We start from the raw sequence: 72,089 nt of genomic DNA on the forward strand, positions 1-72,089 counted from the left end.
GGGCTGCGGCGGCGGCGACTGAGGCTGCTGCAGAGGCCACTGAGGCGCTGACTAGGTGGCCGGCGGGCCCGTGTGGCCTCGAGCATCCCCTTCACGCCGCCCGGCACTCCCCGGGCAGCGGTGGGCCGCGGCGCGCAGCCTGCCAGGAGCTGCGGCGGGCACCCCCTCAGGCGCGGCGGCGGCGGCGGCGGCGGCGGCGGCGGCGACCGCAGACAGGTTAGAGTGGGGGCAGGGGCGGACGCGGGAGCAGCCAGGGGCCGGAGAGGGAGCCCGAGCCAGACTTTCTCCAACCATGTCCGACGAGGCGTCAGCCACCACCTCGTACGAGAAATTCCTAACCCCCGAGGAGCCCTTCCCGCTTCTGGGACCCCCTCGCGGGGTGGGCACCTGCCCGAGTGAGGAGCCGGGCTGCCTGGACATCAGCGATTTCGGCTGCCAGCTCTCGTCTTGCCATCGCACGGACCCGCTTCACCGCTTCCACACCAACAGGTACGGACCTCCGCTGAGCGCAGGGGCAAATTGCCCACACCCCTGCCGCCAGCTGGAGAACACGGGGTCGCCTGCATCCTGGCCCTCGGCCTCGGGTCTGCGCTTCCATTCGCCCCCTCCCCCCACCTCCCTGCGACCGGCGCTGGTTCCCGGGCTCCTTCCCTCTCCCCCTCCCTATTTCACCCCTGTCCTCCGATTTTCCTTTTGGCCGGCATTTTACTCGCTCTCTTGCCCCCATTCATCTTCTGACCAAGCGACTCCTCCTTTCTCCCTCCCGCCCCATCTGTATCCTGCGAATCCCAAACCCCCACCCTTGATTTTTAGATGCTTCCCTGTTTCCATCCATCCACAAGAAGTTTAACCCCTTCCATTTCCGGTACGCCATAGAGTGAATTTCGGATGGCTCAAAAACAATCCATAGATCTTTCGAAAGGTGGCACTTTAAAAGCTAGAATCTTCCTTTTCCCGATTTTAAACCTGTCTCACAGCCCGATTTCCACCCCGTATCCCCCAATTTTTAGTGAAGCTCTAGGTAACCAGACGATTCCCCCTCCCCCTTTATGAACTCTTTTTCCTAGCGCTGTAGGCCCTGCCAAAATGTATAAGCTTAAATCTGGAAGATTCCTTCATATAGCACGTCCCCTGGTTTGCTCCCCCCGTGGAGGGATGGAGCGAGGCTTAGGATGGGCTGGCTTAAACAAATTTATTCAGACGGTGAACCCCCTAACTGTTTTTACTAGAAGATATAGAGTGTTCTGGAGAATTCCCTGATGCAGACATTTAAGTGTTATATCAAATAAGGGGGATTTGAGGATGTTTTACACATAGACCCAACCTATAGTATAGGTATATGTGTGTGTACTATATAGCATATATTATGTATATATATGTATATGTATATACACACCACACACAGAGGCCTGGGAGAGTGTGTGAACAAGGGAGGAGGGAGGAGGAGAGGGGTTCAGCTATGGAAAACACTGGAGTTGAATTAAGGAGTCTAGTTCTGATTTCTCATCTACAGAACAAATCCTTCTACATTGTAATGTCTTTTGCATGCCCCTCAATCCCATAAAATCAGTCTACAGATTTACTGAGCTTCTACAAATACAAGGAATATGTAAAATATGATTCTTACCTAAAAGAAAGTTATAGTCTGAAAGCAGATGTTATTGTTAAATAATCATACAGAACGCCACTAGAACACATTTGAAAAGGACGCGGTAGGAAATTTGTTTCAACTATTCCAAGTCCTCATTGCAAAAATGAGGAAACTGAGGTCCAGAGAGGAAAGACTGAGTTCAAGGTCATAAAACGGAGTTAGGCAAAGCCAGGATTACTCCTTTGGAGCCTGTGGTAAAACTTGGAACAGAACTAATGGCTCCAGTGTTATAAATGGTTGTTAGAGTTTCTTAGACTAACTCACAGAAGCCTATTTGACCTATGATGTGACTGTAACATGAATGTAACATATTTATGACATTTGCTTAAGATTGTTCGCATTGGAAAATAATATAAAAGAATAATTTTGTGCATATTTAATACTTAAGTTTTGCAGCATTGGAGTAAATCATATACATGGGAAAGATAAATGATCTCAGAATTACCCTGCTCTGATGATGAGGGCAAGGGAATGAGGACAGAGGCTGAGGGTAAGTGCTGCCAAAATGTGTGGGGGTGACAGGGAGTGAAGCATGGTGAATAATATATTTTTTACAGTTTGTTCTGTTCTTTCTCCTCCCCATTTTTCCTTGTGTTTTTCTACTCCTTTTCTTACAGACCTTGGTAAGGTCAAGGTTGTTTTTCAGAATGGGATAGTGAAGATAGAGGAGGTGGTTCCTGTTCAGCCCTGGTTTTCCCAAGTCAAGCATTATTTTTTCTAGTTACTGCCTGCTTTTTTTTTTTTAACACCCCTCTTCCTACCCTAGTTTTCACAAGGCTCAGATTGGTAGCAGGAGGTCTAATGTATCTTCTCTGTACCCTTTTCCGCAGAGACTAGGGGAAGCAGCAGATGATGTTTCTTCCCTAGGCTACCTTGCTTTTTAAGTCTTTTCTCCTTCTGGAATGTTCAACCTTCTTACCCTCTCCTCAAGGTGGCATTTGAGAGGACTGTATGCTTCCAGTCATTTCTTTTCAGGGAGAAGCAAACAGCTAAATCATGTATGTGGACCAAGTTTGGGGAGTTCTTTTATTTTGGAGTTGTATGTGTCACTTTTTTCCTTTATATCGCATCATTCACCAATTCAAGCAACAATCCAAAAACCAGATCTGAATAGTTAAGTTCTGATAGTCTGCCTTGGGTTTAGTCATTATAAAACAAGTTTCATTGAAAGTAGAAAGCTTGTCAGTGGGTAGATACTTGATTTACTTTTTATTTTGCTCAAATTCTTCATTGTTACCAGATAACAAAATTGTGGTAATTGTTTAAATAATGCGGTTGAAAAGGACCTTATGATGATGACAATTTTGTGCCTGCTCATTTACTGGAGTCTGGGCTATATTTGCAGTCTTCATTAACCAAGAGAGTCAAGGCACTGTTACTTGTGATCCCTAGGTTCGGATGTTTGTAGTGTTCAAATTAGAATCACCCATGACTTAGATTGGTGTGTCACTGGTCTAGGTTCAGTAGAAAATAAATTACATGAACATAGCAAGCTTCCTAAGAATTCACAGCTTCCTAGGAGTATCTTTTAGGATTTTATGAACAAGGTGGGTTTGTCTGGAATTTAGGGAGAATAAAATAAACTTCAGTAAGCCAAAAAACCTAAGTATTTTCAGTTGAAATATCAATATGGAGTATATATAGTTTTTAAGACTTTTTTTGGTTTCGGGGAAAAGATTTTTCTGTTGTAATTGTGGGTTTTCTGTTAGCATTTGTCCCATGTAACCTCCACTGTCATCAAAGAAGGATATCATTTAGCAAATTGAAAAAATTATAATGATATTGATAGGTCCTATAATTAAGTTGTGAGATGAAGGGGGTTAATATGAACTACTCAGTGTGTTCTTCTCTTCACCTTTGAGAAGTACATCAGTACTTTGACACTGAACAATTGTGAAAAGCATGTGGGAGGACAGTGTCTCACTTTTGTACACCCTATTGGCAAGATACAAAATGAACTACGTATTGTATAAAGCAGTTACTCATTTCTGTGATTTCAGAGCTCCATTTTCGTCACCATTAACCAGAAAACCCCCAAGACTGCCGTGTACCTTTTGTTCCACCCACAGTTTTCCTGTCTTGTTAGAGAACTAGCGGTGCAGAAGAGTTGCAGGTGGGAGAACCACATTTCATGAAGAGGGATGGGTTGCAGAGGCAGGAGGAATTTGGTTTGGGGACTTGTTAAGACAAGTTGAAAATGAGGATCAAGCTTTGGAGAACTATTCAGGCTAGAAATGTAGAACTGGCAGTAATCAGAACAGAAATTCCAATAGTGTGATAGCAACAGAACGGTGGATAACAAAGCTTAAGAGAACAGAAGAAACTTTTCAATAAATTTAGCAGGGAAAGGAAGGAGAGATGTGGTAATTTGGGGGAAAAAGTGATTTGTTTTTTGCCTTGTTTAGTTTTTATTTTCCGAAAATAGAGATTGTAGCTCCTTAGAAACAGCCCACAGGAAAGGGAGAAATTGAAAATACAAGACCAGGTGGAATGACAGGAGATGGCTGGGATTTACTTAAAGCCCAAATGGAAGAATTAGCCTTAGAAATGAAATGAAATGAAATGTTGTTTGCTTCCCATGCTGTAGAGTGAGTAGGAGGGATGGGTAATAATCCCAAGACAATTGAGGTCTCTGGGAGGAGAGTTGGGAATTTGAGTGAGTAGAGTAGGGGGGTTGTGTCATCTGTTATAACTTGGGCCCTTGGTGGCCTGTTGGGCTCCAGAGATGTAGCAGAGGTCAGGGTGGCTCTATGGGAATTCTGGCAGGGAGTCAGTGATGACTACAAGTGATGACAGGGGACTGTTTCTTGAAAATGAATGTGTGGCATGGATTTGAAATGACTTTCATCCCACTTGATAGTAGGACGTCATTCCACAGTACTCACCTGCTGGATTCTCATCCTGAGAGGTAGTAGGTAGGTATACCTGAGAGAGAAAGGGCTGCGAAGACTGTGTATATAGTGCACGTGCTTTTCTTAATTTTACCAAAATACCATTGAAAGTCCTTCATCTGTGTATGCTTGCTGAAAAGCCTTGCAGATAAATGTTCTAGGCTTTCCTTTTTTTTAAGTTAAAATTTGGGCACCAAGCCTAGATAATGAGTTAAACTCCCTTTCATGGATTCTTTTCAACATTTTTCTTATAAGATATGGAGAAAGTCTCCTTTGTAAATAATTTCATGGTTATAGCTAGGATCTTAGGTGGTTTTCTCTTAGTGGAATAAGGTATAAGGGCTTTGTAAATTTGAATACTTCAGTGCTGAGTTCACATACACAGTGGTCTTGTGTTAAACATTTGAAACCGGCAGAACAGTCTAAAAAGAATCACTTAAATTTCTATTATATAAGTTCATTATAGAAAATTGTGGGCATATACAAAACTATAAAGACCACTCATGATCCTTTTCACAAAAGATAACAGCTGTCAACATTTTGATGTTACTTTTAATGTTCTTTCTGTGTACATATATAATTTTAAAAATCAGAATCAGGCTCTATAATTTGTGACCAGGCCATTTGCACTTACATTGTGTTCTAATCATCATCATCATCATCTTTTTCAATAAATAGCCTGAAAGTATGATTTTTAATGATTATAAAAACATGATTTTTCAGATATAGCTATATCATTTAATTATTCCCAATATTTTGAGGGCATTTGTTTTGTTTTTTTTTTGGCTTATTGTTTGGACATATCTGTACATACATCTTTTCTCCAAATTTCTATTTGAGGAAAGAGATAGATTCTAGAAAGTCAATTACTAAGTCTAAAGAACCTTTTTAAAGCTCTTTATATATACATTACCAAATTGCTTTTTAGAAAGATTATGCCAATTTAATCTATAACCTATAACTTACAATGGAAAAGAATCTGAAAAAGAATATATATATATATATATATATATATATATATATATATATATATATATATATATATATATATGTATGTATTCTATTCATCCACCAGCAGTGGATGAAAGTACTTCCTACTTTGTTTTTATCCACATTGTCTTAAAATAATAATAAACATAATATTTGAAAATTAGAAGATAATAGAATTTCTAAAAAATCTCTAAAAGTACTATTTTTCTATTTTGTAAAAGATTTGTTTCAAGTATGAGACCAATTTCCTTACCACTGTTAATTTTTAGAAAAAAGAAAACAAAGAGCAAAGGCGTCTAAGAATACACATAACCTTGTTATATATATTATAGTTACAGATATGGGAAACTGAGGAACATACTGAATTTGCCCTAAGGTAAGAGCACAGAACCAAGCAAATTCCTGACTCTCTTGTCAGTGATCTAATCATTAGATTATTAAATGTGGCATTTTTTTTAAAAAAAGTCATTATTACTCATGAAGGGAAACACATTTCTACTAAACTTTTGCAAGTTAAAAAGAAATTCTCGTTAAAAACAATTATGTAACAGCTTTTCCTAGCACATGACACAGTACTTGGCACTTTGAAGATACTGACTAAATGTTTGTTGAGTGGGTGAAAGGACAGAACTTCTAATTGCCATTCACAGTTTGTATTGCCTTATTGCATGACTTGGGCAGTATGGTTAATTCTACTAGGTTTGTTGATTTTTAAAAAATGAGGATACTGCCTACCTAGCAAGCATGTGATGAAACTAGGTAATGCTACAAGATATTGTAGGATTCTTAGATGAATTTTAGATTTTTGCCTATTTATAAAAGTTTGGTGATATAAAAGGCTTTTCTATCTACTGCACTATAATAGTTTAAAGTGTGTGTGTCTATGTGTGTGTTTCAGTGTTTTAAAATACTCTACCTTTAGCAGAAAGGAAAAGGTGCTGTAAAATTGTCAGGCTGCACAAATTTTGTAGATCAAGAACTTTGGAATTAAGATTGGGTATATAAAAAAGAGGGGAAGTTTTAAAGGGGAAATACACAATTCAAGAAAAAACTGGATTTAGTGAAAGATGAGAAATAACCTAATAATAGGTAAGTAACAGGCTTTTCTTTAGGAAGTCATTATTTCAGTACCTTATTAGTATCGGATATACTAAATCATTATCTTAAGGATTAATTCCTTAGGCTACTGCCAAAGCAGTGAAGATTTATCTCATTAATAATATAAAGCTAATGGAAATTTATAAAAGAAAACATTTGTAGATTTTAAGACCAAAAAAAAAATATGACCCTACAAGAAATAATACAGACAAAATGTTAATATCCTTGATACATAAAGAACTCTTACAAATTAAACAAGGAAAAATATTAACACACAGTAAATTGGTAGAGCAAAATAGCTAATAAATATCTTAAATTTTTATCTTGCAAAGAAATAAAATTGATATAAAATGTTTTTCTCCTATTAGATGTGTAATTTTAACATGAAAATTACAGTGCTATTAAGGTTATGGTGAAATGAGCAATTTTATATACTGATTTTGGGAGTATAAATTGGTGTAGCCTTTCAGAAAGGTATTTAGCTAAGTATACTGTTACTCTTAGAAGTGTTCATATTCTTTGACTCAATAATTTCCTTTCAAGTAATCTATCCTGAGAGATTATATATTTGGATAAATAATTATAAACAAAAAGGTGTATTTCGGTATAATTTGTAATACCAAAAAATTGGAAACAGCCTAATTATCTATTATTAAAGGAATAATGTTAAATTATGAGACATTTAATCAATTGAATATTATATAGGCATTAAAATGTTTAATAATACACTTAGGAAAATGGTCAGTATATAGTGTTAAGTGAATAAAAGGTGGCTACTAAAATATATATATTTCGTGTGTATATATATATATACACACACACACACAGAATGTTGATTCCATAAAAAAAATATATATGCATGTAGAAAATGTAGCAAAATATTATAGGTCAGTTATTACTGCATAATGGAATTATTGGTCATTTTAATCTTCATCACTCCTTTCTTCTTTCAACATCTTTACAATGATTCTGTATATCATCAATGTGTAAAAGTTATGTAAATATAGGAAATACTTTGAGCTACTTGTATACTTTGTTGGTGCTTTTCTCTGCCCTTCAATGGCTACCCTCTTCCTTTAATAATAATAATAGCTGCCATGTATTGAACACTTATGTCCGCTGAGTGCTCTGTATGGGTTCTCATGTAATGTTCACAGTAACTGCATTTTGAAGATGAGGGCACAGGCTTGGAGAAAGGGCGTGTTTTGCTTAAGATCAAACAGCAGGCAAGTGTCAGAGCAAGAATTTGAACTCAGTCTGACTCTAGTCAGACAGATATGAAAGCAGAGAATAGTGTAATGAACCCCATATACCCATCATGCAGCTTCAACAATTACATATGGCAGTATGCTTTATCTATACTCCTGCTCATTCCTCAACCTCTTCCTTATTATTTTGAGACAAATCCCAAACATATTTCATTCATAAATATTTTAGTGTTTATCCTTAAAAGCTAAGGACTCTTTTCAAAACAAGCATAATATCATTCTTATAACTAAAAATACACTCACATTCCTCATAAATGTATCCTATATCTTAAACTTGTATGGATTCTGTAGTTTCTGTTGTGATTTCTTTTGTGTTGTGTTTTTAGATGGAACTTAACATCCTGTGGAACAAGTGTTGCCAGCTCAGAATGTAGTGAGGAGCTGTTTTCGTCAGTTTCTGTTGGAGATCAAGATGATTGCTATTCCCTATTAGATGATCAAGATTTCACGTCCTTTGATCTATTCCCTGAGGGGAGTGTCTGCAGTGATGTATCTTCTTCTATTAGCACATACTGGGATTGGTCAGATAGTGAATTTGAATGGCAGGTAGGTGTTTTTTTCTTATATTACCGCCATTGCTCCATACACAGAAGTATGAATTTCTGTTTTGGTATTTTCATCTCTACCTCAGGTGAATTTCTCCAATGTTTATTCAGTCCTGGAGATTCTCTGACAGCATTAAAAATTAGATGAAATATGTATCTTTTATTTTTGCTAATGTATCTTTTAGGCTTCTGATGCTACAGATTACCTTTTGTACATTTTCATGTAATTTAATATTTGTATAGTGTTCCCATTGTTATATATCATCAGTACCTTTTTGTGCATGAATCCAAGCAAGTTTACTCCTTACTAATAAATAGCCTTCATGTCCTTATTGGCACTATATCCTTACATTAGGGTCACATTATATATCTAAGATCACAAACCACTATTATCATAAATACATAATATTTCATTGTTATGAAGAATATAATTTCTCATTTTGTATTCTCTTCATACATAGAGATGTTTTTCACCTGACAGTGTTTTTTCTTCTGTGGCACATATACCATATAAAGTGGCTTTGTGGCAAATTGAACTCATTATAAGGCAGCATTTCTGAACAGTCTTTCAGAAAATGTAGATCATGTTATTGTAACATCCGTTTTCTTTTTTAAGTTTCTTTTTTTTAATTATTTTTTAAAATTATAGTTGATTTACAGTGTTGTGTTAGTTTCGGGTATGCAGCAAAGTGATTCAGTTTTATATATATGTGTGTATTTATATATATATATTCTTTTTCAGATACTTTTCCATTATAGGTTATTACAAGATATTGAATATAGTTCCCTGTACTATACAGTGGGTCCTTGTTCTTTATCTATTTTATACATAACAGTGGGTATATGCTAATCCCAAACTCCTAATTTATCCCCACCACCCCTTTCCCCTTTGGTAACCATAATTTGTTTTCTATTTCTGTGAGTCTATTTCTGGTTTTTAAATAAGTTCGTTTGTGTCTTTTTTTTTTTTTAGATTCCACATAAAAGAGATATATGATATTTGTCTTTCTCTGTCTGATTTCCTTCACTTAATATGGTGATCTCTAGGTCCATCCATGTTGTTGCAAATGGCATCATTTCATTCTTTTTTATGGCTGAGTAATACTCCATTTTGTATATATGTATACCACACCTTCTTTATTCATTCGTCTGTCAGTGGACATTTAGGTTGCTTCCATGTCTTGGCTATTGTAAATAGTGCTGCCATGAACATTTGCGTGTGTGTATCTTTTTGAGTTATAGTTTTATCTCGATATATGCTCAGAAGTGGGATTGCTGGGTCAATATGGTAACTCTTTTAGTTTTTTAAGAAACCTCCATGAGGTTCTCCATAGTGTCTGCACCAATTTACATCCTCATCAACAGTGTAGGAAGGTTCCCTTTTTCTCCATACCCTCTCCAGCATTTATTTTTTTTAACATTTTTTATTGATTTATAATCGTTTTACAATGTTGTGTCAAATTCCAGTGTTCAGCACAATTTTTCAGTCATACATGGACATATACACACTCATTGTCACATTTTTTTCTCTGAGCTACCATAACATTTTGTGTATATTTCCCTGTGCTATACAGTGTAATCTTGTTTATCTATTCTACAATTTTGAAATCCCAGTCTATCCCTTCCCACCCTCCGCCCCCCCCCCAGCATTTATTATTTGTAGACTTTTTAATGATGCCCATTCTGACTGGTGTGAGGTGATACCTCATTTTAGTTTTGATTTGCATTTCTCTAATAGTTAGCGATGTTGAGCATCTTTTCATGTGCCTGTTGGCCATCTGTATGTCTTCTTTGGAAAAATGTCAGTTTAGGTCTTCTGCCCATTTTTTGACTGGGTTGTTTTTTTATATTAAGTTGAGCTGTTTGTATATTTTGGAAATTAATCCCTTGCTGATCTCATCATTTGCAAATATTTTCCACTCTGTAGGTTGTCTTTTTGTTTTATTTGTGGTTTCCTTTGCTGTGCAAAAGCTTTTATGTTTAATCAGATCCCTTTTGCTTATTTTTACTTTTATTTCCTTTATGCTAGGAGATGGATTGAAAAAAGTACTGCTCCAATTTATGTCAAAGAGTATTCTGCCTATGTTTTCCTCTAGGAGTTTTAGAGTATCTGGTCTTACATTTAGGTCTTTATGCATTTTGGGTTTATTTTTGTATATGATGTTAGAGATTGTTCTAATTTCATTCTTTTACATGTAGTTGTCCAGTTTTCCCAGCACTACTTATTGAAGAGATTGTCTTTTCCCTGGTGTATATTCTTACCTCCTGTGTCATGGACTAATTGACCATAAGTTCATGGGCTTATTTCTGGGCACAATATGCATTTTCTGATTGTAAAAGACAATAACATTTGAAGAAGCTTTCCTTGCATTTAGCAACTGTTATATTCAACAAATACTTGAATACCTACTATTTTTAAAATCCATCTAAGTACTTGAAGTTGTTTTCCAAAAGAGGAATCGAATATTTTATTGCAAACAATTTTTATTAAAATATCAAATAATGCAAAATGGCATAATAAAAATGTCTCCAAGTCTGACTTTGCTGTGGTTACCACTGTTAAGAGCTTGTGCAGCTACAAGTATGTTTGCAGAATGTTAAAAGACACAAAAATGAGATCATACTTCAGCCAGTGTTTGGCCCTCTGCTTTTTTCTACTAGTGTATCTCATTCTTTTTGATAATTGCATCGTAATTTATTTAATCAGCCCCCTAATAATGAATATTTAGGTTAGTTTCAGTTTTGTCATAAACAATGCTACACAGAAAATTAAGAGGTTTTTAAAGAGGAAAAAATCGACAATGCCTCTATTATTATATTCTATATTATTTGAAATTCTGCTTCTGTTTCACAAATCATTGTGAATATGATTTGGATAAAAATTATTAACATTTTAAAAAAACTGGGATGCACCATTTTAATATTTTTAATGTGTATAATTCAGCAATTTTTAATATATTCACAATGTTGTGCAGCCATCACCACTATCTAATTCTGGGACATTTCCATCACTCCAGAAGAAACCCATATCTGTTAGCAGATAGTCCCAATCTCCTCCTGCCCTCACTAATCTACTTTTCTATGGATTTGCCTTTCTGGACATTTCATATAAATGTACTCATATAAAACATGAGCTTTTGTGTCTGGTTTCTTTCACTTAGCATGTTTTCAAGGTTCATCCATGTTATAGTATTTTATTCCTGTCTTAACTCAGCTCGAACTGCTATAACAAATACCATAAACTGGGTGGCTTAAACAAACATTTATTTCTCACATTTCTGGAGCCTGAAAGTCCAAGATCCGAATGCCATCATGATCGGGTTCTGGTGAGGACCCCCTTTCTGGTTTGCAGATGGCTGCCTTTTGTTGCATCCTCAGATGGAAGTGAAAGAGAGAGAGCCCTGGTCTGTTTGTCCCCTTATAAGGTCACCAGTCCCATCATGGGAGCTCTGCCCTCATGACCTCGTATAAACCTAATTATCTCCCAAAGCCCCATCTCCAAATATCATTACATTAGGGATTAGGGCTTCAAGATACAGATTTGGGGGATAACAAACATTTAGTCTATAGCAATTCCTTTCTATGGCTGAATATTCCATTTTATGGATATATCACATTTTATTTATTCATCAATCAGCTGATGGGTTGTTTCCACTTTGGGGCTATTATAAATAATACTGCTATGAACATTCAGATACAGGTTTTCATATGAATATACATTTTTAATTCTCTTGGATATATACACTTAGATTTGCTGAGTCATGTGATAAGTTTATGTTTAACTTTTTGAGGAACTACCAAAATGTTTTCCAAGGTGGCGGTACTATTTTACTAGCAATACATGAAAGTTCCAATTTCTCCATATCCTTGGGAACACTTGGTATTGTCTGTCTTCTGTCTTTTTTTGTTGTAGCAATCCTACTGTGTGTAAAGTGGTATCTCATTGTGGTTTTGACTTCCATTTCCCTAATGACTAATGATGTTGAATATCTTTTCATGTGCTTATTAACCATTTGTGTATCTTCTTTGGGAAAATGTCTATTCAAATCCTTTGCCCATTTTTAAATTGTGTTGTCTTTTATTGTTGAATTGTAAGAGTACTTTATATATGATGGTTACTAGCCCCTTATATACATGGTTTGCAAAAATATTTCCCATTCTGTGGGTTGTCTGTACACTTAATAGTGTCTGTTCACTTGATGTAGTTTATATAAATAACAAAAGTTTAAATTTTAAAGAAGTCCAGTTTATTTTTTCTTTGAATGCTATGCTTATGATGTCATATTTTAAGAACCGTTGCTTAATCCAAGGCCGTGAAGATTTTACATCTGTTTCTTTATTAGAGTTTTAGACCTTTAGTTCTTACATTTAGGTCTTTGATCCATTTTGAGTTACTCTTTGTATGTGGTGTAAGATAAGTCCAAATTCATTCTTTTGCATGTAGATATCCAGTTGTCCCAGCACCATTTGTTGAAAAGACTATATTTTTTCCTTATCAAATGGTCTTGGTGCTCTTGTGGAAATGAATTGGTCAGGTTAAGTTCTGAACTCTCCATTCTGTTCCATTGATACATATGTCTATCCTTATACCAGGATATCCTTATCTTTATCCTTATGTTTTGATTACTCTAGCTTTGTAATAAGGTTTGAAATCCGGAGGAGTGAGTTCTCCCCACTTTATTCATCAAGATTGTTTTGGCTATTTGAGGTTCTTTTCGTAATTCCATACAAATTTTAGGATCAGGTTGTCTATTTCTGCAAAAAGGGCACTTGATAGGGATTACACTGAATCTGTAGATCAATTTGGGGAATATTGCCATCTTAACAATAGTCCAATCCATGAATGTGGGATGGCATATCTTTATTTAGGCCTTCTTTAATTTCTTTTGATGATGTTTTATAGCTTTCAGTGTCCAAGTCTTTTAATTCCTTGGTTCAATTTATTCCTGAACATTTTATTATTTTAATGCAGCTGTAAATGGAATTGTTTTCTTAATTTCATTTTTTTGGATTGTTTATTGCTAGTGTATAGAAATACAGTTGAGTTTTGTATATTGGTTTTGTATCCTGCAACCTTGCTGAACTCATTTATTAGCTTTAATTTTTTTTTTTCTGTGTAGATTCTTTAGGGTTTTCTATATTTTAAGATCATGTCATCTGATCTTAGTTTTCCTTCTTCCTTTCCAATCTGGGTAGGTTTTTTCCCTTGCTTAACTATCCTGGCTAGGTCTCCAGTACAGTGTTGAATAGAAGTGGCAAAAGCAGGCATCCTTATCTTTTTCCTGGCCTTAGAGAAGAAACGTTCAGTATTTCACCACTGAGTATGTTAGCTATAGGTTTTTTTCATAAATGTCCATTATTGTATTGAGGAATTTCCCTTCTATTCCTAGTTTGCTGAGTGTTTTTATCTGAAAGGGTGTTTGTTACATTTTGTCAGATGCTTTGTCTGCATCTGTTAAGAGGATCACTTGGTTTCTTCCCATAATTCTATGTTAATTGATTTCTGTATATTTACCCACCCTTGCATTCCTGGGATTAATGCTAATTGGTAATGGTATATTATCATTTAATGTGCTGCTGGATTTGGTTTGCTAGTATTTTGTTGAGAATTTTTGCATTTGTATTCATAAGAGATATTGGTCTGTAGTTTTCCTTTCTTGTGATGTTCTTGTATCACTTTGGCCTCATAGAATGAGTTAGGAAGTGTTCCCTTTTCTTCTGGATAAAATACTATAATACAATTTTCTCATTTAATATATAAACTTTTTTATGATCTTCAAATTAGTCATTTAATGGCTACATAATATTCCTGGTACTAGATGTGCTAGAACTTATGAAACCATTCCCCTATTTACATGTTTTCTATTTATTCTCTATTATAGATAATACAGCATCTATAATACCCATTTGTGTGGGTACTTTTTTATTCTTCAGTGCCTCATTTTTTTAAAAGTGTGCACTCCATATTTAAAATCAGACTACAAGGATTCTTATTATTAAGTGCAATCAGGTAGAGTTCTGATAATTCTGAGAAAAAATTTTTTCTGCTTATTTCTTATGATTTATTTAGAGTTCTTATCATCCATAATTTTGCAAAGTGGCAGGCATTTTAAAATTTTAATTGCTGACTTACTCACTCATTTCATGAGTAGTTCGAGTGGAAAACTATCCCCAACCACTCACCATTAATGCACATGACTGACTACAACGTTGAAACAAAAATAAGGCCTGCCTTAGTAATGTGTTTTCCCACTTCTGAAATTGGAGCATAGGTACTCTGTTACCATGGATATTTGCTATTTAAATATGCTGAAAGGTTTAAAATGCTCTCTTGTCTTTGTGGGACCTCATAATGATGAACAGTAAATTAACCCTTAAAGATAATTATAAATTACGTGTTAGAATTATATAGGCTAAAAATCATTGACCACAGTTTTAAAATTCTTATTACCTCTGTTGTGATTAAAAACTGCATCTGTTTACATCTTTCTTTTAAACAGATGTTTCAGTTACTACTAAAGTAAATATAAATGATTCATAGATTGTCTGGGAAGAGAAATGCTAACTACTTGATAAAGGCAGGATTTTAACCTTAGAATGAAGTTGCATTTTAGCATCTGAAGTAGTATTCGAAGCATTTTGCTTTGCTGATAGTTTTCTTTGCTTGCAGTCCTTTTATTATTAAAGATATATTTGACTAGTCTTAGAACTTGAGAAATTATTTTATTGTTGATCAGAATGCATAGAAAATTTAAAGAGTGAGTAATTCAGCTGTCATGCTTAAAACCTAGAGGTGCAATTTGAAATTGCACATCAGCTATTACAGAAATGAGCTTACTCATAAAATTTTGCTGCATACTGCAGAAAATATGGCAGAGGTTTGATTTAATTTTCCTTAGTTGTCACAATTACTGATTATAATATAAATATACCAAATATTGTTGTCCGTGAAAAATATGAGATGAAAATTATTAAGCATTTTTATCCTGAAATATATTAGCAGTTATAAAATGGAAAACTGCTGATCTAATAAATACACAGGAGCACCCATACAATTAATTCTTCTGTACATCTGCAGCTCTAATCCCATATCTCCAATTGACTACTTGACATTTCCACTTGAATGGCCTTATTATTTAATTCTAACCCATTATCTGATGCTGAGTCCTTGATCAGTAATGTAGCTTCCAATTACAGTGTTTCCATGGGGAAAAATACTCTGCTTTGTGACAAGTCTTGTAGTGTATTGAAAAATGACTATTGTCATTTCAAAGGACACTTGTACTCACTTTTCTCATTATCACTACAAACTCTCCATATCCTAGATTACATTCTTTTCTCATTCCAAACTACCTTCAGGGCAAGACGGCCTGACGTAGTTGAAAGCACTGGCCTTGTGTCCTACTTTGGATGCTGCCACTAACCCAGTGACCCTCCCTGGATCACTTTTCTCTTATTTGTAAAATGAGGTGTTAGACTAGCAGATCTATATAACATTGCTTCAGGTCTCTTGCTGTAAAAAAAAAATGAGGTCTTTAAGGGTTGTGTGTTAACCTGGATGAGCTGTATGACTGAAATGTTGCCAGTTTTCTTCTGGTCTCGCATGTGGTCATTTGACTGTTATTCTTACCCATTCAGTTATCAAACAGTCTTGTAAATTGTATTTCATTCAAAATTTTCCCTATCTGTTCCTATTTTTCTTTCCATTTTTGCTTATCTTGGTCCAGGCCCAGATCACAACAAGAGCTTCCTATCTAATTCCAGTCTTTCCTTACTCTATTTTGTCCCCATACTGCTTTTTGATTCATCTTCCCTTAAGAACAATTTCATCATTACTACTACTTAGAAAATGTTATTGGCCTATTTCTTCATATCATATAACAGCTATGGTTCATTTGTTAAACTTTCAAATCCCTAGCACTGATTTTCTGTTTTAATTATATTGGTCTCCTTAACCTCATCCTATGTTTTTTCTTCCACCTGTGGAATACAAAGTTGAATATAAAATTCTTGTGTAAGGGCCATGACTTACTTACACTCCTTGGATTCTCTGTACCTATTATAGTGAGTACAATAGGAGGCCAAATAATCTTCATGACTAAATTGGCTTTTCTCTTTTGGTGACTTCAAAAACCTATTAATCATCCATTCCTTAAAAAACTGAAAACAGACTTACCCTGTGATCCAGCAATCCCACTCCTGGGCATATATCCAGAGGAAACTCTTAATTCAAAAAGATAACGTGCACCCCAGTGTTCATAGCAGCACCATTTATAATAGCCAAGACATGGAAGCAACCTAAATGTCCATTGACAAATGACTGGGTAAAGAAGTTGGTATATACGTGCAATGGAATATTACTCAGCCATAAAAAAGAATGAAATAATGCGATTTGAAGCAACATGGATGGACATGGAGATCATCATACTAAGTGAAGTAAGCCAGAAAGAGAAAGAAAAATACCATATGATGTCACTCATATGTGGAATCTAAAAAAAAAAGACACACTTATTTACAAAACAGAGACAGACTCACAGACTTAGAAAACAAACTTATGGTTACCAGCTGTGGGGGCACGGGGGGAAGAGGCTGGAGAGGGATAAATTGGGAGTTTGGGATTTGTAGATGCTAACTACTATATATAAAATAGATAAACAACAAAGTCCTACTGTTTAGCACAGGGAACTATATTCAGTACCTTGTAATGGCCTATAATGAAAAAGAATATGAAAAGGAATATATACATATATATGTATATATTTGAATCACTGTGCTGTACACCAGAAATAAACACAACATTGGAAATTGACTATACTTCAGTTTTAAAAGCCTATTAATCATCCAGAGTTCAGATGTAATTGCAAAGTCTATAGAACCAAAACAACAACAATAAGTGCTGTTCTGTACCTTGTAAAAATGAAAGCATTATTCTTGAAAATTGTTATGTACTCCTTGTAGAAGAAAATGTTTTACCTTTTTGATGAATAACTTAAACACATTTATTTAAAATTAAATCCATTCTGACTTTGGAGGTGATGGATATGTTTATTACCTTGATTGTTGAATGTGGTGATGGTTTCACGATATATGCATATGTCCAGTCATCAAGTTGTATGTATTAAATATGTACAGTTCTTTGTATATCAGTTATAACTCAATAAAGCTGTTAAAAATTAAGTCCATTCCAGCTGGTTTTTAACAGGCAGTATAAAATTATATTACATATTTTTGCTGATTGGATTTTCTGTGTTAGGCTTGCTTTCTCCTTTGCACATTGTCTCTTGCCATTTTTTCTAATTTTTCTTTTATAATACTTCTGGTCTTTAAAATGTTTTTCTTTCTATTAACAGCATATTTTAAATTATTTTAATTATCTCGAGGTTGTTAATACAGACTTGAGGACAAGGGCCATGATTTATTTGTCTTTATATGGCAGTATATCTAGCGTAGTGTCTGGCAAAAAGCCAGGTAGTGGCAGATCACTCAGGTCTCCTGAGATGGAGACTAGTGCTCCTTATTCATTATACTGTGTGGACCCTAGCCTACGTTGTGTTATGAATTTAAAACCTTAATGATGATTGACTCTTAAGTTAGCATTTTAACAAGTCTTGATTATGATTTTAAGCTTTTGGAAAATATCTCTCATTGAATAAGTGACTGTGTATACAAAGACTACGTTAATGTTGCTGCTTTGTCTAAAATAGAAGTGATCAGAGTTAATGTCTTCTGACTTTGTGTTTGTCACTAGTCTTTTATTAAGGTAATTTTTAATCAATATGAAACATTTTGTGACATTTAAAATTTATTCTTCTTAAATTGTGCTTTCACTACCCGCTTCTCTTTATTTTTATAAAGTTACCGGGCAGTGACATTGCCAGTGGGAGTGATGTACTTTCTGATGTCATACCCAGTATTCCAAGTTCACCTTGCCTGCTTCCTAAAAAGAAAAACAAGCACCGGAACTTAGATGAACTTCCTTGGAGTGCAATGACAAATGATGAACAGGTAGAGATCTCGACATTCTTAATTAGAAGCATGTATATGGAGAATATGTGAAACTCGATTATTGTCTGTTTAAAGCTACTGGATAAATGTGGATTGCTTAGTAAATATGAATTTGAGCTTTAATTGTTTTGCAGGGAACAAATATAACATTAAGTGCTTCTGATATTTCAAACATAAATTACATACTAAAAGATCAGAGGTTTTGGCATTGACCTTGTTTATTATGATTTTTCATCACATAGGTGGAATACATTGAGTATCTGAGTCGTAAAGTCAGTACTGAGATGGGTCTTCGGGAGCAACTTGATATTATTAAAATAATTGATCCTTCTGCTCAAATCTCCCCTACAGACAGTGAGTTTATTATTGAACTTAACTGTCTCACAGATGAAAAACTGAAGCAGGTATGTAAAGAAAATACAGATTGTACAACTATTGAAAATACCATTGTTTTGTAACATGTGTACTTCAATAGTCATATGTAAATACATAGGTAATGAAGGTGAAAGTCACTGCTGTGAAATGCAATATTAGATCATCTGGTTTTAAGAGGTTTTATGTACATCTCAACTGGCAGTACTGAGGATCTTGAACCTGCTTTTTAGTTGTATAGGTTTTGAAACTTAACTTCAAAATTTAAGGGGTGGTTACACTAAGGTATAGATTTATTCTAACTCAGCTTGCAAAAGGCCAATTGCCAGAATCAAAATACTGATTATTGAGAGCTATACTTGAGTGGACATCTAATCTGAGGGATTTGAGTAGTCTTACGAAGTAGTTGATCCTGGCTAGGATAAAATGGAATGAGTCTTCCTTCTGCTATGCTGAAATACACATTTCTGGTATCTTCTAAATATAGTCTTTGCTGTTCTCTTTTTCTCTGGTACATAGCTAAATGACTACTTATGTTCTACTTTTGCTTTTTTTTAAATTTTTTGCATTTATCATTATTTACAAAAAAATTCTCTCATTTCAGTGTTTCTCTCAACAGACATACTATAATTTTCTACATTCCAGCCCATTTTTCATTAGTATGGTAAATTGATGCCTTGCATTTGAAGACAGGTACTGTGGGCCCCTAGCTAAGATCTAGGAAACACCCTAATCTTAGATATAATTGACAGCTTAACTTTAATCATCTTAAGTGGCAACCCTTTAAAAATGCCTAATCTTATCTGTTTTATTTTACTGTTGGTTTCTGTTCCTGAATGTTATTTTCTTATAATCCTAAATTCTGGAAGCCAGTAGCCTTCCATTTACTGATTATATTTCACATGCTTTTAAAAATCTAGCTTCATAATGTATATTTTAGAATTTTGAACATTGTCAATTTTTCTGGTACTTGTTTCCACATTTTAGAGATTTCTTTTGTCTTTATATTCTACCTATGTACATCTGTAACACTTTCTATAATCTTTAAGTACAATATTCTTCTTTTCTCCAGTATTTTGAGGGCAGAACATGAAGGAACAACATTTACCAGTTTTTGTCTGTGTATTCCAAGGTCAGAAACTATATCAAGGAGCATAGCCCTCGCCTACGGCCTGCAAGAGAGGCCTGGAAGAGAAGCAACTTTAGTTGTGCAAGCACCAGTGGAGTGAGCGGTGCCAGTGCCAGTGCCAGCAGCAGCAGTGCCAGCATGGTCAGTTCTGCAAGCAGCAGTGGGTCCAGTGTTGGAAACTCTGCTTCAAACTCCAGTGCCAACATGAGTCGAGCACACAGTGACAGCAACTTGTCTGCAAGTGCAGCAGAGCGGATTCGGGATTCAAAAGTAAAACGTCTAATCAATACAAAACTTTACCTTTCAATATTAACATTAGTATTCCTTCATATAAATTTCTTGGAGAGTTAAAATTATCCTGCTATCTAGAGGCATGTGGGTTTTGGTTTTAACTGAAGAAGCAGGATTCTCTGCTGTTGGACAAAGCCCTCTAGGCTGAGTGCTTTGAAATACGGTTTTGACCCACAGCCATATAACCTTCAATTTTATCTGATTTTTGTGTCTGTTTTAAGTAAGATAAATTGATGGAAATAATGAGTGAGTCTCAAGATTGCAATACTGACTGCAACTTACTACTGAGCGAATCTCACTATGTTGCTGATGTTGCTGTCTATTAGCTCCTAAGAATGTTCTCTGTGTCTTGTGTGTGTGTTAAGTGTTTTCTTAATGTTTTAATCTTGAATGTTTCTTCTTAGCTCTTTTTCAACTGTAATAATGCTTTCTCTAATTTCTGTCTACTCTTTTCACAGTTGAAAAAGTTCTGTATAATATTATTGGGCAGATAAAAAATAGGACGTTTTAAGTGTATATAGAATGGTCCTGTGATACTTAGCAGGGGAGTTCGGTTCCTTGCAGTGGTGACAGTCTGGAGCCAACTTTGGATGATAAGGGTATCTCTATTATAACTTTTGAGGAACCCAGTGGTGACTAGAAGATATGCAGTGATTTCTTCCCTGGTTCTTACGGAAGTAGCAGAAACATAGCCAGCTTTGTTGGTTGTCAAGGGTTTTCTTTGGATATGCGGTCATTCCTTTTTGGCATCATTTCACCAGTGACAAGGAATAGAGTGCCCACTGAGTTTCTCATGGGCTTTTAAGATGGTATTTGCCTAATATGAAAAAGACATGGTTCTTTCACAGCCATTATAAAATTGCTCGTGCTTTTGGATGAAACGCACCTTAAAAGCATAAGCACTAGAGATTTTGGCAATATTTTCTACATTTGTATTCAGTACTGTTCACTACATATTTGCACTGACACTGGTGTACCTTAATTTGATATAAAAAATCTTAGAAATGATTGGTTGTCCATAACTAGTCAAAATGATCAAGTTTCAACCCTTCCTTATCAGAAGATTCATTGGTCAAATACCATAAAAATAGAATCTTGAAGAATCATTTTCAAGTCTAAGCTAATGGCTCACTTACTGGAACCAGGATCATACTGCAGAGGAATTTGAACATCTCTAATCTGAAAATACAGAATTTGATCCATAAAATACTTTGCAGTGGATATGTCAAAACTGAACCCCACTGATGTAGAAATTTTTATTTTGACAGAAGCGATCCAAGCAGCGGAAGTTACAGCAGAAGGCCTTACGCAAGAGGCAGCTGAAAGAACAGAGGCAGGCTCGGAAGGAGAGGCTCAGTGGGCTCTTCCTTAATGAAGAAGTGCTGTCCTTGAAAGTGACTGAGGAAGACCATGAAGCAGATGTAGATGTTTTGATGTAATAAGGGTGAATTTATCAGCGTTCTTTCTAAGCATTAAGTATTCTATCCTTATTTGTTTACATGCATCTTGACCAAACTTTTGGTTAGGGCTGTGCTGATGTACCATTAATAATTTAGGTCAGTGGTTCTTAGCAGGTGGTCCTCGGACCAGCAGCTTTAGCATCACCTGAGAAGTTATTGGAAATGCATCCTCTGTGGCCCTACCCCAGACCTAGTGAATCAGAAATGCTGGAGGAGGGGCCCACCATCGTGTTTTAACAAGCACCAGGTTATTCTGCCACACACTCTAGTTTTAAGAACCACTGATTTAGTAAATGTTTTGACTGTTTAAACTTAGGGGTGGTTAAGTGGGCTTTTCAAAGACTAGTAGTTTTACATTTAGAAGATTTCAAGGTACTGCTGACAAGTAGTTTATTATGTCAGTATATATATATATATGTGTGTGTGCAGCGATCATGATTCAGTTTCATTCTTAATATTATAATTTCTTAGTTTAGTTTTTCTATAGGGCCATAGCATAATTCTCAATTCCTAGTGGAAATCTTTTTTTGAGGTTATGGAGGTGGGGTGTGGATTGCTGTTTACAATAGTGCCTTCATTAGGTTTAGTTCTGTCTGTTTTCATTCATTATTAACTCAAAGGTGTAAAATCAGGCCCTGATATCTTTCCTGTTAGGTTTGTTTCTGTTTTTCACTTTATGTAAATTCAGATTCCTTTCTGCAACTGATGACTACTGAGAAAATAATGTTACTAGTAGCTGAATTTTAGACTTGATGCTATGTTGATTAATATTCAAATGGAGAAATCAATTAAGCAAAACAACCAATTCTACTTTTCCACTGCTTTTTGAAATTTTAGGCTGTGAAACTCTCTTAAAGGCAGAAAATATCTCTATCAAGTTCTTTTCATAGGTCTTTTTATTTTCAGCACAGCTCTAATTTTTAAATATTTGGTATAACAGCTTTTGGCATGTGAACAGGTTATGTTCAAAATTAACTAAAAAACCCCTTACAGTTCTGCTAAACTTCTCTATAAATTGTTAGAAATACACTGAGCAGTGATATAGAAAAAAACCTTAGCTTCTTGGCTACTAATAGAACTCTAATTTTAAATGTGAAATGGAGTTTAAATGTTTTCATGGAGAGTTTGTTATCATGAACATTGGAAGTAGTGTGCTTCCTTTTATTTTCCCACATGTCTTTAAGCATTCACATGGGTTAAAGAAAATGGAAACTGATACTACTGACAATCAAGCTGCTTTCTGACTTTCATAGTTTTCTTTTTATTGTGTAAACTTGGGAGGTAATCATGATTCTGTAGAAGGAGTTGTAATCAGTATTTTTTTGAACTCTAGAGTCAGAGGTTGATAGATTCCTACTTTTTACATTTTATCCTATCAGGTAACTTGTTAAGAAAAAGATTAACAACTTAAATTCTTAATTCTCAGTTGATTTAATGTCTTAACCTTTGCTTAAGGTTTGCTTAAATCATGTGTTTTTGAAATTTTGATTTCATTTTGGTTCCTTGAAGGTTAAAGAATTGAAACTGAGAAAAAAATTGATGCATTGCAGCTTTGCTGAGGTCTGTGGTATAGTTGTAACATTTTGAAGACTGCTAAATTCACACTTTAAAATTTTACTTTAAGAAAGTATGTATGTGTATATGGGTATCAGTTGGAGTAGTCCTGATTTTCCTCTTACCCCCCACTTTGGTGCTCCTGGCTGTCTTGGAGAGCCCAAAGAAAGCTTGGGGATAGATCCCAGAATACTCTGAGGAAGATGGAAGGGATCTACTTTATTGTGTTTTCCCTTCCAAATACAGGAAGAGTAAATGGAGAGAAGAGCAAATACAGTTAAATTCTCTACCTGCTCTTAGCAAAAGCAGAATTCCAGAGAATGATTGTTCTCTTTACCCACTCTTCAGGGAAAACAGGCCACTTTTGGAGACTGTAGAGCAGCATTTATCTATTAAATAGTTGGAAACAATTTACTTGACAGTGACGAGTAAAAGAAAATCCTTAACAGTGTCATGATATAAGACCAGTTCCTCTACTCTACTCTCCCAACAATCACATAGTCTTATTACCCTAGATTTAACTTAACTCACTATTAAACAAGTTTACCAAAGCACCACAAAGCCAATTTTTAAAATTTATAAAGGTTTGAGTATTTATAGTAAAGTACACCATGAAATTTTGTAAAATCCGGATGTGTTATCTTTACAATACTATAAATTAGAGATTGCTCATAAAGTTAGTTTGGAAGAGATTGAAAGAAAAAAAATTTTAAAGTTTAAGCAACTTGGGTTTGCTTATGACTGAAGAGGGAGATTACAAAGTCTTTTTCTACCTACCTGCCCACCACCAAAAAAAAAAAAAAAAACCAGCAGAAAAAGACAAACAAAGTTCACTTGTCTTTGTTAATATGCTATATTTTGGGAGGGCTTTAATGCCCCATGTTGATAATTCAAATTTGAATTACTTCTTTCTTGGAATGAGTTATAAATTTAGTCTGGTCTCTCTCTGAGTTCAATTTAAAACAAATCCAACTCAATATTTTTTTTGTTTTAAAATATAAACCCTAACTAACCAATTAATAAAAATATGAGACTTATTTGCTCCACTGTCAGTTCTTATCTGTAGAGAATTGACATTGGAGCAAATAAAGTTTTCCTTTTTAAAAGTAAGCCTTGTTAATTGAGGGCATGATAAAATCCCCTCATATTTATCCAGAAACATTTTATTAGAGATCTTGTGTGTATGTCAATTACATCTCAACAGAACTGGAAAAAGGATCTTATAAGAAGTCTGTCAGTCCCTACCACAGCTTTTAAAGGTATAAACCTTGAATTAAACAAAATGGCATGTCTTTTTCTACAGTTTTTCAACCGAGTTAAAGTAAGTTGATGTAGTATAATGTGTAGTGGAGTATAAAGGGTTAACTCATTCCGCCCCAGGAAGAACTTAGAGTAAAATAACACTTTTTTTCCTTGAGACTTGTCTCATTTTCATTTAGGCTGTGGCAGTTTTGTCCATTTTGTCAGTCCTTTGGGTCATCTAGATATTGCTGAATTCCAGAAACTGACTTATAATTAAATGACTCTATGGATTGGGTGGACATCTCATTTTATTTAGCTCTTAGAAGTGCTAAAATCCCTCATGAAGGAACAATTTCAAGAAACTACTGTATAAAGGTATCCAGATTCTGATGAGCTTTAAAAATTGTGAAATTTATCAAATGTCTTCATATTTAAGCCAAAAATGTTAGTATATCTGACAAATATAGAAGTCTTGTTTCCAGGAGTCTCTAGCAGAATTTTTTGTTCGTGGCTTACTCTATATAGCCTCATGTGCCTTAAAGGGGAACTCTATACTTTTTGTCAATATCAGGCTTTTCCAAAATCAAAAGTAATCTGAATGTTGTAATTCGTTTTATAAAATGTCCACACTGTTGGATATCAGTAAGCAAAGGCATTAAATCAAACCAATGATAATAGAGTGTATAACAAAACAAAAACCTTCAGATCTTAAATTTCACTTGCATAACTTTATTTTTGGCCCAGCTAGGTCACTGAAGTTATCTAAAGTATAGCTCAATGTATTCTTTTTTTTTTCCGTGAAAAACATCATAAGCCAGAATACTTTTTAAAACCAGATAACTCTAGAAAGATAATTTTAAAGGAAAAAGTACTTCAAGAACAGAGATTATATAGCAAGTTGATTCTCTTATTAATTTGGGGGATTCGTTGTATTCATTCGTGTAATACCTGAACACTCTCCTTCCCTTTAACAAATTACCTTTTAGCAGGTCTATCTTCAAGAAAAATGTTTGCTTGGAATTGGGAAGGGGTTAAAGTCAGTTTATAGTTTGAGATGGTAGACAGGAAAATTTCCAGTTACATTCAAATGATGGTACTGATGTTGAGCACACTGACATTCAACATGTCTAAACTTAGAGGTAAATTTAATCCTTAAAAGGACTATTAGGTAGAAAATAAGTATTTGTGTACACATGTACTGTAGTAACTTTGGATTCATTGTAAGTCTGACAAAGTAAGATAAATTTTATCTTTACAATCAAATTATGCTAAGTGAGTGAGAAGCATCTGAGAAATATTTAGACCTCTGTCAGCATAGTATCTGGAACATAGCTCCTTAGAAATGCTTAATTCTTATTTCTTTGGAAAATAACTTACTTATTCCAAAAGGCTTAGAAGGAACTCTGAAAATTCCTCTAAGTAACTGGCTACTGAGAGTAAGGAAGTTGCATGGTATAACCGAAGATCTGAGTTGACTCACTAAAGTTTTTTCATATTTTTTCTAATATTAAAATAATTTGTTTTCAGCACCCCTCACAATTATATTTTAAATTAAGGTTATTAATGTTTTAACCTAGATCACATAATGGTAAATTAATTTTTAATTTGACATTCATACTGAACTTGGAAAAATGGATTGGATCTTCTCTGATTTCAATATGTGATACTTTTTATTGTCGAATTTCTTTGTTATGTCTTCGTGGTCAATGGAACCTGTGGAAATAAATCTGTGTTCTTTTTTGTGGTGAGGGATGAGGGTAGAAAAAAGGAGAATTGCTCTAATTATACATATGCATTTTGACTATATGAAAGTAGTTGTAGAATTAATATGTATAAAAGACAAGTTAACACTTACCTATTCTGAATTGTTCTAAGGAACAGTGGCCTGAAGCCATGGCTTGTTTTGTGGAGCTGCTTGCTCTTTAATAGTAGCTGACCAATTGGATTTAAGTTGAGACTATGGGGTTAGGTTATCTAGCTGAGGCTTTTGGGAATGGAGCAGACCATGTCTGTTCTTGTAGTGGATCAATTTAATTTCCTCTTTGAGTACTCTAATTTAGATATAGGTATTATTCATTCTAAATCTTTGTGTTGGGAGTTTTATAGAACTGTTGTCAAAAGCTATTAAGGATGAATACAAGTATATATATGTAAAACATTTCACAGACGGTTAAAAATTTCATTTTTTTTTGTTTTAGTTTCAAAGGTTAGTTATGTAGCATCAGTATCATAACCAAAGCAAGTAGGAAGTTGACTGGTTTGGAGAATCTTCAAGTAGTCTTAATACTGTAATGTATCAGATTGTTAACCAGGATTTTTTTCCTGTATTTCTGCTAAATGTATTACTATATTAATGCACTTTTGTATATATAACTGTCTTCTGTACATTCTGTACTTACTACAGTGTATATAAAGGCTGTTTTTCCTGAAACTGAGGGAAAAACAATAGCTGTAACACAAGTCATTTCTATTTTGAGTTCCTTCTTGTACTTGAAAGTAGTAGTTCAGTAGTTAAATCTAAATCAGTATGTATGGTTGTAATTAAAATGGCTATGTGGCAGAGCTGTCTTTTGAAACTGATTATCAGAATGAAAAGTGTCTGGGTTTTTAAGAACTCCTGTAATATTTTACATTGTCTCTTTTGATGTACCATGAATTTTTACAAACCCACTGCTGCTTACTACTTTATACTTCTGAATCCACTCCTTTTCATGTCCCATCTCAGAACATTTATCAACAGAGAAGAATTGCTCTTTTCTTTTGCTCACGATTTGGTTAAGGCTCCATAAACTTGTTTTGTGAAAGCCCTACTTTCCCAAATGTCATTGGCAAATCTTTTTTTTTTTCTGGAAAGATCAGTTCTAGTAAGTGAAAATTAGGTCTAACCTTTGTTTACAAAAATCAGATCTATTTTCCTTATATATTGTTCTAGAGTATTTTTAAGTTATAATTATGTAAATGTCTGTGAGCAGTTTTATGTATAGTGCAGAAGCAATTCAGCTTTTCAGCAGCAGCTTTATCTCTTGCCACTAGAGGGAGGTCTGTGGTTGCTCTCTCCAGAAAATACCTTAGCTGCTTTCCTTTTGTTAATTTCGTGCTCAAAATTCCTTTTGTGATATTAAATACTTTGATTTATTAGTCAAAGGTAAGTTAATTGAGCTTGTTTAATAAAGCCAATATTATTCATGCTTTTCTGTAATCTGCAATTTTTAATAAATGTGAGTTAGATATTAAGTGAAACATATGTGGGTGTGTGTTTTTCTTCCCTCAGGTACTCTGGGGCTATATGTGCTGTTTATTATGCTAGCCACTAGCCACATGTGGCTATTAAATGAATTAAATTAAAATTTAGTTCCTTGATTCCATTAGTAACAGTTCATGTAGCGACATATATGCCCGGTAGCCACCTATGGCAAGAGGCTACTATGTTGGAAAATACAGGATACAGAACATTTCCATCATCACAGAAAGTTCTATTGGATAGTACTGGATTAGATGTTTTATGTAGTGACCACTATCATTATTTTACAAGTGAAATTTTATCAGTGACTCAAAGCCGCTACCCACAGTTATCTGTTACAAGTAATTGGTATGAGAGGGAGAGCGACTGTTTCTTTTTCTGCTTCATTAAAGCCACTGTCAGAGTTGGGAACTTGGTGGTTTAATGGGAAAGTTTCTCAAATATTGACTATTTCATTTGACTATGAATACGATTTCACGTTTGAATAACGTGGAAATTGGGTGCCAGTTTCTGTTTTTATCATCGTAAAGATTGCTACCATGGAGCTTTCTCTGAGTTCATCCCCCTCTAATTCAAAATCAATTTTAAGTGACAACACTGGGACTTAAATTTTTAAAGACTTTTTTTTAAAACTGCTTACAAATAAGTAGAAATGTGTATTTCAGAATCATCCCTCAGAGTGTCTCTTTATTCTTGTGATGTGAGAGCCTTAATAGAGCCCCTGTTAACTTAGTCGGACAGTCTTCCACCATCTTCCTCACTGTCAGTTTGGATCTCCTGGTAAGTGAAATGTTTATATTACATTATCTGTGTTTCTTAGTAATAGACTGATAGATACTAGATTTAGGTACTATGTTATTTTGCTTTGTAGTGGGTAAATAACATTCCTAACATTCTAGTTTATTCATTTGGTTGCTGGGATCCTGATGTGCTTATTTTTTTCTCAAAAACAGCAGACAACTGAATTGATATATCTTCTGCTTTGTCTTACAAAAAGTTTTGTAAGACAGTAAAATGAATCCCCACAAACCCATATCTACTTCAGCTCTTCCATGGCCAGTCTTGTTTTTTACCACCCTACCCATTCACCTTACCTCAACACTTGATGTTACTAAAGCCCACAGGTGACATACTTCATTTTTAAGTATTGTAGTATCAGGTTTTTAAAAGATAAGGACACTTCTATTTTATACATAACTCTGATACCATCATACCTCAATAAAGATAATTCCTTAATACCAAATATCTGATTTACTTGCCTGAAATGGAAACAAAAACCATTAGTCTTATTAATTTCAAAATAATTCTGCTTTTGTTTGCACTAAGGGAGAATACTTTTATTATTGCTTGATAATTCCTGATAATGTATCTTGAGCACATTTTCAGTGAAAGCAAGATACCACTTTTAGATAAAAACAAATTCCAGTTGTTTCCTCTACTACTTAGTTAATAAATCCATGGAATAATTTGAGTAGCAGGAAGGAGGGAGGGTAACTGTTCAAGGTAAGCTGAATCAGGTATTTTCTGTCTCACCTAGCTCTGGGTTGAAGAATTTTCTTTTTCAGCCAGAATTGGACCACATGGGTAAAGATATGTATACCTAGTATTTATAAAGAGTATAAGGATACTGTAGGGGACATAAAAATAGAGATTCTTATCCTTTTATTTCCTTAAAAATTTTAGAAAATCTTTTTAACAGATATGACTGAGACTATTGGTTTTTGTTATGTATCTTAACTTAACTGAAGTTACTTTCCAAATAAATTTGAGAGCTTGAAGGAATTTCATAGAGATCATTTAGCTTGGTGGTCCTTAAACTTAAGTGTACATCAGAATCCCCTGGAGGGCTTGTTAAAACACAGATGGCCAGGCCCCACACCAGAGTTTCTGATTCAGTAGTCATTTTTAATGAGTTCCTAGGTGATACTGATGCTGCTGTTTCAATGAACAGATGGAGAACCACTGATACAGCTCAATCCCTTTTTCGTCCCGTCTCCATTTCACAAATGAGGAAATTGACACTAAGAGAAAAGTGACTTGTTTGCTTCAAACTGCTTAGGGACATAGCCAAATCAGAATCCGAATTTTGAGGTGCCTTATTCACACCCCAAGTTCAGTGCATTTCCTGTTGTTCATTTGTTTCGGAGAAGCTGCCTCTAAACGATTCCTTCTGAGTCTTTTTGGAACATTTGGATTTTTTAGTAGCGGTAAATATTTATCTCCTTAGATTGGGAGTTTCTAAGAGTCTAGGGATTTAAGTTGTTGGCAACATTTTTTTGCATGCTGATGCATTTTTCCGGGGAGGGCTGCAATCTTTTATCAAGTTCTCAAATGACTTTTCTTCCCCCTAATATCCAACTCTGTTCTTCCAGGGCAATTTTGGTTTTTTGAAATAACCAAGGGTCATTTTAAGGGCTGTCTGGTGGTTAATGTGAGTGAGAAAACTGGCTACATTTGACCAGTGAGGTGTGATTTTAAAAGTAATAAGATTGCTTTTCTTGTATAACCTAAAACCTGGCTTTGATGTATATTAAAAGAGTTCCAAAAATATTTGGGACAATGACAACATCATTGGACTAGATACATGGTGATGACATGAAATTGGGATGTTACTAATTTGAATGTATTAGCTCTGGCTTACTGATTAAAATAGTCTTCATTACTTCATAATCATAACATGTATTCTAGAGAAAAATCTTTCACTACTGTTTTAGAAATATTGAGTTAGATTTCACGGAATTGTTTATCAAATTTGAGATAACAGAACTAGATGGTAAACTGAAAAATTGAAAGAAGTCCCAGCTTTCTGATTTAATGGTCATTAAACCAGTCTATTTTGTAGGTAAGACACTTAAGGCTAAGAGAAGTGTTTCATCCAGGTCCTATGAATGATGACAAGTTAAGGACTAGAATCCAAGTTTCTTGAGTTGTAGACTAGTGCTCTTTCACTGTATCACACTGCTTTGTATCATGCTGTTACTTTTCACAGTGGTTTGAGAGAAACCACCATAAGATTTTAGTATAGAGCAGTGGTTAAAGTATGGATCCTACACCAGAAAAATCAGCATCACCTGAGAGCTTGTAAGAGGTGCAAAATGTCAGGCCCCCACCCAAGACCTACCAAATCAGAAACTCAGAGGGTAGGGGCCAGCAATTTGTGTTTTAACAAGGCAACCACCCCCACACACCCTGCCCCTGAGGATTCTGATGCACACTCGAGTTTGAGAACTACTAGTATATAGTAATGATTGTCTGTTCTGGCTGAACAATAGAATCATCTGAGGAACTTTTAGAAAATAATGGTGCTTAACCACTTCCCCCTCACTTCCCCAGACAAATTAAATCAGAATCTCAGAAGTGAGGCCTGGACATTTATTGTTTTATAATGAACATTTTATTTTGGAACAATTTTAGGTTTACAGAAAACTTGTAAAGATAACACAGAGTTCCTGTATACCAGTTACCTAGTGCCCTAATGTTAACATAACTTACAATAACTATGGTACATTTGTTAAAACTAAGAAATCAACTTTGGTACATTACTATTAACTAAACCACAGATTTATTCAGAGTTCTTTATTTCCTCATTCGTTACTCAGATTTCACTAGTGTTTCCACTGATGTCCTTTTTCTATTCCAGAATCCAGTCCAGGATCCCTCGTTGCATTTAATCATCATGTCTCCTTAGCTTCCTCTGATCTGTAAGTTTCTGTTTTTACTTGTTTTTCATGATCTTGACAAATATAAGGAGAACTGGTCAGGAATTTTATGGAATATCATCCTCAGTTTGGGTTTGTCTGAAGTTTTTCTCATGATTAGGCTGGGGTTTTGAGATTTGTGGAGGATTACAAGGATGAGGTACCATTCTTACCACATCATCCTGAAGGGTGGTATATACTATCAACATGACTTAACACTAGTCATGCTAACTTTGGTCACCTGGCTAGTGTTTGCCAGGCTCTTCATTGCAAAGCTACTATTTTACCCTTTTCTTAGTCTGTTCTTTGGAAGCAAGTCACTCAGTCCAGCCCCACACTCAGGAGAGGAAAAATAGGCTCTACCTCCTAGAGAATGAAGTATTTACATATATTACCAGGAATTTTCTATGGATGATTTCCCTCTCCATTTATTTATTTATTCAATCATTTATATCAGTATGGATTCATGGATATTTACTTTATCTTTGGGGTATAACCTAATACTATGTTATTTATTTTGTTGCTCACATTTTTCCAGCTTTGGACATTGGAAACTCTTAAAGAGGGATAATGCTACTTATTAAGGTTACAAGTTCTAGTCATTGCAAAATGAAGCAAAGACATTTTCAGGCTGATGAAATGAATATAATTTATGAATCTTGAGTATTGTAGTGACATGCGTTAAAATTCTCTTTATTTTATTAAAATAGTTTTTTAGTATTACATTATTTAAAATTTATCTGTAGCTATTTGATTTCATTTTACATATTTGTACAATACCCAGATAAAAATATGCCAAAGTATATTATAAGATACTTATCATTTTAGGTTAATTACACACAAATTTCCTGAATACTCTGATGCTTGTATCTCTTTATAGCTAGAATAAACTCAATAGCTTATAAATTTAGAGTTTCTAACTGCCTTGCAAGGGAAGAATAGTCACTCAGTGAGCTTAGTAACACTGATTTGTGATTAATCATTTTACTTAGTGACTCATCTGTGTTCATAGTACAACAAAAATGTCATGTTTGCTTAGTGCTATTAACTCCACTTATCACATGTACATTCAGAAAATTGCCTTGTCATCAGTGTACTATGAGTATATCTAAATAGGACAGTTATTAAAAGATTTATTTCCATTGAGAGTGTGACTACTTAAAACCTCCAAAAAGAATTTAGATTAAGTATTATATATATATATTTAAGACACCATCATTTATAGCAGAGGAATTTGATGCCTAACTTTTCCTTAATTTTTGAAAGAAATATATTTTTAATTATATTTTATTGAGTTATAGTCAGTTTACAATGTTGTATCAATTTCCAGTGTAGAGCACAATTTTTCAGTTATACAGGAACATATATATATTCATTGTCGCATTCTTTTTCACAGTTGAGCTACTACAAAATCTTGTATATATTTCCCTGTGCTATACAGTATAATCTTGTTTATCTATTCTATATATACCTGTCAGTATCTACAAATTTGAAAGAAATATGTTTTTAAAGTTAAAAATTTCAAATTCTCCATCTACTTTTCCCCATCTTAACACAGATATTTCCTAAGGTATTTGATGTTATCCTAACTTTTTAAATTGTCTACCAGTCAGTCTGATATCTGATCTTTTTACTAAATGTCGTTAGTTTTTTTTAGGGGGGTAATGAGGTTTGTTTTTGTTTGTTTGTTTAATGGAGGTACTGGAGATTGAACCCAGGACCTTGTGCATGCTAAGCACACACACTACCACTTTGCTATACCCTCCCCCCCTTAAGTCAATATTTGATCTATATGTAAATGCTATAAAGGAATAGTTAGTAAACACAGAGGATGCCAATTACCTAGCACTTCACGCTGGATAGAGATGATGCCATCCTTGTTTACATACCTCTAGAAGAAATAAAGGAAATTTTGATGGCTTGATTTATGTGTGTTCTTTGGTTCAGGATTGTACCTAGTGAACTCAAGTGAAACCAAAGGGATACAGTTTGCAAAATCCATACTCTGGGAAGAGGACAAACAACCCAATTTCCTGAACAAAAAAATTGCAAAGAAAACAAGAAGATAGAAGGGGAATCCTATCAATTAAAAGAGACATGAGAAACATAAACATGTAACACTGAGTGGATATTCAGTGATCTCAAACATTAAAGAATCACCATGTGTGATAATGTGATAATGGTATAGTGGTTATCTTTAAATTTTATCTTTTAATTTTTAGAGTTTATATTTTAGAGATATATATAGAGAGACATATTTATGGATGAAATCATATGATGTCTGGAATTTCCTTCAAAATAATCCAGGTGAGGGTAAAGTATGTGAGGTAAGGATGAAAGAAGGTTGGCATGAGTGGATAATTATTGAAGCCCAGCAGGAGGTACATGGGAGTTAATTATTTTCTCTCAATTTTTAAAAATGTTTGAATTTTTAATAATTAAAAGTTTAAAAGTATGAGGGCAATATAAAGGCATTTTAAAAATCAAAAGCAGAGATTATCACCAACAGACTCTCACTAAATAAGTTTCTAAGTGATGTTTTTCAGGAAGAAAAATAATCCCAGAAGGAGGTATGACATTCAAGAAGGAAAGATGATTACACTTAAGAACTGTGCATTTCACTGTGTGTCAATTATACTAAAAAAAAAATTGGAAAAAATTGAGGCTCCAAAAGGAAAACATTGGTAAATCTAAAATATTAACAGAATGACATAATAATACCTACTTTGTGGGATTAAAAATAGCAAAAACAAATAGATTACAAATAGCACATATCCAAGTGTGGGTGAGGGGGTGGAGGAACTAGAACTTTGCAAAATTGTTTGGCAGTATCTTACTGTGGCTGAACATACACATACCTAATCTTTAGCACTTCCACTATTAGATATATGCCCTTTAGAAACATGTATGTTTCCTAAAAAGACATACTGGAATATTTATAGCAACACTATAATATCCCCAAACTGGAAACTACTCAGATGACCAACAGGTGAATCGATAAAGAAATCGGGGTATATTCACCCAATGAACTACTATGCACTCTTGATCATAAATGATCTATAACTACATCCAACAATATGGATGACTCTCACAAACATGGTGTTGAGCAAAATAAACCAAATACAAAGGAGTACATAATACATGGTGTAAAAAATATAGGTGAAACTAGTCTATGTTGCTAGAACTAGGATAGTGGTTACCCTTGTGGGTCAGGGGTGCCTGTAGGGACTAGAAGGGTCTCTGAGGGGCCTTCTAGGGTACTGGTAATGTTCTACTTCTTGATACAGGTGTTGGTTAAATAATATATTCAGTTTGTAGAAATTCAGTGAGCTCAACACTAATGTGCAATGTTCTGTAGGTATGTTATGTTTCAATAAAATGCTTTAAAATTAGCATTTAAGTCAGCAGGAGATGATCAGAGTCAAAATATTCTAAGGGCTCTTGTATAGACTATAAGTTAAATTTGAATTATAAGGAGAAGTGCTAAAAATAAAAACAGGCAATAACTTACAAATCGGTAAAGGGAAAAAATGGAGTTAGAAAAAATAAACTTTAATTCAGAAGAAGGCAAGAAAAAAGAAACAGAAAGTAGTGCAAATGGAAAGCACAAAATGGTTAAAAGAAATACAGCTGTATTTTTTTAAATCATAACAAAATTAAAACAACTAATGCTAAAAGAAAAATGACTGCATGACTAGGTTTTTTTTTTTAAGTCAGTGATTTTTACAAGAGATGTCTATGACATGAGGACCCATAAAGGTTGAAGGTCAAACAGTGGGGAGAGATATATCAGGCAAATACTACCCAAAAGAAAGGTGGTACAGCTGTATTAATATTAAACAAAATAGACCTGAGGGCAAATATCATTACTACAAATAAAGAATTACTACTACTTATCATTACTAAGTAGTAATAAAAGTTTCAAGTCACCATAAGAATATAGCAATTCTAAACTGGAGTATGCATAACAATATAGCTTCAAAATATATAAGGCAAAATTTACAGAACTACAAGGAGAAACTGAAAAATCCACATTATAGTGGGAGTTTTAAACAATTTTCTCTCTGTATTTTTTAGGTCAGGCAGATAAAAATTCAATAAGGATATAAATTTGAATCCCAGAATTACTAAGTTTAACCTGATGGAATATATAGAGCACTATACCAAATTATTACAGAATTTTCAGCAAGCCAACACAGCATTTTTATGAAATTTGATCACATACCAGGCCTTAACAACTCATCTGAACAAATTTTTAAAAATATCTTCTTCAGACCATTTTGACCACAATACAGATAAATTAGAAACTTTAAAAAAATGATTAGGAAAACCATATTTTTGGAATTTTGAAAATGCGCTTGCAACTCCTGTGTCCATGACGAAATTGTGAAATTAAAAAATACAACTGAATGGAACAGAATACTATACATCAAAACTCATGGTATGTAGCTAAATATTACTCGTGGGAAATGTAAAGCCTTAAATGCTTATATTAAAAAGAAGAAAGACTTAAAAATTAATTCTTTAAGTGTACAAGTTAAGAATTCAAAGACAGAACAACTAAATAAAACTAAAGAGAATAGAAGGCAAGTAATAATAAAAATGGCAGAAATGAACTAGAAAACAAAGCTGCACTAGACAGAATCATCTTTGACATCATTCCTGACTGTTTAGCTCACAAACTACACTCAATTTGTCAGCAAACCCAATGGCTTTACCTGCAAAATCTGTCCAGAATCTGCCCACTTCTCACCACCACCATTGCTATCACTGAGGTGTAAGTTGCCATCACATTACTTGTCTTTAAACTGTGATGCAGGTCTGATACCTGTGAAAGCAGAGAGGGAAGGAAGGAGGATTGGGGAAGAAAAGCCTCAGATTGCAGCACAGCTCTGAAAAAATCTCGGCCAGCTGAATCGAGTGCTCTGCAAAGATTACTCATGTGCAAAGATTGTCCTGTGCTGGCCGGAAATGGCAAGCTTTTGTAGCACTACCATGCTCAGTCATAGGCTGAGAGCTACCTGGGAAGCACTTTGGCCTCAGCTTAAAAACAGCAGGCCCTAAAGGAACCTGCAGATGGAAGCTGTTGGATAATTGCATTCCTTGAGGCTGATTCTGAGTGGTGCACCTTCATGGCTACCACAGTATCCATTTTAATTTGATGTTGTCAGGATGAGACTCAGGACACAGTACAAGGCTCAGCAAACTATAGCCTGTGGGCCAAATCCAGCCTGCCATCTGGTTTTGTAAATAAACTAATTGAAACAGCCACACCCATTCATTTATTTCTTGTCCATGCCTGCTTTCACACTACAATGGCTAAACAGTTAAATGATAGAGACTATATTGCTTATAAATCCTAAAAACTCATCCTTTACAGAAGTTTGCAGACCCCTGACTTAGTATATATTTAGTAACATGCAAGGCACTATGGAGTCTATGAAGTTATATAAGTTAATTTTCTCTTAGATATATGCACAAATAATTGTGATGCTAGGGCTGTCTTACAATTTCTATTCTTTATACTACATGTAGCTACTTTGGGGGTATAGAAGAAGGAGAGATTTAAGAAGAGCAGTTCTGTGTTCTGATTTAGGCTTATAAGATAGGTTTATGTTGGCTGCTCTGTGGAGACTTACAGGAAGGCAAAGATAAAAGCAGGGATATCTATCAGAAAGCAATTGGTATAGAATAGGCAAGAAATGATGGTAGTTTGGACTAGGATGTTAGTGGTAGAAAGGGAAAGATGACATTTTATGAGATGAGGAAAACAGAGAAGGATTGAACAGTGTGAGAATCAAAGTTTTGTTCTGACATGTTGAATTTGAGGTATCCAAGTGGAAATACCAAATGTTAGATAAATGAGGCTAAAGTTCAGAAATGGTCTGGTTGATGATGTAAATTTGGGAGACAGCATATAGGTAGTATTTCAAGCTAGGACCGGATGGAATCATTTATCAAGAGAATACAGATAAAGAGGTGTTTCTTATAACCAAGACTTGAGACACCAACATTTAGATGTTTGGGAGAAGAAGTCAGAAGAGGAAATAGTCTTGTGTTTCTAGAAACAGACCGTGAACAACCATATGGAATGCTGCTGAGAGACTAAGATGAAGCAGGAAGATGGTCCATTGCTTTTGGTAACATGGAGATCATTGGTGACCTAAAAAATAACTAGGTTTTTTTCCTTAATGTTCAGGAGCAGAAGCTAGAATGAAATGGGTATAAGAAAAAAAGGAAAGTAAGGAAATGAAGATAACCAGTGTAGAGACAACTGTTTTGAAGGACTTTACTGTGAAAGGTGCAGGGAAATGAAGGGTGTTTGGAGAGGGATGTGGTGTCCTGGGAAATACTAGAGCCAGCTGGAAGGTTTTTAAGCTGGGTGGTAACCCCGTTAGAGCCTTAGGAAGGCTGATCATCCTTATCTTCTTTTGCAGAATAGAGAAGGATCCAGATGAGAGACGATTAGAGTCTCATCGTCTCTTCCTTTCTATACTAAGGAAATGGTAATAAGGATGGAGACGGGGGACAAATGCATTCTTCATTATATAGAAGCCACCTCAACTTATTTTTTCCTGAGATTTTATATATATTTTAGTATTTTATATTTTATATATATATTTATATATATATATGCCATTCTTGGTGTATTTCTTTCTTAAATGTGTAACTCACTTAAAAAGGTTTTTCTTCCCTATAATATTTAAATTAACATTAAATATTAGAGGTGGATTGAAACTAATAAAATGAATTACCCAGCTCTAATCATGCACCATGCAAGCTGCTACATTGCCCTTTGTTTTGTTAACTTATACTTTGGAATCAGAGAGACTGGGCTACCATTGCTGTCTCTCCCACTTTTTAGCTCTATGATGCAGAGAAAATCATTTGTATTATTGTGAGAATAACATGAGGTAATATTTTTAAATAAATGTTTCAAATAGGATTTCCATTCTGGTAATGGTGGACTTGGAATTTGGACAATCTTCCCATTGAGGGAAACCATGAAGAGTGTTGTATGTGTGTGTATATTTATTCTCGCACACACACTGCTTCAAAGCAATGAAGAATTTTGGACGCCAAGATCCAGAGGGTCAAAAAAGAGTACTTCAGTTAACTGTTCAAGATCACACCCCCAGGAATTAGTTGAGCTGTGATTCAAATTCAGGTTTCCCTAATTCTTAAAGCCCTCACTCTTAAAACTACATCATAATACATTTATAAGGTACCTCATAGTACATTTAGAGTACATAGTACTTCATGATACATTTAGACAGCATCCTGTCAGAGCAGAGTACAAATACGGCATTTTCATTTCAAGGTTTGGTGCCCAGAAAGCTCCTATTCTAACTTGATTTTATCTCTTTTAAGGTGGTATCTTTTCCCAATCAGTTTATAAATGGGATTTTTATCTTTGAAACCTCCATGTTACAGATGGTGGTTAATAAAACTCTGGACCAGATCTGGGTTTGAATCTGGGTTAATTATGTAATCTCCTCTGCAAACCTCTATTTCTTGATCACTAAAATGGGGCTAATGATAGCACTTACCTAGTGAGATTATTGTATGGATTAGTGCCTGACAATAGAATTGTTATTAAATCATTATTGTTGATGACATTGCTTAAGTTCCTGTTTTATAGAAAAGAAAAAAGAAGCATGAGAAGGGTAAGGCATTTATCTGTTCTAGGTTGTGTCTTCCCATAAGGATCAACTTGAGAAACAAGTGCACTTATAGAACATGACTGCATTTTGCTATAGTTTTTTCTTTTAGGATAAACTCTATTAAACAAAGTTTTCATCATTTCCTCCTACTCATTAACCAAATGATTTTTTTTCTCACTGCTCTTTAAATCATGTATATTCTCATCCCAGCATCTGTGGCTTTGCATCCTACCTGTTCTTCCTGTTCCTTCCATGCCTTCCTGTTCCTCCGATGACAGCACTCAAGGCTCCCTAAACTGGGCTTGGGCTGAGAACTGCCTGCTCCCCTCTGGCCCCCAGCAAACTCAGGCCACTGATCCTTCTACTCTAGTCTCCTCACCTGGAAAGCTGGTTTCCCTTCCAATCCATGGCCATGTCCTTTAAGACCTGGTTGAAGATTCCTATCTTCCAAGGAATTCTTCTTGGAATTCTTGGAAAAGAGTCTTCAATCATTTACTCAACAGATATTTTCTAAGTGGCTACTCACTGGGGATATTGAACTGAGAGAAACAGACAAGGCTGCTTTCTTTCCTGGAGTTTACATTCTAGGGGGTGGGGGAGAAAGAGACAGAGGGAAAAAGGAAACAGGATAATTTCAGGTACATAAAATCAGGTAATGTGATGGAGAGTGACTGGTGAATGGGTCACTTAACACTGGGGAAGACTGAGGAGAAATTTGAGCTTTGTCTTAAAAGACAAGATTAGAGGGCAGTCATGCATTCTTGGCAAAGGGACCTGCCAGGGCAAAGAGACAGCACAGAGCACAGTACTGCATACAAAATAGGCACTTTGCAGATTCCTGTTGAACACGTAAGGATGGCTGCCTATTACCATCGCTTTTCAAGTTAAAATGTGATTACTCTTTCTTTTGACAAAACGGTTCATGATTTTTAAAAAAATTCCTTCCCGTACAAACACTGTAATTGATCATGCCAGACCTAACTGAATACCCACAGAGACAAGAGACACTAAGGCCATCAAACAGATCTGGCCGGCCCCAGCCACTTCCATTGGATTTGCTAACCAAGCCTTGTGGCCTTACCAAGGTCCAGCTGGACTTCTGGAGGCACCATCATATGCACAGCACACTTTACAGGGTCACCCACTTCCTAGGACTGATCAGATACTCTTTAGGCCAGGGGCTTCAGGCTAAACAAGAATGCTGCCTAGCAGCTCCCAGGGATTCCCAAGAGGGTTGTTTCCAGGGAGCAACATAGAAAATGAGTCCCTTTATGGGTTAATTGCCAACACAACTGCTACAGTTCTTAATCTTCTCTCTGGGTCTCCACCTTTCAGTAGCTCCCTCTCCTTTTCACCAGTCTGCCATGAGGTTGAAATTCTATCATAGGTCACTCCTGCATTTAATATTTATTGCCTAGAAATCCTGTTTAAAAGCTTATATCCCTGGGAAGAGGAACAGACCATTCCATTACTTCCTTTGAGCATAGTACTATAATCTGATTAGTCAAATTGCCCTAAGGGTATACAACCTGGGCAAAGGACCAGGCTTCCCAGGAAGCTTTGGATGCAAAGTCAGAACAACTAGCAACACTTCTGCCACTGCCTAGGCTCTGCCCTTCATAGCTGAGGGGGAAGAGAAGAGTAATAAGTAAACAAGAGTGAGATGAGCAAAGGTTTTCTTTGACGATACTACCCTCTTTTTTTTTATAGACTCATGTGTTCTCATTACCCTTCCTTCCATCCCCATGCAAATTTGCAATTGAGAGTTGCTTAGAAAAGGCAAAAAGACGGTCAGATCCCCAAGTTCTAAGCTGATCCAACAGACCTAGGTAGGACTTAGGGATCTATATTTTAACATTTTCCTCCAAGTGACTGATTCTTGTCTGCCCCAGACCACACTGAGAATCACTGATTTAAGGTCATAGAGATGATTGGAGGGCAATTAGACGGAGGTTTTGCACCTGAGTTTGTGCATTTGGGTTGAGGCTGCTACAGGACCTGGAATATGGATAAATCATCTAAAACAAAATACATCAAACTGGGCATTTGTTGGTCAGAGCAATGATTTCTAACAACTTAACAACCACATTTGAGGAAGAGCACTGGAAGTCATGTCAGGGCAGGAGACTAGGGGGAAAGTGAGACAGTGTGGCCACCACTGACCAACTGCACACATACAGAAGAGGGAGATGTGGAGAGTAGGGATGGTTATCAATCCCAGTGGGGCTTTTCCTGTCCAGAAATAAAGGAGCATAGGCACCTACCTGAGCAGGCATAGCTATTAAAGTGGTGTTACAGAACACAAAAATCTAGAGGGGTGGGATCATGGATGGAGCTAAGAAGAGGCAGGACTAGAGTTTGAACCTATGACCCTCTCACTCCAAAGCCCATGCTTTTGACTCTTAACAGCAAGTTACGTCTTTGCTAGACAGTTGCCTCTTTCTGTCATCTCTGCCTGAGGAAATCCTGTCCTATCTCTTAAGGCCCATTTCAAATGCAGCCTCCTCTGTGACATCTCCCCTGATTTTATGTTCCCCATCTCTAACAGATGTCAGCCCTCCCATTGCTATGAAACCAGGGGATACAGGAGAACCAGGGCTCTGATGGGTAAGAGCCAGTGAATTGGAATTTCAACCACATAGCAACCATGTTTGGGAGGAGGAGGGTTGAATTGAGATGGGAACACCCTAGTGAACAGGAAAGAGGCCTTTTCTGTCCAGTGACCAAAGACAATAGGCCACCCTCTAACAGCATGTGCATTCAGTAGAGTGTTACCTGACGCAGTGGCTGAGGAGCTGTGTGTAGAAAAAGAGGTGGCAAGATTGCCAGCAAGGCAGTCATCTGAGAAACTTGTTATAAAAGTAGACTGGTGGTTCCAACTCCCAGATATTTTTGAGTGACACTTGCAATAGAGCCCAGGAATCTACCTTTTAAACAAGTGCCTCAGACACATCTGATGCAGGTGGTTTATGGAGCACTCTGAGAAACATGGCTCAAAGTAAGGTGATCTGGGTCACCTTGGTTTCACGTCACCTGGAAAGTTTTAAAACTAACAATGGCCAAGCCCCAACCAAGACCAATGAAATCAGAATCATTGGGGACTGTACTCAGGCAGCAGCAGAAGCATTTAAGCCTTATAAACTTGCTTCGATCACCTTGCTAGACAAAGATAATATTAGTTCCTGTTTAGGCTGTAGTGTGTTTATTCTTCATGTCTCACACTAGAACTAGTAGCTCTAATAGATTCAAGGGCCCTAACTGTTTTCTGTCTTCTTTTGGACAGAACTAAGCCAGCCATTTGCAGATGGACGTGTCCTTTACAAATGAACAGGTGAGTGTCAATGTATTAAGGCTGCAACATAAACATGAATGAAAATAATAATCTGATGCTAAGTAGGTACATGTTGGCTGGATATCTTCCAGTATCAACAAGAAATTGACAAATAGGAAGTCCACAAGTGACTCTCCAGAAGCCTAGCACTAACAGGAATCTGGGGATTTTGAACTGCATGTTTGTGGGGCTCTAGGTGAGACTACACTACCCTCCAGGTTAATTTCCTCTGCTAGCTTTTTACATCAAAGGTGGCTGGGTGAGGACCTGGAGGAACACCCATCCTTCTATTCTAGGTATTGACTTACTATAAGAGTCACCAATTGCTCCATTGGAGGAACCATTATTGTCTCTAAAGAAATGAGAAAACTGGAGTGGGTTTTCAAACCTAGACCCCTAACTCTTAAGTGAGCTTAGTATGGTTAGGCTAATAGTTGGAGGCAGTCAAGTTCTGTGCTACAGGGTGCTGGCTTTGAAAGGAAGACTGTCTTTGGCTCTCTTGTTTTTGACTTGTTCAGAGAGATGCAGGGGACAGAGAGAGGGCCTCTGGTGGGAAGAACCCTCCATACTGCCCTTGATCAGGTCTGCTGGCCATATATGAGCTTGTGGGTTCCTCTCAGGAGTACTGGGTAGGATGCTCCTAACTTTGGCACCTTTGGGAGTCAGTTTCCTCACTATCAACTCTCCCCCCTCTTCCAAAAGGACTGTGTTGGCTCAGCTCAATGGTTGGAAGATCCAGGGTTCAATTCCCCTGTATTTTTTTCCCAGCATTTGCTGTACTCTGGTATCACTGGTCTCACTGCCCATTTTACATTCTGAGAATCCTGAAGTTAGGAGAGGCTGCTCTGAGGTCATCTAACCCTACTCCCAGCCAGGGCAGATGTCTGGGTGAAAAGTCAGGCAACTTATTCTTTTTTTTTTTTGACACACGGTAAAATAAGACTCTCATTTTCTTTCCTGTCTTTCTATCCCTCAAATACTGTGTGATAGCATCATTGCTCAAAAACTGTTCCCACCTTCAACTTTGCTCTCCTTTCCTCCCTAGTGGGCTCCAAACTGCCCTGCCTCTGTTCCTTTCTGCAGGCTGTTCCCACTGCCAGAAATCCTCTGCCCGCCTTCTCTATTGTAATTCCATTTATCCTTCAGGGTTCAAGCAACTGTCACCTCTTCTCTTCCTCCATTTACAAAAGTAACTGCTTCCTCCTCAGTCCCTTCCAACAATTTAGCCACTGTGGTAGAACTTGCCTAATATCTTGCTGGCTAATGTCCTCTACTGGAGGGAAAGGACTAAGTCTGCATTGTGTCTGTAGCCTGTACAATGTCAGGGACTCACCAGGCTCTCCATTTGGGACCTGATAAGGCTCTGCACAATCTGGCTCTTACCTGCTACCTTCTCCAAATCTCTAGTCACTTCTTTCTGCAGCGACTCTGGCTTTCTGTCATGTCTTCAAAACTGCCACGTGCTTTCCTACCTTGGGGCTTTTGCCCACACTGTCCACACTGCCTGCAATCCTTTTCCATCCATCCTCCATCTGGTCAACATTGACTCATCCTTCTCATCACAGCTTGAAACACTGTTTCTGACTTCTCAGAGAAAAACCAGACATTGACCACCCCACCAGACATTTCACAGGCTGGTAGTCATGGGAGAAGGAGTGACTGAGGGAGAGTCGAGGTCTCAAAACGGACCCACCCTCTCCCTCCACCACCACAACTAGGAAACGCACACTAAATAATTGCCCTGTGGGCTGTTGTTCAGGGGTAAATACTTTGGGTTTCAAGGATGACACAAGAGCTGCCCCTTCCCTAAGATGCCTGGCCTTTCCCAGCCTATTCCCTTGCCCATTGAGGCACAAGATTTCTTCACACTCTCCCAAGTGACTTGCTTACCATAAAGCAAAGCAGCAAAATGTGCCAGAAAGAAGAGTCAGATCAGGTGGAGCCTAAAGCTTGGCTGGGTATCGTGAGGCCTCTTGTCTTGGAAACTCAAGATGTCTCGGTTCTCTGTGGTCAGGCATTTGAGATTATAAGTAGATAATAAGAGTAAAGGATAAAGTTAGACAAACAGCACATATGGGAGGAGGACTTGTAATGAAATCAGGGCGGAATGATAGCATTCTAATTTTGTTGATATTGGAAGGGCTTTCCATTCCTTTCTACTGCTTCCAAGTTGTGAAAATTGACTAAAGTTAGTCTTTTAGGTAGAGGTTATAAATTGGCAATTGCTGGCTGAATCTGGTCCTTAGCATTTCCAACATGCTAAGCATGAGCTCTACCACTGAGCTATACTCTCCCCCTAAAACTTTTTATTTTTGGCTTCTCTTGGAAAACTAGAAAATTTAGTAGCCAAGTCCCACATTCCCCTCCAGCAATAGTCAGCTGGAGCTGAGCGTGGCCGACCCCTTGGGATGAGACACATTCTTTCCCAGTTCTCCACAGCTCTCATCCAGTTTGCTGCCCTCATTTATGTTACCTGCCTGGCTCTGTAGGCATTTGAGTTTGCAACCCTTCATTTCTTTCCAGTTCTATTATGGAAAAAATCAAACATACACAAAAAGTTGAGAGACTCATAAGATGAACCCTCATGCACATATCACCCAGTTTTAACAACTGTCATTTACAGCCAATCTTGTTACATTAATGCCCTTGCCCATTCTCCAACACCCCTGTCCCCCACCCCTGGATCATATTGAAGCAAACCCAGACATCATATCATCTTATCAATAAGTCTTTCAATATGTGTCTCTAAAAGATAGATCCTTTTTATAAACAGAACTGTAGTATTACTATCACAGCCCAAACACAACCAATTCTTTATTATCATCAAATCTCCACTCTAACTTTTTATTTCTTCTCCATGTTACTCATCTCAGCTTATTTCCTTTCTCTTTTTTGGGGAGGGGAGCAGAAATAAGAATAAGGGGTTCGTCTGGGAAAAGGGAGTGGGAGTAAAAATATGAATAGGATATTTCTGATCTCTAGAAGGTAATAGATGGAATGATTCCTTAAGTCTGGGTGAGATCTTTATACTCTGATTTTTTGTGAAATATGTCTGATTTCACTTGGTCCCTAGAACAACTTTGTGTACCTGGGGCAGGGTTTTATTCTCAAAATTTTGTATGAAACAGCATGGATACAATGGGTTAAGTGGCTTGTTCAAATTGCAGAGATAGTCACAGAGCTGCCACAAGAACCCAGACCACCTGACTCCTAGTCAGGCCTCCTTCTGTTGTGCCACATGTGAAAGGTGACACGACAGGTTATAATGCGATGACAGAAGACAGGATGGAGTAATAGTAAGGAGGCTTTTCTGAGCGCTTACTCCGTGGCTAGGGCTTGTGCTGAGTGCAAAAATTATGTTATATCACTTATCCCTCTCATCAGTTCTCTATTATTCCAATCATGTAGAAAAGAATGCTGAAGACACAGAGGTTAGTGAACTTTCCCAGGAACAGACTGCTGGAACAAACAACTGGCAGAGTTAGGACTGGAAGCCAGGTCACTCTAACACTAGCATCCCAGTGCTTTACCACTGTATTAAATTTGACAGAGCAAAGCCTTTGGAGTCAGAGAGACTTGACCTTGAATCCTAGCTTTTATTCACCTTGTGACTGGGCAACAACTTCCTCATCTTTAAATGGAAATGATAGTACTGAATTTTTAGGGTTAATGTGCTGATCAAATAGGATCACCTATTTAAATTACTTAGCACATCACTTGGCACAGAATAAAGGTTCAATAAATGAAAGCTACCAAAATGGGTACTATATCCACCAATGTGCCCCAGCAAAAGAATCAGTCCCATCTTATGTTATCCTAGCAACATATGGTTTAAGATTGGTGTTTCCATACATTTTTATACATGAAATAAAATGAAGGTATACTTTATCCTTTGAAATGGAAGATCATTTTAACTCTAATTCTAAAGATTTTAATTGTCAAAGGCACAATAGGTTTGATGGGGGAAATTCCAAATCCTGTCTGCCCCAAGCTGCATGGATTCTTGGCTTTTCATCCTAAAAGCTAACTTATCAGATACTTGAAAACTAGTGCCAAGTGACTTCAAGAAATATTTTCTGGAGTTTAAGGGACAGATGTATGTTTGAGAAAGTCTTGGGATGGTGTAAAAATTTTACAAATCTGATCAATCACCACCCTTCCCACCTGCCCTGGGAGAATGGGAGGGTGATTTCAAGTGTCACACCCCCAACCCCCCAACCCTATCCCCCGACCCCCCCACCCCACCCCCCCTCACTTTTCGCCACTTCTGAGCATCTACAGATTCCCAAGTATTTTAGGAATGAAGGCAGAAAAACAAAAGTGGGTGGTTGAATATGCTATCACTTATCTGTAGAATCTACAAAAAGAACACAAATGAACTTATTTACAAAACAGAGATGACTCACAGACATAGAAAACAAACTTGTGGTTATGGGGGGGGAAAGGGAGGGTGAAGGGATAAACTGGGAGTTTGGGCTTTGCAGATATTAACTACTATATACAAAATAGATAAACAACAAGGTCCTACTGTGCAGCACAGGGAACTATATTCAATACCATGTAATAGCCTATAATAAAAAAGAATATGAAAAGGGATAGATATATGTATAACTGAATCACTATGCTGTATACCAGAAACTAACACAACATTGTAAGTCGGCTATACCTCAATTAAAGAAAAAGTGGGTGGGCTAAACAAAGTGGTATAGAATATACCAAAGCGAAGCAACTGATTTTTGGAAAGATATCTCCTATGTTCTGGGAGCCACAAAGGCAGAAGCCAAGGCCAGGCCTGCTGATTTTCACTGGATTCAAGGAAAGAAGGTTAAGGAAAGAGAGCACAAGGATGGGTATAAGGAGAAGCCTTGCTTTCACTTAGCTAATGTATTAGTCTCCTGTGGTTGCTATAAATAATTATCACAAACAGTGGCATAGAACGCATATTTATCATCTTATAGCTCCGTAGGTTAGAAGTCTAATATGAGTCTCACTAGGCTGAAATCAAGGTGTTGACAGGGCTGAATTCCCCTCTGGAGGTTCTGGGCACTAATATGTTTCCTTGTTTTTTCCAGCCTACATTCTTTGATGCATGGTCACTCTACTCCATCTTCAAAGCCATCAACGGCCATTCAGAATCCTTTTCACATCTCAGCATTCTAACGCACTCTTCTGCCTCCCTCTTTTACTTTTAAGGACCCTTGTGCTTACACGGGGCCCACCCAGCTAATCCATTTCATCTCCCTATTTTAAAGTCAGCTGATCAACAACCTTAATTCTATTTTGTACCTTAATTGTCCTTTGCCACATAACATAGCATATTCACAAGTTCCAGGGAACAGGACATGGACATCTTTGGGAGGAGGTATTATTCTGCTTACTACAGCTGACGAATGTTTGAAAGAGAATTGGTCCCTCTTACTAAAGTCAATAGATTAGGGACAGTTGTGAGACTTCAGTAATACTGACGGAATGTTTAAGCTTCAGGTGTTACTTGTAAAATGCCCTGTGGCAGGCCTGCTCTTAAATGGGAAGGCAGCACATTCGTAAATATGACAATTTGTCCCAATGATTTTCTGATTAACACAATTTCAATTAAAAGGGCAAAATAAACAAGAAAACCAGAGAAATCATTTTAAAAGTAATACATAAGATTCATTTCACCACAAATTAGAGCAAGCTACAAAGCAGTGATCTTTAAGACTGTGATGCTGGCTCAAACATGAAATACTGATCAATGGAACAGAGGAGAGAGGTTGGAAATAGCTTTTAGCATCTATAACATTAACAGATGTCAAATAAGCACCATAAAACAATGAGCAAAATATTTCATTTTAAGTAAGTACTTCAGAACAACTGTATAGCAATGCAGAAAAAAATTAACTTACAATTAATTACACATCTCCTACCATAGGGCACAACTAATCTCAGCTGGGATTTTAACTGAGTTAAAATCAGGTAATATCAAATCTAAATAGTAGAATAGAAAACTCTTCATAAGCAGTTATTTGATAAAGTATAATTCCAACTGTGAGGACGAGGACAGACAATATGCAGAACAAAAAGCACATAGAATAAATCAATACTTGAAAATATGTAAACATCATTATGGGACCAGGAAGTACAAATTGAAACGTACAAAGAAGTACCATTTTACACCTATTTAATCAACCAACAAATATGTTTTGAAAGATAAAACCCAGTATTTGTGAGGCTGGGAAAAATACATATGTTGGAAATGGTGATCATAATAACAATCGTAGCTAACCCATCTTCCTCATAACATTTCTGCACAGGGGAACTGTTGTTTCTCCCATTTAATAGTGGAGGAAACTAAGAGAGGTGGGGTAACTAGTCCATCCTCCTATAGCTAGTATAGGCAGAACCATCTTAATCAAACTTTGTTGAAGTCCAAACCTTGTGTTTTTAACCAAAATTCCTTCCACGGTAATATGTAACTAGAGCAATGAAAAAATTCTTACTCTCTGACAAATGTATTCCAGGCACAGAACACTAAGCCTGAGAAAATAATTTCAAAGAAAAAAAACCTCTCTCTATCTATGTCTATATCTGGCTATGCACACAAAGATGTTTCTAAATTCAACAAAAAGCTATTAATTGCTCAAAAAATTGACCACACTATTGGATGTCCCCTGTATAGAAACAACTGGTCACAGGGTGAGGATCAAGAGCTAGATTTAGTCAAAAAAGTTTTGTGACTTGGGATGGGGATTGGGAGAAATTTCTAACAAAAACACAAGTGAACTTTTTCACAAAACAGAAACAGACTCACAGACAGAAAACAAACTTTTGGCTGGGGGGAGGTGGTGGGGAGAAATAAATTAGGAGTTCGGGATTTGCAGATACTACTATATATAAAATAGATAAACAATAATAAGACCTACTATAGCACTGGGAACTATATTCAATACCTTGTAATAACCTATAATGAAAAATATCTGAAAAGGAATATATATATATATGTGTATATGTGTATATATATATATATGTATGTATGTATAACTGAATCACTATGCTGTACACCAGAAATTAACACAACATTGTAAACTGACTATATTTCAATTTTTTAAAAAAGTTTAAGAAAAAAAACTTTCTCCTTGCCTTGAGCTCACCTGAACCTCTCCTCACTCCTCAAATTTAAGTTTTACATAAGGTGAATCTCAGGCTGAGAATAAACTGGTAAAATTCAAAGAGCAGCTGGGAATTGTTCTTCACACAGCTGGGTCTACAAAAAAAGCCCAATAATTGTATTTCATTAGTGTGTCAAGATATTCTTCATTATTCCAACCAATATTCATTTGGAAAATGTTATTTGTATTCTGGTAGAAATTAAGATATTAAAAAATACACTAATGAAGAAATGTTTTTTTTTTAAATGTTTCCCGCAGGGAATCCTACCGCTTGACTTTTGCGAAACAAGGCTGTACGTTTTTGTATTGATTGCCTATAAAAGTCAACTTTGCAAAGTGGTTGGCCTCCGAGCCCCAAGGTTGGTGGGTAAGGGCTTTAGTCCCTGAAAGAACACCTCCCGTCCCGCCCAGCCCACCGCCGTCCATGCAGCCCGCTCCTCTTACGCGGTTTCCTGGGAGCAGCCTGTGCTTCTTGAATGGGAAGCTAGGGGCGGCTGGAGCGCACGGGCGCTGGCGGAGTCCTCTCGCCGCGGGTCGGCTCCAGGGGAAGCTCAGCTCAGTCCGGAGAAAGGAATCATTTTCACTTAACATAGTCACTATACTGATCCCTTTTTCGCAGAAGTTAAACCACCGTGTATCGTGAGCTACGGGAGCCCTCGGCTTCCATTCGCTACCCCTCTTTGCAATCTGAGATCGTCTAGCGGCCATGGCTGGCTGGTACCCAGAGCCCGGAGGCAGGGTTCTGGGGGTGGGACTATGGGGAAAGGTGGGGGCTGGGGAGGAACTTTTTAGAGTCTACGTCTATTTGAATATGTGGGTCCTTTCCAGTTATGCCACTAATTGTTTAAGCGATGGCAAGACTAAAAATAGTTTTTAATCACTAATCTGTTTTTGAAAGAACTTTTAAACTGAATACTTCTTCGTCAATACAGACTTGTGAGCCCTGACACCCTCCTGGGACGCTGGCTTTGGCGGTCGCTCTAACACTTGGCTCACCAGGCTTTTTTCTCTGGTGATGAATTGTTCATGTCTTCTATAGGAAGGAGTTTGATGATATTAGGCCACGCGATTTACGGAATATTTCCCGAACTCCTTGGGTTAGCCAACTGGAATTTCACACTGGAAAAACTCTGCCATCAATGGGCAGTTGTTTCTCATTTGACCTCACTGGGAGCAACTCGACAGCTAGTGGAGCAGTTTCTAATGAACAAAAGAAGCACAGACTGAAATAGATTGATATGACCACTCCGGGATATTTTCAAGCTAAAGATTTTATGTGCACATGTATGCAAAAGAGAAAAGAGTCAATAATGCAGAGCCCACTGCATGGCTAAAACGGGGTGTTTGAATGCAATAGGTCCCTAGGGGAAGAAGTTATTTAGGTTTTTGATCCGCACTGAGGTAATTTTTGGATATGGTGTAAGGTAGGAGTCCACCTTCATTTTTTTGCATGTGGGTATATAGTTTTCCTAGCACCATTTGTTGAAGAGACTGTCCTTTCCCTATTGAATGGTCTTGGCACCCTTGTTGAAAATCATTGGACAGTATGTGTGATCCATGAACTACTTTTATAACTATTACAGATAAACGACACCAATAAACAAACAAACAAAAATCCGCTAAAATAGGAACACTTCAGAAACATTGGATTCAAAGTAGAAGAGAGTTGGTCACGTTCATGCTCTAATCTTGCCTTGGTTTTTAAAGCATGACACTTCCAGAGTCCAATGATATTGTGTGTTCATAGACTGCTTATAATTCACCCAGAGAAAGGGAGATCACTTTCTCTTTTAAAAAGGACAGCTTAAAACAGAGAAAAGAGCATCCAATTAAATAGCTTAGGTAGAAGAACAAAGTTTTAAAAAAGCCAGGTTGATACATAATGCTTTTATCTGCTTAATTTTTATCCAGAAATATTGCATGATGCTATATTGAAGTAAATCCTTAATACATCAGAGTTTCCAATAAATGGGGTTATTCTTCTTAATGGAACTGTTTGGTGAATTGAAATTTAACAAGAAACCCATGTTTTGTGAATTTCCATCTCTTCTGTTGAAAAAATTGTGAAAACATTCAGTAGCCCATTTCTCTCTCAAATTTAGAGTCCAGTAAACAAAATTCAATGTTTTCTTCAATGATTATGAATACATCAAAGTGACAAAGACTTTGGTTTGAATCATATTATTGCCACGTATCAGCTGTGTAACTTAGGGCAGGTTACTTAACCTCTTTGTGTCTTAGTTTTCTCACCTGCAAAATATTGATAATTGTAATCCAGACATATTGTTCAGCACAGTATTTGGCACGTAGTAAGCCCTCAGGAAATTTTAGCTGTTACCATCATCACTGTTTCCTGTTGTTAAATGTAAAGCAACATCCTTAGTGCAATGGGGGAACACAGATATAGGAGATCTAGTTGGCAGAAATGCCAGGTGCTTACCATGCAGGTAAGAGATATAAGAATTGCCTCTACGAGACTGTCTTTTCTCCATTGTATATTCTTGCCTCCTTTGTTGTAGATTAATTGACTGTAAGTGTGTGGGTTTATTTCTGGACTTTCTATTCTGTTCCATTGATTTGTGTGTCTTTTTTGTGCCAGTACCAGACTGTTTTGAGTACTGTAGCTTTGTAGTATAGTCTGAAGTCAGGGAGCATGATTCCCCCAGCTCTGTTCTCCTTTTCAAGATTGTTTTGGCTATTTGGGGGTCTTTTGTTATTGCATACAAATTTTAACATTTTTTGTTCCAGCTCTGTGAAAAATGTCATTGGTAATTTGATAGGGATTGCATTGAATCTGCATATTGCCTTGGGCAGTATGGCCATTTTAACAGTATTGATTTTTCCAATCCAAGAGCATGGTTTATCTTTCCATTTGTTTATGTCATTTTCAATTTCTTTCATCAGTGCTTTATAGTTTTCAGAGTATACGTCTTTTGCCTCCTTGGGTAGGTTTATTTCTAGGTATTTTATTCTTTTGGTGCAATGGTGAATGGTATTGTTTCCTTAATTTCTTTTTCTGCTATTTTGTTGTTAGTGTATAGAAATGCAACTGATTTCTGTATACTAATTTTGTATCCTACAACTTTACCAAATTCATTGAGATCTAGTAGTTTTCTGGTTGCTTCTTTAGGGTTTTCTATGTACAGTATCATGTCATCTGCAAATAGTGACAGTTTTACTTCTTCGTTTCCAATTTGGATTCCTTTTATTTCTTTTTCTTCTCTGACTGCTATGGCCAGGACTTCCAAAACTATTGCTTATATGTGGAATCTTTAAAAAAAAAAAAGGACACAAATGAACTTATCTACAAAACAGAAACAGACTCATGGACATAGAGAACAAACTTATGGTTACCTGGAGGTAAAGGGGGTAGGAAGGGATAAATTGGGAATTCGAAAATTGCATCTCTTGGGGAGTGACGGAAATGTTAGCTATTTTGATTGTGATGGTGGTTTCGTGGGTGTATACATCTATCAAAATTCATCTAATTGCACATCTGAAATATGTGTAGTTTACTGTACAGGAACCATACCACAATAAAGACGTTTAAAAATAAAGAATTGCATCTATGAAATTATTAGGTTTCAGGGGGATGCCAGAAGCTATGAAGATTCTTGTCAAATGAGTGATCCACACCTCAAGCCTCTAGGAATTTAGGGAAAGGAGGCCACAGTTGAGTAGGCGAGATTGGGAAAGGGAGGAACAGTGGAAGGAGGAGAAGAAGGCAAAGGATAAGCAGGTAAGTCCTGAATAATTCAGCTGGATGAGGAAGGGCACAGGAACAGTACAAGCAAAGGTGTAGGGTCAGAAATGAACACAATATGTTCTGGGGATCAGCTGTGAGGTTGTAATGTCTCAGACTCATTATTCTGGAGATCATATTCCCTTGCTGAGACAGTAATGGGAAAAGATGTCAGCAATTAGACTGAATGTGTGCTGACCCCTGGGATTTTCTCTAAATAGTTATACGAAGCACAACACAATGAAAGAAACAGGAAAAAAAAACCCAGGGAAATTCAGATTTAAAAAAAAAAACTTTAGAAAGAGGAAAAGAGGGGGAAAAAAAGACTTTCTTGGCAATTTGCTTTTTTCTATAATAAATAAATAGTCCTGAAAAACTGAAGTTCCCTGCAAATGTGATGTTACTTAATTGAGATAATGGTTTATTATATTCTGAGGCTTATCAGTTATGTGGGAGAACAAACTGCACTTTTGCAGAGGTCCCTGAAATGCTGCCGGGGAAGTATTAATAGAGTTATTAAAATATCATTTTAATTTTGCCAGTGTATTGAGGCTTTCTCATGGTTTGCAGGGGAGGAGATAAGGAGGAATAGAGTGAGGCTGGCAGACCTTGGTTTCTGGCCTTCACTTTGCTTCTGACTCTCGGATGGCAACCTTGTGACTTGTGAAGATGACTTCCTCATCTCTGCATGCCCCATGTGTTTATTAGGATCACAGCTGGTAACCAACCTCCTGACTTTCTGTTTGGAGTGAATGGGTGGAACACATTCTTAAACAGAATGTTAAGCAGAGTTATGAGGCTATAGAAGATGTCCACCTGATGGAAGAACAGATCTGGCCATCTTCAGGGATGCCTGAAGTCTAAGCCTTTGTGTTAAATAAACAACAGAAGACCCACCTTAGCCCCCTGCAAGATTTCTATCTGACTCCTTGTTGGAGTTGAGGTTTTGATATGGTACATGGGCCCATGGAATTCATTGGACAGCCTTGGAAATTCCTTCATGGTAAAACAAAGATACAGAACCATCTTGGGTGGTTTTTTTTTTTTGAGGTGCTGAGGCTGGGGACGTGGGCCAGGGGCAATCACATAGTAGTAGGGCTCCCTCTGTCCCGACTTTCCCTCTTTCTTCATGAATAGTTCAACCTTGGTGAGACCCCTTGAAGTGATCATTTGAGTCAGAGGAGTGTAAAGATGAGAGGAAAAGGAAAAGCGTAGCCCTGTTGCTTTACCTTGTGATGGGGACTAGGGAAGGCCATATTCGGGACTGATTTGCATATTAACCTGAGTTCTGTTTTTCCTTTTTTTCTTTTTTGTAAAACTTAGCTGGCCAGGGCCACCTTCTTGTGCCCCGCTGGCTACCTCCGAGAGACACTCCCCAGCTGCCAGTGCCCACTCATTCCCCAGCTCCCTACCCGAACCCCCAACCCCCCCACCCCCCCCCCACCCCCGCCCCCACGTACCAAATTGCCCAGGGCCCAGCCTTGGATGTGGATTCTTTTCTTTCTGGGGTCATCGAAGAAGCCTCCTTTTCCCCTACTAATTTCAAAATATCTTTCACTTAATCTGTCTCCCTTGTTCAAGGGGAACTGGTGAGACTATTCCTTGGTCTCTACTCTGGCTCCTGTTTTTTCCCTAAACCAAGATTCTTGGGCCAAAAATACAAAATTGTGTTCCAGCTCGGCGGTTCTCAGAGAGGTCCGAGTTTTGTCTGGGGGCTGTGCTTCCGAAAGGTCCAGGTGTATCAATTATGCTGCCCATGCCTGTGTGCCGCCTCTTCAGTCACTTGTGTCCCCTTGTTTGTGAAGCACAACAGAGTGCTTTCAGAAGGGGTCCTTTGTGTTCCTGGAGTCTAAAAATATTTGCATGTAAATGTTGGGAATCCAAACTGTCTCCTTAAGATCTCTGCTTTGCTTGGGGAGACGTACAGACCATTGGGATGCATTTGTAAATGACATTTAGACCACTGCGCTTTGGGTCCCTGCCCCGTAGCGTTGCAGGGACATCGGAGAAGGAGAGTGTGTGACATGGATCCAGGCGAAGCATAAATAACCCCATTTCAAAGTGAATACTAATTGCATAATGACAGTTTCCAAACTATTAGCCTACTTTACAAAAAAAGTTAATTCAACACAAGCCCAGAGCTGGCGGTGGCTTATGTGTTGTGTTGCCAGTTGGCAGGCACAACTTTGCCAGGGGATTGGGGGAAACGAGGGTTATTGTAGTGGAAGCACACTTGGCCTTTTGTGAGGAGGGGACAACTGCATCACTCTCTCAAGCCCCTGCTGTTCAGTGTTCAAGAGTGGACACCAGGATACTGCATGCCTTCAGGGGAAATTGCTTACTTTTCCTAGAGGTAAAATGGCCCAGGCCGAGGCTTGGGAAGGAGCCTTGAGTTCGTAGCCCCTTGAAGGAAAGAACTCTGGGCAGATGGGGGTGTTAAGCACAGAGGAGCTCAACCAGGACTGGTGTGTGTGGCCCCGAGCTGGGAAATCCTGGGCCTAGGGGAGGGCCTGGCCACACAGAGGCTGGCCTTCTCCAGGAGGAACCGTGCAGGCTACCCAAGCCAGGCCACTCCACTGCTCTGGGCCTGTGTTTCCTCATCTGCAAAATGAAGGGAATGGACTGGAGGACTGTGAAAGCCATCCTCTGCCTCTGAGAGAGTACCAGGGTCTCTTCCTCTAAGCTGTGTCCCTCAGAAGAAGAAAGGCGCTGTCCTTTTACTGCTGGACTCGAATATTTGTCTCATTTGCCAAGGGAATGTGATCTTGTGTGGAAGTACCTTAAAGGAAAACAAGAAAGTGCCTGCTAAGAAGCTGAGCTGTCTGAGGCACGGGTCCATTCTCCTTGGGACTAATTGAGAAGGAGCATTAGGAAAGCTTTAAATGAATCCCCAAATGATAATTTTGTGCAGCATTCTCAGGAAGAAGGGCAGGTGATGAGGGTTATATTATGACATGATTTGCCTCCAGCAAGTGTCCACTCAGATTTTGAGAACCCCTGTCTGTGTACTAATTTATACTAACTCCCCCACCTCCATCAATAGGAGGCCCTGGGCTGTAGGATGCAAATGAAATGAAGTTGGATTTACTAATCAGAAAATACAGGGACGGTTACTTTACACCATTATTTTACTTGCAAGTTGCCCTCAATTCCTAGAGTCACACCGGTACCAAATGTCTGGGTGGAAGAAAACAGCATATCCATATGTGCTCAGAGCATGCCTGACTTTAGGCACAATACCCTATGCTCCGAATTCAGGCAAATGTCTGGTTGTGCTTTTGAAAACAACTCAGATCAAACTCTGTTCCCCATTTAAAAAATACATTTACAGTAATGTAACTCTTTGTTTAAAAAGTCACTTTTCCCACCAATCTCAACCAAAATCCTTGTATTCTCAACTAAATAATTATTTTTCATCCCTCTCTTCCCTGCCCTTTTCCCCTAAATACTTGTAGCCCAAATGATGGCTGAGATTTTGATTTTCAGACTCTTTCAAGTTAAGACTTCCAAGGTTCTGACTAGATTTGTTTGAAACAAGATCCAGGTTACAGAAATCTAGTTCTAATCAAAAAGGCTTTCTTTCCCCAGATACTTCATACCTTCTCCCTGCTTCATTTGAACAGGAAAATGACTATTATGAAAGTTGCCCTGTGTTCGTGAATGTGAAACAACTTTAGGAAGAAAGAGCACATCCAGAATGATTACTGTAAAACGCTGAAGTTCCTGAACTTCTCCTGAGATTGTTTTTAAAACCTGTTGGCTCAAACTGCCGTCTGTAAAGATCATCTAAAGGGGAGGGTGTAGCTCAATTGGTAGAGTGCTTGCTTAGCATGCATGAGGTCTGGGGTTCAATCCCCAATACCTCCATTAAAAAGTAAATAAACTTAATCACTTCCCCTGCAAAAACAAAACAAACATATAAAGACCATCTATCTCAGGTAAATGTATTTGTCTATAGCCAATTTCTGATGATTTTCTATAAATCAGAATAATTTCCTATATTAGAATAATTAAGTTCTGATCTATGCTTTAGGGATATTTGAAATGCATTTTAAGAGAAATACCCTTGAAGGTATGATTGTCTCTGAGCTAGAGAAGCTACAATAATAGGCTCTGTCAGCCTGAGGGTGGGGGTGAGAAAATAGAAAAGAGCCCTTTTCTGATCTTAATGGAGCCCCCTCCTGTGTCTTTGAACCAGAATGGTTCCCAGTCCTCTCACCTCCACGAAAATGGAGATGTTTGGCTGCCACCTTCCCTTACAGCCAGGAGGGCAGCCTCTCAGGAAGTTTCCCTGAGCCCAGGGCTGCTGAGCTCCTTGACTGGAACCACTGCCCTCTCACGAGAGACCCATCCCTTCCCATCTTGCTTGCACATGTATGTGCTCCCAACAGGGTGGGGTGGGGATGAGGATGGGGGGATGAGAATGTGTGGTCAGTGTAAAGCCGCCACAGGCACTGGCGAGCCCTGTGATGTGCATGGTCTGTTACAGTGACTTGGGGCTGTGACATTATGAAAGGAAGCTTCGACATGGTTTGAATTGCATTGCCTTTGCAATCCCCATACATACCCTTCTTATCCCATTTGATGCCATAAACCAATATACTGCTAGTTTGCATCTTTTATTGAAAACACAACAGGCTCTTCAAAAACAACAGGCACCAATCTTGTTCACTTACTCAATTCATTTAACAGGTATCTGATAAACTACTTCTGATGTGCTGTGCACAATTCCTATCTGGCAGAAAAACACTTCGGAAAAACTGTCATGAGGCTCATATTCAGAAAATGGGGCCGGCGAAATGGCCATTGATGACAGGGGCCCATGCCACACCTATAGGGGCCAGAGCAAAGGGAGGCACACGTGGCGGGGGGCGCCCAGGGACCAGGCGTGGCCCAGGGAACACGGGTGGCCCAGGGAACACGGGTGGCCCAGGGAACACGGGTGGCCCAGGGAACACAGGTGGTGGCCCAGGGAACACAGGTGGTGGCCCAGGGAACACGGGTGGTGGCCCAGGGAACATGGGTGGTGGCCCAGGGAACATGGGTGGCGGTGGTAGCCCAGGGCGCAGGGGTCGTGGCCGGGGTAGCCGAGGTGGCATGACTGGCGGTGGCAACAGAGGAACACATCTCCATATAGGCTCCAGAATAGGGATTGCATGATAGGGCCCATCAAGGATTATCCCCACAGGGGGACCCACGGCAACTGGGGCCGGGTTTCTGAACATCAGTGCCCTCTGCTGTCTTCTCCACTTGGCTCGTCTATTTTGAAACCAAACCTTCAATCAGAGGGGGAAAAGGAGTTGGTTTAGTATATTGAACAGTTAATATCATAATGGAAAACATATGACCCGCAACTCTGCCACTGAGATTTTCAACAGCAGCAGGAGAAGCTATTTTCTTATTGGTAAAATATCTTAGGAAAGTAAAGAGCCCACCTCCTCCCTCGTCCTTAGTGAACCAAGCCTAGCCCAGACTTCAGCCCATTGATTTATCTCTCTCTCATTTTTAATATTCTGCAATGGTTTTTCCCCCAAATCTGGGATGCAGGTCAAACTGATGAATTGCACCATGTCTCTGGTGTTAACGTTCATGCCAGGGAACAGGGTAAAGAAACGCTGGACCATCAGCTGTCTAGCTGCCTCCACCCCCTTTTCATCAGGGACAATGTCACCCTGGTTTTGGGGGATGCTGAGCATGGGATAAAGGTGGGCCCAGTTAAAATCATACTGAGGGGAACCACCCTCTATTCGAAAAGCCCATCTTCAGTCTGAAATAACTAATTCATGGGCATGTTGAATGTTTAAGGAGTCTTTCTCTGAAACCTCATTAAAACTAAACAGGTGGTATGTCAAGGGGGAGATCCCAGAGACTTTGTGGCTTATATCGCTGGGACATGAGAGTTACTGAAGCCCTGGGCACTGCCTTGATACTTTAGCCATTAGCCTTAAGGATTGTTTAGCTAAAATGAATCCAAATTCACTAAACTCAAAATCCTTTGCCCCAGATAAGATATTGGGCACCGTATTATCACCGCTGTCAGTTTTGCATGCTCCAATCTGCCCTTCTCTCCAAACCGTCGCGGGCTCAGGACGAGGTCAGCTCATTCAGCTCTAGCTGCACTTTCAGGATTCTGGACGGGTGCCACTGCTACCCAGAGTAGTAGGACACCCAGGCCTTGCCAGCTCCACTCCTTATCCAGGAGACCCCAATCCCATCACTCATTCCTAAGGCAGGAAGGTCCAATTATGTTCAATCACGTGGGGTAGGGGTCACAAAAGAGGCTCCTCCCTAAATGCTTGCCAACTATTAACAAACAAACAAACAAACAAGTTGTCAATTAGACTTTCGTGTCCTCTTAGTATACTAGTTGATGGGGTCTGCATTGTATTTAATCCCTTTGAAAGTTCCTAAACTGCAAGTTTTAAACGAGACAAAGGGCCCTTTCTATCTGCCTGCTGAAGCCTCTTTCCCATCTTAGGATTTGGTGTCTTTGTACTGCACAAATATGAAGTCTGAAGAAGGCCAGTGTAACAGAGCTCAGTTTAGAGGGATTCAAATGTGCCTGTGGTCAGATCGCCCTAAACATAACCAAAGCCCACATATGGTAAATTTCGGGATGGGCCAATATCAGGTCCATATTCCCAATGCTGGTATCATCAAACAGATCCACTATATTTGCAAAAGATGGGTGGGGAAAGTATCTCTTAAGTTTCTTGGGGAAATTCATGCTGTAGTGTTTGGAAATTTATGAGAACATTGTCTTTTTCCTTATTTATGTTTTCTGGCTCATTTTCCCTTCAGAAATCCATTGAGAGAACTATGTAAACCCAGGGATGGGGAAGAGCAATTCAGCAAACCTTGTTTTTCTTTTCCTCTGGGTTTACCTTGTCTGTGTGAGAAAGTGGAGGACTCCTTTTGAGACCATGCTTGACTGTTGGTTCAGCCTGTGGCATTAGGATGCCAGCATCCAGTGGCCTGCTTTCTACCACACACCACCCACAGATGGGCAATACATTTCCATCACTGTCCTCATGCATGTGCTCTGGGGTAAAACCACTAAGCCATCTCAGGTATATACATATCTATCTTTTTTGAGGGGGGAAATACTTCTTTGATGTAACTATTGTGTTCTGTGACCTCAGTTAGTCACTTTTGATCTCATGACCTACAAATTTGTAATCACTGCCTGAGTAACTGAAAATATATTATAAATTAACACAGGTGAGAATCTGGCCTGACGTGAGAGCACCCTCACAACTAATCAAATTCCAGAAAAACCTACCTTTTCAAAACAATACCACCAAAAAGGACCCCCAAAATTCTTAGATGCTCAAAATTCTTCAAGAGAATATATTCACAGATGCATCTAGTAGTTTCATAAAGTCAAATATGTATGGCCTCTGTATTTAAGTGTATACAATTCTTCTCTAACTTTTCACCCCTCCTTAGACTAGTGGAAACTATTCAAAATTGTTCTTTCTCTTTTTTGGATTCATTTTATAAAAAATAATTTTTCAAAGCTTGCAAACCTTTCCCCATTACCACCATAATTGCAATAATTTAGCAATGTTTTCAGGCTGACATCAAAATCTTCCAGAAAGATTAAAATTTAAGGTGTTAAAAAAATTTAAGGCTGCCACTCTGCTTTACAAAACACTGAAAAAGAGCGGCAGGAGTATTAGGCACTGGGTGGGACTTGGACTTTTAAGCCACTCCCCCCGCCATCAGTTTCAGCTTAACTAAACATACATTAGTTACTCATGTACTATGTTCTGTGTTTGAATTACTCCCTCACCCCAATGTCTAAATATTTATAAGTTCACTCATTTAGCCAAGAGCTTATGCTTGGTTTTAAGTATTTTAAATAATTTAGTATGGTTGAACTTTCTTATAACCTAGCTCTTCAGAGCATTAATTTGAATACTTCCCAGGTGAGACTGAGCCCCAGTATAGGAATATTCCTTTAGGGAGGACTAACATCCTTCCTAAAAGATGCCAGTGTTAGAAGGAGATGAAATTTATTTATTGGAAAGAAGTGTGTGTGTGTGTGTGTGTTTGTGTGTGTGTAGAAAGGAGGAGAGAGATGTGTATTCTATTTATTTCCCTTTAGGAAATCATATTCCCTCTAGTAATGGGAAATTCCCATAAGCTAGAGCTTACTTGTCCCATTTTCCACCCTAAAAACACCCAATGTTCAAAACTCACTTGCTAAAATAAACATGGAAAAGACAACAAAACACACCAACTTGAGAATTTCCAGGACAAAACCTAAAGTATGTTTCAGAATGGTTGCCCTACCAATCCCTCTTTTAAGATTTACTCACCTGCACTCTGGCTTCAGTCAAATTCAGGCGTCCTGCAAGCTGCTCTCTGAGGGGGTAAAATTGTAAAGGTTCAGCATGTGGAATTACGGATAAGACGGATAAGACGTATCATTTACATTTCTACCCCTCCTCCCGGTGCAGTTTTCTGAAATACAGCTTGAGGTTTGCTTTAGGGAGGGTTTTCCCATGGACCCCTTATCTGTTAAGTAAAATATAAAAAGGGAATATATATGAAAATTCCTGGTAGTGTGTCTGTTAGTTGGGTATGACAATCCTTTTTTTTTTCCTGTTTGGGAAGCAACAGAGAATTAACCTGAAACTCTTTTCTTGGGAGATTCCTCCGTGAAAATAAATAAAACGCCAAAATACTAAAAAAAATTGGTGTTTTGAACCAGAGTATTTCTATTCATTGTAAAAGCGAGAGGTGAACTCTCAAACCACGTCGTCCAAGCGCTCAAGGGAAAATCTCTTTGCTCTTTGGCCGGCGAAGGCTGAATACAGCGGAATTAGAAAGGGCGCGCCTAAACCTCACACGGATTTGTCCTGGTCCTTCATTCCTATCGGGCCGGAATAGTCCTGCCCGTTCGTATACGAAGGGGATCTGGACGACAGGTGCTCCGGGGAAAGCAAGCGACGGGAATGAGTCACGGTCTTTTTAAGGGTCAGAACTGCCGCCTGGAAACAGCGTTTCACGTGGCAGGGTCGAGACTAGGGTAGGGCAAAAGAGGTGCTCCCCTCGTGCGCAAAATTTAAAGGGGGCGAAAAAGCTGAGTAATCACTATAAATATTTTAATGCAATATTCAAAATATAAAAACGAACGCAAAAATCCTACGATGAACAAATTGCCAAACTTCTAAATGAAAGCAGGATTAATCGGCCTTGCCTTACTCGTTTCACTCTAGTTCCGCTTCTGTCTTGCACCCCACAAGCTCTATAGGCATTGCCCCAACCCCAGAGAGCTAGGGCGGATCCGGCGCCCTTGAGTCTTCTAAGTGGCTTTTGGCCCAGGAGAAGAGGGGGAGAGTCCCGGGAAAGAGACTAAGGCGCCCCGGGATGAGCGTGGGTCCCGGGAGAACTGGGCGCCTCCGGAGCCAGGTACTCACCGCGCGAACACGTCGGGGTATTGAACGCGACGGAAAAGGTTCTCCATCTCCCGCAGCTGCAGCTCGGTGAAGGCAGTGCGGTTGCGGCGCTGCTTTCTCTCCGCGACCTGTGGCTCCTCAGCGGCTGGGGGGGCCACCTCCATCTGCTGCTCCGGGGGCTCAAGATCATCGTCGCTGCCGCCGCCCTCACGGTTTTCGTCGTCCAAGGGCCTGGGCTCTGCCGAGCCAATGTAGTTTGCTGCTGCTGCTGCTACTTCTGGCTCAGGTTCGGCTCCTGTACCCTCCGCCCCTTCTCCATTTACAACCTCCGAGAACACGGTAGGCGTCACATCTGGGAAAAAAGAGCAAAAAGAGAGATACCAGGGAGATGGGTGGACTGGAGGGGGCAAAGGGCTGAGATGCAAGAGAAGCGACTGCCGTGCAGCGTCCCGTCCACTCGCCCCTCCCAGGGAAAGTTCCTTCTCTGGAATTTGCCAAAGCACCTGTCCCCGTCTAGGCACCCACCATTTAGTTCTTCCATGCCCTCGCCGACTCCCAGGCTGTAACAGCCTGTGCCAGAGTGGCTGCAGCCAGGAGAACGATTCATGTTCTGATTGCTGTCGATGAAACCTCGCGCTTCTGCAGACTGCGCTGGGGTCGTGCGGATCCCTGGAGCTGGGCTTGAGCTGGGACCAGTGTCCTGGTGGGGAGCTCTTCTGGCGCCGGGACCTCTTCTGGCGCCGACTCTCAGGCTTGCGCGCCTTATATAGGGGTATGTTGCCTTCCGCGGGTTCAAAGTGTACTCATTCGCGCCGGTTAGACGCCCACTGCTAGCATTCACCTTGCCTCTAATTGGTGTCGGTGGGACCTGACGGTGGCGCGCTTGCGGCCGGGGCGTGTAAGTAAAATAGGGCGAGTGAGCGTGAGAATAGAGCTGGTCGTGGGCGCGCTTTTTCGGGGAACGGTGATTCCAACTTGTAGTTAGTTTAACTGACTGTTTCCAACTCAGACGAAGTGTCTGATTGGAGGAAGGGGCTGTGCTGGATTGTGAAAGCCGTTTGCGGGGGGGAGGCACGATTTTACACGAGTTCTTGGCGCTCGCGCAGAAATGTTTGGACAATGTTCCTCCGCCCAGCCCTCGATGTTCCGCAGCCCGCGAATGTCACGGTACTCCTTGCTTCCTCAGAGGAAAAGGCGGAGAGAGAGGGCGGGGGAAAGCGTGGAGCCCTCAGCAAACCAAGCACACTAGAGCGAAGTTAAGTTTCTCCTGCACTGGGCTCTAACTAAGCAAGGCTCTCCCTTCCTAGAAGTTGGTGGGATGGATAGGACTATCTGATTCTGTTCCGTTCGTGTACAAAATCCGCGAATTCTGCTGGTGGCTAGGACAAAATGATTGACTTGGAGGCTGTTAGCACGAGATTTTAGAAATCAGATCCCACCGTGCATTCCGGGAGCTGGAGTTTGCGGTTGGGTTTGCGGAGCAGTCCGGGTGCTCAGATGCACGCTGCAAGAAACCCTACGTGCTTCTTGAGAAAGCTCCAAGGACTTAAGATTTTTAATAATGAACCCACGTCAGTGCAAGTGCAGAAACCTGCCAAGTGCTTAGTGTATCCAAGAATGCCTGTGCTGCACGGGCCCCTTCCTGCAGCGCCTGAAGCATGCAACATTTGCTATTGCTGGGCTTATCACTGCACGCCGCTCTGCAGGCGCCCAAGGCACGCCTTATTCCCGGGCCAGCACTATAGACCTGGGAAGAGTCCCTCGCCTTCTCCACTACCCCCTCCTCTTCTCTGCCTCCATTTTAAAAAAATAGAATTATCTTACTGAGCTGTTTCCCCTCCCCCATCCCACCAATGTATCAAATTAAAAAAGGGCCGGGCCACGAATGAAGACTGTGGTTCTTCCTCCAAGAAGTGTTCGCTGGTGTTCCAGGACGTTTTAACGTCCCTCGTATTATAACAATCACTTTTAAAAACCAGTCCCCTGCTTGGGACTGTACATAGTTTATCCTACTTTTACTTTAAGAACTACCATTATTATTTCCCCATTTTTTACCCAGAAAACTGAGCCCCAGGGAAGCCAAGCCGCTTGGTCATAGTCGTAAGAGCGAGTCTGATGTAAATCTGGGCGCTTTTCACCATATTCTTGCCGTCTTCTTTCAAAGGAGTAAATGATGCTGAAGTTCCACGCAGGAATGGAGGAAGATTAAGGTATTTGGGGAAGCAAGCCACTGTGTAGTCTTTAAAAATCCTGAGTGTCAGGGGTTCAGCGGTCTCCTCCTCCTCTTGCTCTGGATCAAGCCTCTCCCCCCTTGCTCCGGAGCCTTGCTGGATCTCCCTAAGCCAGAGGTTTGTGATCCAGTAGTGCTGGGTTTCCCAAACGTGGTCTCTTGGCTTTTGCTCAACACTGAGGGCACACTAAAAGGAGCTGGATGCTATATGCATTGGCTGCTGAGCTGGTTCCTTGAAGACACAGTCAAGAGGGGGAGGTCACGAGTCCCATATGTCAGAATCACATTCGGGCTTTTCTGAGCCCTACGCATTTTTGCCTTCTTAGGCCCTTGGCTCCATAAAAATTTTTTAAAATTATATTTTACAACTGTGTTGATATAAAGATGAATATAATTTGGGTTGTTTCATATTAATTTTTTCTCTTTTAACTGCAAAAGAAATTCAAATGTTTTCGGGCACTGTGACCACCCACTGTGGTCATATATTCCCAGGGGGTGATGGGTAGCTAATAAATGGCTGATTGACCAATTCGCTTTCAAACAGATGTCAAGGGATGTTCCATGGGTAATGGCTTCGGTATGTTCTGTCACAGCTTAGATTTCCATGGTTTTTACTCCAGTATTTTCTGCACCTCAGTCATTCACGTACCCGTGAAAGTTTTGCCATACCTGGGTACCAGCTATGGTAGTATTTACTTAACGTGTTTGCTTACATTGATTCACTTTTTGAAAACCTTAAATACCTAACTGAGTCTCATCCTCGGCAAAAATAGCTATGAATTCAAGTGCTTGATATGTGAGATTTATGTGAGGTTGAGCATGGCAATAGTTGAGAGCAGGGACCCTAAAGCCAGACTGCTGGTGTCTGAATCCTAGCTTTGCCTGCCACTTACTGGCTGGCTAACCTGGTGAGTTACTCATTCTCCTTGTGCCTTAGTTTTCTTATCTGTAAAGTGGAAATAACTAATAGTACCTACTTCATGGGGTTGTTATGAGGATTAATTGAAATGATCACGGTATAGGAATACCTCGGAGATATTGTGGGTTCAGTTTCAGTCCACTGCAATAAAGCAAATCATGAAATGAAGCAAGTCACATGAAGTTTTTATTTTCTTGATGCATATAAAAGTTACGCTTACACTATGCTGTAGTCTATTGAGTGTGCAATAGCAGCATGTCTAAAAAAACAACAGAGGTACCGTCATTTAAAAATGCTCGATGGCTAAAAAATGCTAACCATCATCTGACAACGCAGGGTTGCTGCACACCTTCAATTTGTAAAAAGCGCAATATCTGCAAAGCACAACAAAGTGAAACACAATAAAATGAGGTGTGCCTGTAGCTAACACATAGCTAATTCTTACTATATGCCAAGCAATGTTCAAAGTACTTTATTCATATTAATGCATTTAATCCTCATAACAAACCTATGGAGGTAGATATTTCTATTATCCTCATTTTACAGATGATGTTGTTGAGTCATAGAGAGGTTAAGTAACTTGCCTAAAGGCATCCAGCTAGTAAGTGTTGGATCTTGGATTTGAACCCTCTTAGAATGATGCTTTGTAGGGAGAACATGCTCAATAATGGTAGCTATTACTTTTTAAAAGTTAAATATACTATTCAGTCATTTCTAGTATGTTCACAATGTTGTGCAACCCTTGCTATTATCTAATTCAAAACCATTTTCATCATCTTATGAAGAAAGTCCATACCCATTAGCAGTCATTTTCCAGTCCCCTCTCCCTGCAGCCCCTGGTCAGCACTAATGTGCTTTCTGTTTCTATGGATTTTCCTGTTCTGGACATTTCATACGTGACCATTTGTGTCTGAGATCTCTCACTTATCATCCTGTTTTTGAGGTTCATCCATATTGTAGCATGTATCAGTACCCCAGTCCTTTTTATGTTTGAATAATATTCCATTGCACAGATATGCCACATTTGCTTATTCATTTGCATCACTTCATGTATATTTGACTTGTTTCCACCTTTTGGTGTTTGTGACTATTGCTGCTTTGATTGCTATGATTGCTTGAACATTCGTGTACAAATTTTGTTTGAATATCTGTTTTCAATTCTTCTGGGTATATATTTAGGAGTGGGGTTTCTGGGTCATAGGTTTAACTTTTTGAAGAACCACCAAACTGTTTTCTCCTGCAGTTGCACTATTTTACATTTCTACCAGCAGTGTACGAGAGTTTCAATTTATACACATCCTTGCCAATCCCTGTTATTTTCAGGATTTTTTTCCTTTATAGCCATCCTACTAGGTGCGAAGTGGTATCACTGTGGCTTTGATTTACATTTTTCTAATGATTAATGATATTAAGCATATTTTCGTATGCTTATTAGCCATTTGTATCTTTGGGGAAATGTCTATTTCTGTCTTTTGCCTGTTTATTAACTGGATGTTTGTCTTTTTGTTGTAGAGTTGTAAAAGTTCTTTATATATTCTGAATACTAGACTCTTTATGGTTTACAAGTATTTCCTTCCATTCTGTAAATTTTCTTTGCATTTTCTTGTTGGCGTTCTTTGATGTTTGCAATCACAAGCCTGCCCTCATGTGGTTTTGGAGTTCAAGTGAATACTATTAGCATAGCCCAATTCAGTTTTAGAGGCAAATCCAGATATGTGGTAGAAGCAAATCTGGTCCTTGCTGGAGGCGTCTACCCCTAACAGAGACTTTAACAAGATTCTCACAGATCAAGCCCAGCCAAACATGCCCACAACTTTTAAGAAAGCCACCATCAGTACAAACAATAAACTAAAGATGTAGCTCTCCAATGCCTTCTTATCAGATGCAAGCTATTTGAAAAGTGTTTATCATGTTTAAATCAATGAGAAAACATAAAAAACACAAGGAATAAATAAATAAATTCAAAAAAGGACCAAATAGAATTTCTAGAAACGGAACTAAAAGATGAATGTAATTTTTATTGTGGTAAAATATACCATATGTAAAATTTACCATCTTAACCATTTTATTTTTTAAAATTTTTTATTGAAGTATAGTAAATTACAATCTGTCAGTTTCTGGTGTACAGCACAATGTTCCAGTCATGCATATACATACATATATTAGTTTTCACATTTTTTTCATTAAAGGTTATTAAAAGATACTGAACATAGTTCCCTGTGCTATACAGAAGAAACTTTTTTAAAAGCTATTTTTATATATAGTGGCTAACATTTGTAAATCTCAAACTCCCAAATTTATCCCTTCCCACTCCCTTTCCTTGAAAACCGTAAAATTGTTTACTATTTCTGCGAGTCTGTTTCTGTTTTGTAGATGAGTTTATAGTGTTCTTTTTTTTTAAGATTCCACATATAAATGATATCATATCATATTTTTCTTTCTCTTTCTGGCTTACTTCACTTGGAATGACGATCTCTAGGTCCAACCACGTTGCTGCAAATGACATTATTTTTTATGGCTGAGTAGTATTCCATTATATAAATATACCACACCTTCTTTATCCAGTCATCTGTTGATGGACATTTAGGTTGCTTCCATGTCTTGGCTATTGTATATAGTGCTGCTATGAACCATTGGGGCACATGTATCTTTTTGAATTAGAGTTCCCTCTGAATATATACCCAGAAGTGGGATTGCTGGATCATATGGTAAGTCTATTTTTAGTCTTTTGAGGAATCTCCATACTATTTTCCATAATGGCTACACCAAACTTCATTCCCACCAGCAGTATAGGAGGGTTCCCTTTTCTCCACACCCTCTTAAGCATTTATTGTTTATGGACTTTTAAATGATGGCCATTCTGACTGGTGTGAGGTGATACCTCATCATAGCTTTGATTTGCATTTCTCTGATAATTAGTGATATTGAGCATTTTTTCATGTGCTTATTGGCCATTTGTATGTCTTCCTTGGAGAAATGCTTGTTTAGGTCCTCTGTCCATTTTTGGATTGGGTTGTTTTTTTTCTTATTAAGTTGTATGAATTGTTTATATATTCTGGAAATTAAGCCTTTGTCAGTTGTATCATTTGCAAATATTTTCTCCCATTGCATAGGCTGTTGTTTTGTTTTGCTTATGGCTTCCTTTGCTGTGCAAAAGCTTATAAACTTAATTAGGTCCCATTTAAAAATTTTTGCTCTTATTTCTACTGCCTGGGTAGACTTCCCTAGGAGAACATTGCTAAGATTTATATCAGAGAATGTTTTGCCTATGTTTTCTTCTAGGAGATTTATCATGTCTTGTCTTATATTTAAGTCTTTAAGCCATTTTGAGTTTATTTTTGTGTATGGAGTGAGAGAGTGTTCTAACTTCATTGATTTACATGCTGCTGTCCAGTTTTTCCAACAACACTTGCTGAAGAGACTGTCTTTTCTCCATTGTATATTCTGGCCTCCTTTGTTGAATATTAATTGACCATAGGTCTGTGGGTTTATTTCTGGGCTCTCTCTTCTGTTCCATTGATCTATATGTCTGTTTTTATGCCAATACCATGCTGTTTTGATTACTGTAGCTCTGTAGTATTGTTTGAAGTCTGGAAGGGTTATTCATCCAGCTTCATTCTTTTTCTTCAGTATTGCTTTGGCAGTTCTGGGTCCTTTGTGGTTCCATATAAATTTTAAGATTGTTTGTTCTAGTTCTGTAAAAAATGTCCTGGATAATTTGATAGGGATTGCATTAAATCTGTAGATTGCCTTGGGTAGTATGGCCATTTTAACAATATTGATTCTTCCGATCCAAGAGCATGGGATATCTTTCCATTACTTTAAGTCATCTTTAATTTCCTTAATCAGTGTTTTGTAGTTCTTCATGTATAAGTCTTTCACCTCCTTGGTCAGATTTATCCCTAAAGATTTTATTGTTTTGGATGCAATTTTAAAAGGGATTGCTTTTTTACTTTCTTTTCCTGATAATTCATTGCTAGTGTAAAGAAATTCAACTGATTTCTGTATGTTAATCTTGTATCCTGCTGCCTTGACGAATTCTTTTATCAGCTCTAGTAGTTTTTCTGTGGAACTTTTAGGGTTTTCTACATATAGTATCATGTCATCTGCATATAGTGACAATTTTACCTCTTCTCTTCCAATTTGGATCCCTTTTATTTCTTTTTCTTGCCTGATTGCTGTGGCTAAGACTTCCAAGACTATGTTGAATAGAGGTGGTGAGAGTGGGCATCCTTGTCTTGTTCCAGATTTTAATGGGAAGGCTTCTGTTTTTCACCACTGAGTGCTAAGCTGGCTGTAAGTTTGTCATAAATAGCTTTTATTATGTTGGGATATGTTCCCTCTATACCCACTTTGGTAAGAGTTTTTATCATAAATGGGTGTTGAATTTTATCAATTGCTTTTTCTGTACCTATTGAGATGATCATGTGGTTTTTGTCCTTTCTTTTGTGAATGTGGTGTATCACACTGATTGACTGTCATATATTGAATCCTTCTCGTGTTCCAGGGATGAATCCAACTTGATCATGGTGTATGATCTTTTTTATGTGCTGTTGGATTCAGTTTGCTAATATTTTGGTGAGGATTTTTGCATCTATGTTCATCAGTGATATTGGCCTGTAATTTTCTTTTTCAGTAGTGTCTTTGTCTGGTTTTGGTATCAGGGTGTCTGTCATTCCTTCAGACTCTTGAGACCACGTCTACACTGTCAAAGTGAGAGGAAAGCTCCCTGAGGCTATTGGCATATGTAGTCCTAGCCTTTAGAGAGGACAGGAGGGAAGGAAAGACAGCCTGGAGATATCTGTTACTCCTGGTGATTTTATGTGGCCAATAAAAGTGACCAAGTTCTGCATTTCCTGTCCAGTCTTGGAATACCACGTATCCTTCAGGTTGGTTCTATGGAACTGAATCGTTTGCACACGAAATTCCAGTCTAGGGGCTGGGTCTCTGCTGTAACCAGGAGTCAAGGATAAAATTCCATGATATTTCTTTACATTCCGCCTCATTTCTGTGGCCAATGTGACCATCAAGCTTGTAGAATGACTGCTGTCAATGGCTACAAGCATTGATGCATCAGACACCACCACTAAGGATTTCCTTACCTAGGGCACCCTGGGCTCAAGTCTCACAAGGCCTGCTCCCTGCTGCTGCGTTCTCTACAGGGCTCCTTCAGAGAGAAACTTTTCGTGATCTTCTTGATCCTGGCTATCATCTGGAAAAGTACTTTGCTTTCAGTCTACTTTAGGATGAAGGAAAAATTTAATATTCTAATTACCCTTGGTTTCAGCTACTTCAAATTCTAGCTCCATTCCCACCTCTTGTGGGAAGTTCTGCCATCCCCCCAGCCCGCAACACTCTTATTGTCTTCTGAGCTATTATGGCACGTCTGTCTGAACTATTTATTTAATTTATTTTCCTAATTGAAGTATAGTTGATTTACAATGTTGTGTTAGTTCCTGGTGTACAGGATAGAGATTCAGTTATACACATCTATCTGTCTATCTGTCTATATGTATACACACACACACACACACACACACACACACACAAATATTCTTTTTCAGATTCTTTTTCATTATAGGTTATTATAAGCTATTGAATGTAGTTCCCTGTGCTATACAATAGGACCTTGTTGTTTATCTATTTTATATTTAGTAGCATGTGTCTGTTATCACACACTGCCTGAATGTGAGTTACCTTTAAACGTATGCGGACACAAATGCATGAATGTGTGGTTATGTGTGGATATAGACATGTGTTTTGACGTCTCGATTAGATTGTGACCTCCTTACACTTCATACGATTTTTAGTGTTCCTCAATGCAGTGCTGAGTTCATAGTAGGCATTCAGTCAGGATTTGTTGATTGGTTGGTAAATACAGAGAATTTGCATAGGGGTGGCCAGCCTCACCCCAGGCCCAGACTCTGCAGACTTTTGCTAGCTGACCTTGCTCAGTGTTGCCTCCATCCTGTAATCTTCCTCCCAGCTCACCAGACATTCCCAAGAGACCAACCCTGAGATGGCCAAGTGCTTCCTAGGAAAGGTCTGAGGTTTACGTGATGAGCTTAGATGTGATTTGAGAAACCATTCAGCATCAGACTCTTCTCTCTGTCTGAAGCACTGTCTGGCAAGGCCCTTGGAATTCCTGTCTGCTTTAAGAAGGCTCTTCCATCCTGTCCGTTTATCCTTCCCCACTGTTAGCCTCCTTTTCCT

The 72,089-nt window shown here is 38.2% G+C and overlaps 2 protein-coding genes across 2 annotated transcripts; one reads left to right on the forward strand and one right to left on the reverse strand.

Moving 5' to 3' along the window:
- Positions 1–288: 288 nt before the first annotated feature.
- FAM199X (family with sequence similarity 199, X-linked) lies at positions 289–27,736 on the forward strand. The gene is made up of 6 exons (XM_006216534.3): positions 289–489; positions 8,225–8,444; positions 18,299–18,448; positions 18,691–18,852; positions 19,953–20,219; positions 21,509–27,736. The coding sequence occupies exons 1-6, from the start codon at positions 293–295 to the stop codon at positions 21,677–21,679; spliced, it is 1,167 nt and encodes a 388-aa protein (XP_006216596.2). The 5' UTR covers positions 289–292; the 3' UTR covers positions 21,680–27,736.
- Positions 27,737–57,926: 30,190 nt separating this feature from the next.
- On the reverse strand, positions 57,927–63,438 carry ESX1 (ESX homeobox 1). Its single transcript, XM_031672641.2, has 4 exons — positions 63,253–63,438; positions 62,749–63,079; positions 61,645–61,690; positions 57,927–58,596 (listed from the first exon to the last, which is right to left on the reverse strand). The coding sequence occupies exons 1-4, from the start codon at positions 63,332–63,334 to the stop codon at positions 58,099–58,101; spliced, it is 957 nt and encodes a 318-aa protein (XP_031528501.2). The 5' UTR covers positions 63,335–63,438; the 3' UTR covers positions 57,927–58,098.
- Positions 63,439–72,089: the final 8,651 nt, after the last annotated feature.

The sequence above is a fragment of the Vicugna pacos genome, chromosome X (assembly GCF_048564905.1).
Source record: "Vicugna pacos chromosome X, VicPac4, whole genome shotgun sequence".
Lineage (NCBI taxonomy): Eukaryota > Metazoa > Chordata > Mammalia > Artiodactyla > Camelidae > Vicugna > Vicugna pacos.

Bases quoted from the DNA above. Each gene is read 5' to 3' on its own strand.
- FAM199X (XM_006216534.3), top strand. From the start codon at position 293: ATGTCCGACGAGGCGTCAGCCACCACCTCGTACGAGAAATTCCTAACC. The intron at 490-8,224 runs GTACGGACCTCC...TTGTGTTTTTAG, and splicing joins CACCGCTTCCACACCAACAG to ATGGAACTTAACATCCTGTG. The intron at 20,220-21,508 runs GTAAAACGTCTA...TTATTTTGACAG, and splicing joins AGCGGATTCGGGATTCAAAA to AAGCGATCCAAGCAGCGGAA.
- ESX1 (XM_031672641.2), bottom strand. From the start codon at position 63,334: ATGAATCGTTCTCCTGGCTGCAGCCACTCTGGCACAGGCTGTTACAGC. The intron at 61,691-62,748 runs GTGAGTACCTGG...TTACCCCCTCAG, and splicing joins TACCCCGACGTGTTCGCGCG to AGAGCAGCTTGCAGGACGCC. The intron at 58,597-61,644 runs GTGAGTAAATCT...CTCTGATTGAAG, and splicing joins TGACTGAAGCCAGAGTGCAG to GTTTGGTTTCAAAATAGACG.